The sequence below is a fragment of the Dendrobates tinctorius genome, unplaced genomic scaffold, assembly GCF_039654945.1.
Source record: "Dendrobates tinctorius isolate UK_male_01 unplaced genomic scaffold, ASM3965494v1 ptg000304l, whole genome shotgun sequence".
Taxonomy (NCBI): Eukaryota; Metazoa; Chordata; class Amphibia; order Anura; family Dendrobatidae; genus Dendrobates; species Dendrobates tinctorius.
The window spans coordinates 261927-334015 of NW_027361971.1; the positions used below are offsets into that span (position 1 = coordinate 261927).

The following is a 72089-nucleotide window of genomic DNA, read 5'->3' on the forward strand; positions in this document are numbered from 1 at the left end:
GTGGTCAGGTTTCAGCCTTCTTTTCCTTGGCCATGTCTCTGTACACCTAGTACTTCTGGCCATCTAGGTGGCAGCTCTGGAGTATGACAGCACTGGAGAATAATGGGATCCTGGTCGCTTCACATTTGAGTCTTCTAAAATCTTTGACAATTAATGTGCAACTTTTTTTCCCTCAACATGTTTTTTGCGGAACTGTTGATAGTACTGTGATCCTGCACCTATATCTTACCAGTTTCAGGAGTGCTGCATCCCTCTGAAAGGCTATGGTGACACCATCAGTATTTGTAAGTCAACACCAGGAGTGGGTGATAAATCTAGAAGTGGTGACTTGTTTCTATTATACTTTTCCTCTGTTCCTCTCCTGGTTTCAGCTTACAAAATGCTGATGGTGTGACCATAGCCCAAGACTTAATTTTTGATTTTTCAGAATCAGATATCCCTAGACCACACCTTACTCATTACACAAATACGTATCACCTGATCTGCTTCAACCAATAGCATTCAGGTTTATAAGTCTTGGAAAATATTCAGAAAGTGATGATCTGGTGAAAGTACACTCTTGCCTAATAATTCTGCACACAGTGTAGCTCAGTGAAATTTGCTTCACAATAAAAGCAATGTACATATTTGATAAGTTATGTGTAACCAGTGAATACACTAGAATATGGTACGAAGAACTGTTAGAATTCTTTATTAACATGATGCACTAGAAATTTCAATAAAATTAACCCAAAATATTTTAATTGTTATTTACTAATAAGGTTAGGACGTAATATATGGTTTCTTCTAGCAAAATGTTTAGACCCACATTGATGGTGCTACCCAACTTCTCAGATATTTAAAAAGTTCAAGGTCGTTAATAGCATTAATTGTTGGCTTTCTGGATATCTTCTGCAGCTTTCGCTTTAAGCTCTTGATTATATCTGTAATGAAAAGAAAAAAGGAAATTGAAAGATACTTAGATCTTATTTCACAAGCATTGTACACCTCAAAGCTGGTATATTAGCCACTTAAACAGCTAATATACTCCTGGGAACACCACCAAACAGTGGATTTTGCCGTGAGAAGCTTTGGCATTCCTCAAGCAGTGGTCACTGCAAGAGAAATGTATTATTACATGGTGGTCATCCTTGTAATAGAAAGATGGCCTAGTGCAGTCAGAATAGAAGCACCTTGTACAAAAAAGTTCTATTTTTTTTTTTTTTTTGTACTGGTTAATAGAGGATGACAAATAAGCCCCACATCTTCACAACATCCATATGATCTAATTCAGGAGATGGACAGGTGATGGCCACATGAATATCTCTTTAATGCCCTCATAGCTATATGAACCTTTTTATTCTTCTCTTTCAATTAATCAAAATGTGAGAGGGCTTTTTTGTGGTCGCGTTGATTTTTTTGGTACAATTTTTGAGTACATACAAAATTGACCATTTTTATTCCATTTTTGAAGAGGCCAGGTGACTGAAGTTTCTCGTTACTTTGTTTCTTCTTGTATGGTGCGGGATCACCTTACTTGGTGAGAAAAGTTTAAGCAACAGCAATAATTGAGCAAAAAGATACACAAGACCCTGATCTAGAAGCTACGGTAGTAATCTGTGGCAGCAGGACCAGAGCCCTGTACACGTCCTCCTATCTGCTCCGTCTTCTGATTAGTAGACGTGGTGTGATGTCATGTGCGAGTCACACCACCACAATGACGTTGAGCTGGCCTTATTAATCAGAAGAAAAATATTTAGAAATTGAGAGTCCTCAGTGGTTGATACCTTTTGGCTAACTGAAAAGATGGTAACACATTGCAAGCTTTCCAGACTACTCAGGTCTCTTCAGGCATTGACCAATCCAAAATCTGAAGAATCACATTTATTCACAACACAGCAGAGAAATAATACAATAGATAAGACAACTGACGACAAGCAGAACTACAGTTATGGGAGAGGGATAAACAGTTGTGGCCATAAATATTAAAACAGTTCATAGATAAGGAGTCTGGATGTTTTATTGTCCTCTGATTGGGGTCTGGTCCTGTGTTGTGATTCCTCCACAAGGTCCGAGGAGCAAATTCCTTAATTGATGTAAAAAGACATAAATCCATGAGACACATTCATTCCTGCACTGAGAGTGTCAAAGGCTGCCACAAGAGGTGGTGAGTTCTCCTTCAATAGAAGTCTTCAAACAGGGGCTGGACAGACATCTGTCTGGGATGATTTAGTGAATCCTGCTTTGAGCAGAGGGTTGGAGCAGATGGCCCAGGACCATTCTATGTATTAGTTTAGGCCTGATGAAGAGACCTGAGTAGTCTGGAAAGCTTGCAATGTGTTACTATCTTTTCAGTTAGCTATTAAAAGGTATCAACTACTGAGGACTCTCAATTCTAAATATTCTTCTATCTACTGGCTAACACGGTACAAATTATATATATATATCTCTCTCTCTATCTCTTTCCTGTCAGAAGAAGGGATTCCGAAAGGTAAGAGAAGACTTACAGGGCTCTGATCTGGCGGCCAATGAATACCGATGTGGTCTCTGGACCACGCTTCCGCCAATCTTTTTTCTCAACTCTAGCAGCAATTTATTTTGGAGATTCAAGGTACAGTGACTTTCTTTTCAATTTTCCATTGCAGCAGTAAAAAAAGCCATAAGTTTACTTGCTCTGTTCACACATTTGTAAGGCTGGTTTCACATTAGCGTACCGGGACTCTGCGGAGGGCTTCGTACTTCCTCCCAGAAGCTCCGCCCACTTCCGCTTAAATCAACCTACTTCTGCATGTGTCCTGCGTACCTTTCTTTAACATTTGGTATGCGGGACATGCGGATGTGTCGTTTTGATGCGCACGCTGTCTGCGCAAAACGCAACTTGTTGTGTTACCGTGCGGTCTGCGGGCGTGTCAAAACAACGCATCCGCATGTCCCGCATACCAAATGTTAAAGAAAGGTACGCAGGAAGCATGCAGAAGTAGGCGGACCTAAATAGAAAAAGTGCGGAAGTGGGCGGAGCTTCATGAAGGAAGTACGCAGCCGTCCGCAGAGCCCCGGTACCCTAATGTGAACCTAGCCTAAGAGCTTTTTTTTGTGAGGCTGTTTTTTTTTCCATTGGAACCATTTTGGGGTATAAATAATTTGCTAATCAACTTTTTTTTTTTTTTTTTTTTTAAGGATTTGTGGAAGTTGAAAAAAATAGCAATTCTGGGATAGTCTTTGGTAATATAGTATCCATTTGGAATGACTTGCCATTTTTATGGGGGCACAGCTGTTCATCACTGCATTGACGACATATTAGAATTATATATGCTGAAAGCGATTAGGAGCCATTAGGTGAGAATTCTGCCCTGAAAACCTCTTGCAATGGCTACCCCAATCTCAGAGGATAGGATACTGTGACTCAGATACACAACACTTGTATCTTTTACCAGTCCAACTGGCAAGTTTCTGTCTCTGAACACACACCTCCATATTCTGAACAGCTGGGAACCTCCTGCGCAGCCAACGAAGAAGTTTACAGCAAAGAGAGACCAGTTTTTAGGGATAATCACAAGCGAGTAACGCGACCATATAAGTCCTGGTGAAGAAAAGAGGGGTTACTGATTAGCAAATACATAATTAGTGCTCAATAAGATGTTAGTAGTATACCTGCTAAGCTAAAATGAAAGGGAATCTGTCAGTAGGATCATCCCTCCTATGCCGTCACTATGGGCATGTAGGTCATAGGAAGCTGAATAAAAGGAGCAGATAACAAGTTGGTACTTAAACTGAGAAAAGGAAGCTCTGCCCTTCACTGCTGCTCTCAGTCCAAATAATGTCACTGTACTCCCTGTGTTACCTCCAAAACACTAAATAAACCCCTTACACAGGCATGCAGGGACTTCGCCCCTAAATAAATCAGACCTGTAGCATCAATTTTAAGGAGTTGTTTTATGGCAAGGAATGTGTTTTCTGTGAAGATGTATGGGATGTGGTGTACACATGGCGTGCCCAAGGGCTCGGTATATCATTACACCGCTTCAATTTTCATACTGGGCATTTAGTGACATCTTGCTGGAGTGCTGTCAATCAGCGGCTCTGCACCCACGCAAGGACACTGCAGCCGCATGCACACAGTCATTAGCAGCTTTCATCCCTGGCTCCTGTCTGAGCAGCAGCTACAGACAGGAGAGAGAGGACAGCCAGCAATGACATCATGTGAGCATGGCCACTGATGACAGCACTCAAGCACGAGCTGCGCCATTGTCACATCCTCATCAGCGGCTCTGCACGCACACAGTCATTAGCAGCTTTCATCCCAGCCACAAACAGGAGAGAGGAAAGCCAGCAAGGACATCATGCAAATAAAGTCCGTGGAGCCTCATATAAGAGTCTCAAACACGGGACTAGCCAGATTTTCCTCCAGGGAAGGAGACAGCCAAGGAGTGGCTCCTTTCGGAAGCCACCATTACCACCAGATTAAGTGGCCCTTTAAGTCAATATCCAGCTCTTTACGAGTTTACAGATATGACAAGGGAAATACCAAGGCCAGGTATCCATCCACAGACAGCTGTTTCGGGGTGTTGCCCCTCATCAGTGTGGAGTAGGATTCTGGCTAGGTGGGAGCAATACCTAGTAGACCAATATCACGAAACAATCACTGACCTCAGGGAGACCAGTCAAAGAAAACACTGCGGCAGCCGGCAAAGGCGCTCAATCAGTGGAATCCTAGGTGCATTGCTCCCTGAGAAATACGATACCTGGATGGATACCTGACCTTGTCATATCTGTAAACTCGTAAAGAGCTGAATATTGACTTAAAGGGTCACTTAATATGGTGGTAATGGTGGTTTCCGAAAGGAGCCACTCCTTGGCTGGGTCCTTCCCTGGAGGAAGATCTGGCTAGTCCTGTGTTTGAGACTCTTAAATGAGGCTCCAAGGACTTTGTTTGCATATTTGTATTTCCCAGGGAGCAATGCACCTAGGATTTCACTGATTGAGCGCCTTTGCCGGATGCCGCAGTGTTTTCTTTGACTGGTCTCCCTGAGGTCAGTGATTGTTTAGCAATGACATCATGTGAGCATGGCCACTGATCGACAGCACTGAAGCACGAGCTGCGCCATGGTCACATCCTGATCAGTGGCTCTGCACGCACACAGTCATTAGCAGCTTTCATCCCAGCTACAGACAGGAGAGAGGACAGTCAGCAATGACATCATGTGAGCATAGCCACTGATTGACAGCACTCAAGCTGCGCCATTGTCACATCCTGATCAGCGGCTCTGCACTTCCACATTGCAGCCATGCTTACAGTCGAACTGCTCGGCCCTCATTGGCGTCTGCTCTTTTCAGGCACAACCCGATACCATACTGTAACCAGGAGAGTCAGCGGGGAGAGCTGGCAATGACAATGAGCGCTGTCAATTAAGATACGAAGGAGTGGTCAGTATGTAAATTTAGGGGGCATAACCACGCACTGAGCATTCTGGCAACAACAAGGCTGTACTGAAGCGCTCACCATTTGTTCATGGCAACTACACCAACAACTTATGTTCTATTTAACTCATAAACCCCCAAAATGTCTAACTTACCAGTAGCCGTGAGCACTCCTGACTGAGCCGTACTCAGCTTGTCTGCTGGTCTGGTCATATCCGCTAAGCCAGCGATCACCAAGCCCTACAATTTACAGCAAAGAGCGAAAAAAACATTTACTACATTGCAGGGCAAAAATACAACATAATTCACTTTTACAACCTCCCTTCTCGTGATGCGACAGGATCTAGGAATCCGCAGGAGTAGGAGGCATTGGCCAACTTCCATCAGACATGCGGCCGGGCTCCATGGGAATATTACTCAGATTACTGCCGTATGCAATTGTAGAAACGTGCAGCACATTATAACTTAGAGCCCAAATCTAAACCCGTGTGATTGTGAGAATGCTGGAGCATCAGACTGCACGTGCCGATAGGCCAATAGGAGCAGCGATCACTTGTGATGCCAGACCGTGGAGTAATCAGCAGGGGAGACGCCAAAATATAGAAGCCACAGAACGTTACATGTATAGTTATTATTGGGACAACCCTTAGTGGAAGAAAAAAGTCACAGTTCTCTATTCCCATCGGATTCAGAGGCAATTGGCTTCCTACATCATAACTGTTTATTATAGTCAAGCCAGCATAGAAAATGACAAAGGCATGAAAATCCAATGGAATGCCAAAAATTTACACATCTAAATCAGTTACTTGTGCTAAGCTGCATTCATAAACTGCCAAAATACTGAGCGCAGCATGATGCAGGACAGAGACCCTGATTCCAGTGATTTATCACTTATTAAGATGCCTTCTACAGATTTTTTTACTTTAAATATTTTTATTGAGTTTTAACAACATTCCTATGAAAACAGAACATTCTAGTTATGTTCAATAATATTAACAACGTCAACCTTTTTATTGTTCCGTTATTGATAAACATTAGAATATAAATACAGTATAAGCAGCTTGATGAGGTAGTAACATTCGCTTTTACATGAACCAATGATGTGTGTGCTAGAGGAAGGTAAAGAGGAAAGGAGGGCAGAAAAAGAATGGGAAGAAAAGGAGGTGGGGAAAAACAAAAAATGCAGAGGAGACCACATCTACCACGACATTCTAGTCTAAGGAGTTTTTTTTTCTGACAACCAGATTGCCAGGTCATTCCCCTCACTGAATAATACCCAACATACAGTCATATGTTAAAGTTTGGGCACCCCTATTAATGTTAACCTTTTTTCTTTATAACAATTTTGGTTTTTGCAACAGCTATTTCAGTTTCATATATCTAATAACTGATGACTCAGATATATTTCTGGATTCAAATGAGGTTTATTGTACTAACAGAAAATGTGCAATCTGCATTTAAACAAAATTTGACCGGTGCTCAGACAAATCTGAGCAAGGCTGGGTTCACATTGCGTTAATGGAGTACGTTTAACGCATCCGTTACACTGCGGCATTACCGCTATGTGGCGGATGCGTTAACACACCCATAGACTTCTATAGACAAGCGCATCGCTAACGCATATCATAATCAGCATGCGTTGGCGATGTGCCGTCATTCTGTGATGGACCCTCGGACGCGGTCTGCAGCGCTCGGGGGTCCGTCACTGCTAGTGCAGATAGGGAAGCTGCGCTACAGTGATTGCTAAACGCAATCACAATATGACAGCTGCGTTGAACGGACTGCATTAATGCAATGTGAACCTAGCCTTAGAAGAAAGAAATAAAACAGTACATCTAAAACATATTAGAAAGAAAATAATAAAAAATATTTTTATTAAATGAATTAAAATTGGGACTGAACCAGACTCTGATTGAAGGTATTTCAGTTTTGCCAATCAGTGGTGGGGGTAGGGTTATACAGAGTTCAGAAACATGGAGGACTACATGGCGGCAGGATAACTCGTCTTTATATGACAATCTGCTGCTGATAAATCACTGATTTTTATCAAAAGTACAGTAAAGCAGCCCAGCAAGTGACACATCACTGGAGTCAGGTTCTCAGTCTCTACATGATACTTCTCACAGATTAATATCCTGATAGCTCATCGTCTGCATGGCTCTAAGAGGCAACATATTAAGGCTGGAAATAGGACATGATCACAATGAAGATTAGTGAATCATCCTTGGAGGCCTTGTCCTGCTTACTGCATTGCTACATACACTTGGCGGTATAAATGAAGCCAAGCCACCAGTGACAGAATCCATGGCAGTGCAGTCACAGACAGCGCACAGAGGCTGCCTCTGTTCACAGATGCAGGAGAGTACAAGCCCACTGGTAGCCACTGTCGGCACGTCAGGCTACGTGCACATGCCCAGTACTCATCAGTGAGAACGGATCCAGCAGCAATCGGGTAACAAGCTGTGCAGACAAAAAAAAAAAGAAAAGATTTCAACAGGATCCTTTTGTTATTTTAACATTGAAGTCTATATATTTTTCTTTCATGTGAAAAGCATCCGTTTTGTGCTCACTGGATCAGTTTCCAATGCAATAAAACAGATGGCTATTTAACTGATCAGTTTTCCATAGACTTGAACGAAAAAAAACAAAAACAAAAAAAAAACGATCCAGTTGAAATCAGTTTTTTTTTTTTAAGCTGGACAAAAAAAGTTGTGTCTGTAGCCTCACTACCTTCCAGCAGAGGGCGCATTGCTGAAGCGAGGACATGAACCCTGCCACAAAGACAAGTACTGTACTATAAGAGGGAGACATGCAATACCGGTTATTAAAGGGGCTGTTTACTACCTGGACAATCCCCTTCTTATATAAACGAGTCTCCAGTGTAAAATAAAAATAACATTCGCCTCCCACACTGTTCGGCGCTGCCACGTGCTGCAGCCCATCAGCAGTCACGGATTCGCTTCAAAGCGACCTCAGATTTCCAACTGCAGCCCATCAGCGCCCACCGAATGCCATGTCGGTGATAGAGACGAGTTTCTGCTCCTTTTACACTGGGTAATAGAGAATATAAGAAGGGGTTGTCTTAATAGTGGCCAAACCCTTTAACGCCATGTACAGGAATCTGAATGCATTATACCTGTAAGGATCCAATGACAGACATACATTTACATATCAGAAGTCAGACATTGACACACGTTGAAAACTAATTACCCATTTCATTATTGGAGCCCAGAAAAACACAGTCTTGGGTCCTAGAACAAGAAAGAGACAAGTGATAGACGGCAGCAGCTTCTCACGGGAAGACGTAGTCAGCGGGTGCTGTGGGCATACATAGGCACTAATGCCGTGAGGCCACCACTTCTGCATGGCGTGCGACGTGTGGTTAGGCATCAGCATACAATAGTATTGTACTGTGGGGGCACACAGCCTATATGGAGCCACTGACCTGCGCAGAATCCCGACGACTGGCCTACAGAACATTTAGACCCCTTCATACTGGCTACCTTTTGGATCAAATGCTCCAGCAAACATTGAGGCTATACCAGGGTTGTCCAGGAGATTAAAGGGAATCTGTCACCTCAGTTTGGCGCTGCATGTAAATGCGTTGTGTCCGGTCCAATGGGTGGTGTTTTGGCTCCTTCCCTCCACCCCTCCTTGACCGCTGTATGCAATATTTCAGGTAATTTCCGTAGTTATCGTCCATATTACGCGCGTGAGCATTGCAATCTCCAATCGCGCGTTCGCTTTATGCTTTGCCCAACTGCGGACAAAGCCAAAAAGCATTAGTTCACCGGCGCATGCGCACTAATGCTTTTCGGCTTTGCCCACAGTTGGGCAAAGCATAAAGCGAACGCGCGATTGGAGATTGCAATGTGCACGTAATATGGACGACAACTACGGAAATTACTTGAAATATTGCATACAGCGGTCAAGGAGGGATGGAGGGAAGGAGCCAAAACACCACCTATTGGACCGGACACAACGCATTTATATACAGCACCAAACTGAGGTGACAGATTCCTTTTAAGGAATTAAAGGGATTGTCCAGTCAAAACAAGTTCTGGACAAGGTAACATTGATTAGATGGGTCCAAAATCGATCAGCAGAATGGGGAACTTATATCCCCAATCCAAAATTAAGCATAAGGTCAGATGCCCGACCGGCGCTCCATTCTCTCTCTATGGGACTGCCAGAAAAAGCCACAAGCAGTGCTTGGCAGCCCCATAAGGGATGACAGACGCGGTGGTCAAGCGTGCGTACTGCCACTCCATTCTAATGTGGAGAAAAGTTCCCTAATCCTCCGGTGTGTGCAGGGACCCGCTCGGACCCACACCAATCCTTTTAATGTTTTGTTTTAACTGGAAACACATTTAAGCTAAAGGCAAACAAGAAAACCAATTAAATGGAATTATTGCCATCTCATAAAGTGATGGAATTTCCCCAAGATGTCTCATGATATCGGAGGAGGGGATGAAGCCTTTAGTGAAGGAGACAGCACTGTAAAGGAACCACGCACTGCCCCGGAAGGGCTGGTGGCCAGGAGCACAGTCATACAGGGAGCACCCGAAGCTCTACTCAGACCCCAGAGGTCAGCCCCACACCAATTCTAAGGTCACTATATATTTTACCAACATGCCATCACTTTTATGAAAACAATCATCCTTTTAAAGTCTGGGTCTTTAATAAATAATAATAATAAATCCATGATCTGAGCGCTATGATCCACCCCTTCATAATAGACTACCTGTCATATCACAGTCCTGCCAGCCGACACGATCTTCCCATGCAGCAGTTCTCTATTCACCAGGTGTTATCAATGACAACTTTCAAGGGCAAAGACTAGAGAACAAGGAAACTCCTTTTGCGCCTCCAGTAGGCACATACGCTTGACAATGGTTTTAGAAAATTGCATCAAAACATGGCATTTACCAAAAACATCTCTAACTGTGCCCATGTGAACGCAGCCTTAACCCCTTAATGACCGCCAATACGTCTTAACTGATGTGAGATATAAGAGAATAGCCTCCCCATACAGGTGACAATCTAGCAGCTGTCGGCTGTCCACTATAGCTGACAACTTGGTGCATCAGCCACGATCAGTGTTTGCACTGTCCAAATCATTTTAACCCCTTAGATGCTGCTGTCAATAGTGACATCATCATATAAATGGTTAACAGAGTTTGGGGGCTTCCTCTTTAACCCCATCGGCACCCTGAGATCATGATTGTGTGGTCCTGATGTTTGCCATGGCAATTCACGACCAAATAGTGGCCTTAGAGCCTAACGGCTGTCGTAACCTGTTCAGAAGTTAGCGGCATTTAGGTGGTAAAAACACACTTTTGCATTTCTGACATGCCACTTTGCATTAATTCCTGAAAATGACTTGAAGGGTTAATAAACTACCTGCCAGCAGTTTGGGTGCTGTTTTTAAAATGGTATAACTTTTGGGGGTTTTCCAATATATAGGACCCCCAAAGTCACTTCAAACCTGGGTAGGTCCCAAAGAAAAAAAAAATAAAAAAATAAAAAAATAATTTTTTGTAAATTTCCTTGATAAAATTAAAAATTACTGCTACATTTTTAAACCTCCTAAAATGCTAACAAAATAAAAACATTTTACAAATGGTGCTGATGTAAAGCAGACATGTGGGAAATGTTATTTATGAATGTTTTTGTGTGGTGTGACAATCTGGATTAAAGGTTATTTTCACTAAAAGGTTGAAACAAAAGCGCAATAGGGTCTTATCCAGGTAAAATGTTCAAATACTGAAAGTATTAGACTCACCTTCTCAAAGATAAAATAAAGCCTGTATAGTAAGTCAGCCTGCTGCACGTCCAACGGTCCACAGCGGAACCGTACCACAATTCAATAAGGAATAAATTCTTGGACTTTGAGTGCGCTGCCAGACAGATTCAATAACCACCTGGTGGTTATTGAATCTGTCTGGCAGCGCACTCAAAGTCCAAGAATTTATTCCTTATTGAAATCTGGATTAAAGGGATAAAAAGGGATAATCATTCTAAGTTTGAAGATTGCTAATTTTTTAACATTTTTTTCAAATTTCTGATACTTTTTATAAAATAAAAACAAATTTACCATTATCATAAAGTACAATGTGTCACGAAAAACAAACTCAAAATCACTGGGATTTGTTGAAGTATTCCAGAGTTATCGCCATATAAAGTGACACTGGTCAGATTTCAAAAATTTGGCTCCGTCACTAAGGGGTTAAATAGCTTATTTTTCTACCTAGAAGTAATTGAACTTAACCAACAAGCTACAGAGCCCAGCGACTGGCTGCAGCACCGAGAATGCGACAGTGTAGCTGATCAGAGGAGGGAGCTGTGGTTGAGAGACTGCACTGCACCCAGTAAGGGCAAGGAACGCTCAGGTTGTCATATATCCAGAATACCACCACTTCAATTCAGTAATGTGTGGGGTAACTATAGGAGATATATTCGGACTAATACCACCACTTACATATCATGACAAAAGCAATATACAGTGAGGTAAAAAAGGATTTAGTCAGCCACCAATTGTGCAAGTTCTCCCACTTAGGATTCTTTTACACTTGCCGTGTTTTTGCGCCCCCAATAGATTTCTCTGGGGCCGCAAAAACACACTGGAGCGCCGTGTGCCATATGGCCGTGAAAAAATATCGAGCTTGCTCAATATTTTTCACAGCTTACGAATACGGCCACAATAGATTTCAATGTTTTTTGCAGAACGCCATATTTTTTCCCACCAATTTGTCAAAACAGGGAAAAACAGCATTCCGAGAAGGTTTTTTTGCGGCCTGATTTTCCGGGAGATCGTGAAAATCACAGCAATACGGCCTTGCAAAAAATGCCTGCAAAAAGCACGGGAAGTGTAAAAGAAGCCAGTTTTACACTTGCCGTGTTTTTGCTGGCCGTTTTTGTGGCCCCAATGCATTTCTTCAGGGGCCGCAAAAATTAGTAGGAGGGCCGTGCTAAGTATAGCAGTGAGGGCCGTGAAAAAATATAGAGCTTACTTGATATTTTTCACGGCTTACGGACACGGCCGCAATGCATTTCAATGGTAATGCAAAACAGTTAGCTTGTTTTTGCGGTACACCGTATTTGCGGATCATCGTTTTTTTTCCCGATGATATTTGTTATAACAAGGAAAAACGGCGATTCGAGGTTTTTTGCGGCCCGTTTTTGCGGAACGTGGAAATTACGGTCATACGGCCCGCAAATAGGACAGCAAAAAAACACAGCAAGTGTAAAACCAGCCTAAATAAGTTGAAAAAGGCCTGTAATTGACATCATAGGTAGACCACAACTATGAGAGTCAAAATGAGAAAACAAATCCAGAAAATCACCTTGTCCGATTTGGCAAAATTTATTTAGCAAATTATGGTGGAAAATAAGTATTTGGTCATTAACAAAAGTTCATCTCAATATTTTGTTATACATCTTGTGGCAATGACAGAGGTCAAACGTTTTCTGTAAGTCTTCACAAGGTTGGTGGTATGTTGGCCAATTCCTCCATGCAGATCTCGTCTAGGGCAGTGATGTTTTAGGCCTGTCACTGGGCAACATGAATTTTCAACTCCCTCCAAAGGTTTTCTATGGGGTTGACATTTGGAGACTGGCTAGGCCACTTCAGGACCTTCATATGCTTCTTACGAAGCCACTCCATCATTGACCTGGTGGTGTGCTTGAGATCATTATCATACTGAAAGACCCATCCATGTTTCATCTTCAAAGCCTTTGCTGATGGAAGGAGGTTTGCACTCAAAATCGCACGATACATAGCCCCACTCATTCTTTCATGTACACGGATCAGTCGTCCTGGTACCTTTGAAGAGAAACAGACCGAAAGCAGGATGTTGCCACCCCCACGCTTCACAGTAGGTATGGTGTTCTTTGGATGCAACTCAGCATTGTCTCCTCCAAACAAGACAAGTTTTGTTTCTACCAAACAGTTCTACTTTGGTTTCATCAGATCATAAGACATTCTCCCAATACTCTTCTGGATAATCCAAATGCTTTCAAGCAAACTTCAGACAGGCCTGGACATGTACTGGCTTAAGCAGGGGGACATGTCTGGCACTGCAAGATCCGAGTCCCTGGTGGCGTAGTGTCTTACTGATGGTAACCTTTGTTACGGAGGTCCCAGCTCTTTGCAGGTTATTCACTAGGTCCCTCCGTGTGGTTCTAGGATTTTTGCTCACTGTTCTTGTGATCATTTTGACCCGACGGGGTGAGATCTTGCGTTGAGCCCCAGATCAAGGAAGATTATCATTGGTCTTGTATGTCTTCTATTTTTTTTTTATATTGCTCCCACAGTTGATTTCATCACACCAAGCTGCAGGCCTATTGCAGATTCAGTCTTCCCAGCCTGGTGCAGGGCTACAATTTTGTTTCTGGTGTCCTTCGACAGCTCTTTGGTCTTCACCATAGTGGAGTTTGGAGTGTGACTGTTTGAGGTTGTGGCTAGGTGTCTTTTATTCTGATAACAAGTTCAAACAGGTGCCATTACTACAGGTAATGAGTGGAGGACAAAGAAGTCTCTTAAAGAAGTTACAGGTCTGTGAGAGCCAGAAATCTTGCATGTTTTTAGGTGACCAAAGTTGTAGTTACTCACCGGTTAACGGTATTTTTCGGAGTCCATGACAGCACCACCTGAGAGAGGGGATCCGCCCTCCAGAAACAGGAAATCCTACAGATACATAAGGGCGGCACCTCTCCCACGCATCACTTGGTTTACAGAGCACAAGAGGACCGCAATGCATATTTGGTCGATTGAGACCTCCGATCTCTCTGCCCACGAGGTTGCCATGGCCCTGGTGGAACGCGCCCTCAGCTTGCCAGGGGCCGGTTTGCCTTTTGAGGTGTATGCTAAAGAAATGGCCTCCCTAATCCATCTCGTTAGCAAACTTTTTGAAGCCCTAAGGCCCTTCTTAGTGCCCCGATAGGAAATAAATAAGGCATTATCTTTTTTCCAGGGGGTCGGTAACCGCCAGGTACTCTAGGAGACATCTAACGTCTAGAGTGTGTAATTTCCTTTGCTTATCGTTTGTGGGATTAGGGAGGAAGGATGGAAGAACCATCTCCTGAGTTCTATGGAAACTGGAGGCTACTTTAGGCAGGTATGCTGGATCGGGTGTAAGAATTACCCTGTCATCCCTGAATTGTATGTAAGGAGGTAGTCTAGATAGCGCCTGGATGTCACTCACTCTACGGGCTGATGTCAACGCCACCAGGAGAGCCACTTTAAGGCACAGGTTTTTTGTGGAAGCTGATGATATAGTTTCAAACAGGGCCTCTGTCATGGCCGTAAGAACTAGGTTTAGATCCCGTGGCATAAATTTATTTTTCACTAACGGTCTGGACCTGCCTGTTGCTTTAATGAACCTATTGATCCAATGGTTACTGGCGATGTTGCAGTTGAACAGTGCCCCTAGAGCCGACACCTGTACCTTAAGGGTGCTGGTGGAGAGTCCCATGTCCAGACCTTTTTGCAAGAACTCTAAGATCTGTGCTATGGGAGTGGACTGTCCAGCTACTACCCCTGAGCTCTGAAGGAATCTCTTCCAGATCCTCACGTAGATTTTGGTTGTAACCGGCTTTCTGCTTTTTTGGTTGTAACCGGCTTTCTGCTTTTAAGCAGGGTGTTAATTAGGGCCAGGGAAAAACCTCTCTTTTAGCAGTGCCCGCTCAAAATCCACGCCGTCAGATGTAGGCCAGCTACCTGAGGATGGTAAACTGGACCCTGGGACAGGAGGTCTGGGATGTTTGGCAGGACCCAAGGGTCAGATACCGACATGATCCTCAGGCATGAGAACCATGCCCTCCTGGGCCAAAACGGGGCGATCACTATAATCCTCGCTTTGTCCTTCTAGACTTTCCTCATCACCAGGGGTAGTAGAGCCAGGGGAGGGAAGGCGTATGCTAGCCTGAAGTCCCATTTGATTAGAAGAGCATCTACTGCCAGAGGGTTCTCCCTGGGATTCAGGGAGCAGAACCGAGGCACCTTCCTGTTCTTTCTGGTGGCGAAGAGGTCCACTTCTGGCAGCCCCCATTTTATACTATCCGGTTGAAGATGGACGCTTTTAAAGGTCCATTCCCCTTGCTTTAGAAGGTTGCGGCTTAGGAAGTCTGCCGTGGTGTTTTCCTTTCCTTTTATGTGCAGAGCTGTTAAAGACAGGAGATGTTGCTCTGCCCACTGGAACAGCCGTTCTGCTACCTCCATCAGAGGCCTGGAACGAGTGCCGCCTTGGTGGTTGATGTAAGCCACGGTGACCTGATTGTCGGAGAATATTCGAACATGGCGACCCTTCTAGATAACCGCCCAGGATCTTTTGATGGCGTAAAACCTCACCCTGTAGCACTCTTGTATGGAACTGGGCCCACCGGACCGCGGGGATGCAGGATGAGAGAGAACCCAGGAGGACATTGCTTTCCTGAGACACATGGAAGGGCTATTGGAGGCGTTCAAGACCTGCTGACGTAGGCGAACCAATTTTTTGGGTGGAAGACGACATTCCTTATTCTGCGAATCTAGGATCAAGCCCAAGAACTGCTGGACCTTCATGGGCTGTAGACAGGACTTAATGTTTAATAGCCACACTAACCGTTCCAAAGCCAATTTTGCTTTCTGCAATTGATCCAGACAATGGACCGCTGTTTTTCCTACAATAAGGAAGTCATCCAGGTAGGGGATTACTAGGATGTCTGCTTCCCGTAGATGGGCCATAACTTCCGCTATAACCTTAGTGAACACCCGGGGGGCGACTGCTATACCAAAGGGAAGGGCGACATATTGAAAATGCTGTAACGACCCCTCCAAATGAACTGCCACTCTAAGGAAACTCTGATGAGACGCATAGATGGGTATATATAGTAATAAGAGTCTTTTAAATCCACCACCACCATAAAACAATTTTCAAACAGCAATTTTATTGTGGAACTGATAGTTTCCATTTTGAAAGGTCGAATGACCAGATATCTGTTGAGTGCCTTCAGATTAATTATGGTCCTGTAGGAATTATCTGGTTTACGGACCAAAAATAGGGGGGAGTAGAGGCCTTCGCCCTTCTCCGCCTCTGGTACCTTTATCAGTACCCCCTTCTGACATAGGTCAACAATTTCGGTTTCTAGGGCAGTCTGTTCCGCCAAGGAAGACCTAAGCGGGGTGACCCTAAAGCAGTTCTGGGGGACACAGGCAAATTCGAGTTTTAGGCCTGAGGCTACCAACCCCAGGATCCAGTTACTGTTCGAGATCCGCGACCAGGCTTGGCAGAAGGCCGATAGTCTACCTCCCACTGGGGCCTCTAGTCATTGGGGATGTTTCTTGGTCTCACGGGATGCTTCTTGGCGTCCCCCTCCAAACATAAAAGCGGTACCTTTTCTTTTCTTATCTTCCCATCTGCCCCGGTCCCTGGATGACCTCCTCCGAAAAAACCTCTTCCTAGCAAAGGGATGTCTATAGGAAGGGGTTGGCAGGGAAGAGAATTTTTTTATATCGTCGCCAGCCTTCTCCAGGAGTTCATCTAGGACTGGTCTGAATAGATATTCCCCCTCACACGGGATGGAGCACAGCCAGGATCTGGCCTGGATATCCCCGGGCCAGCATTTCAGCCATATAGCCCGTCGGGCTGCATTCGATAGCCCAGCGGCCTTGGCCGCCATTCTCACGGAGTCTGCCGAAGCGTTGGCTAAAACGGCTGCCACATCCTGGATGGTAGGTAGGGTTTTTAAGATAGAAACACAGAGGACAGAGCCTCGAGGGAATCTAACTGGTCCAGCCAGACCATCATAGATCTGGCCGTGCAGGTAGCTGCGACCGCCGGTCTCACGGCGCCAGCCGACATTTCCCATGTGCCTTTCAAGTAGGCGTCCGCCTTTTTATCCAGCGGATCCTTTAAAGAGACCATGTCATCAAAGGGAATAGCGGATTTTTTGGACGCCTTAGCCACTGCTGCATCCAATTTCGGGGCTTTATCCCATTTATTCACCACAGGGTCCTCAAAAGGATATCGCCGTTTAAAGGCTGGTGGCCTTTTCTTTCTGGTTTCCTGCATTTTCTAATAATCAAATTTTGGACCTTGCCATTTAACGGGAACGACTTACGTTTCCTGGGGTCAAAACCCCCGAACATTAGATCCTGTGCTGACCGTTCAGGTTTGGGGTCTGTTACCCCCATGGTAGCTTTGACTGCCTTGACTAGTTTGTCCACTTGTTCCAGACCTAGGCAGAAACGGCTGGCGTCTTCCTCTGAAGAGGACGCAGACGCGGAGGGCTCTGAGGAGTCTTCATTCCCTCTAGGGTCTGCTGAAGAGCCTGACCCTGAGAAACTCGCCCTTTTTCTCTTCCTAGACGACTCCCCCTGGGGTACGGATTTTAGGGCTTTAACCTCAGTCCTGATTATTTCCCTTAGACTTGTAGCGAAGTCAGGGGTTTCTTCCGCCCCCTACAGGAGGGGGGACAGCGTAAGGATGTATGCCTGTAATTTTTTGGGACTACGCCCCCCCTTTTTTTTTTTACAGTCTGCCGTATGCATGACTGGCACAGCCTCTTAGGGTAGGCATTTGCAAAGGGCACACTCCCTGTTTTTTGCCTTGTCAGCGCATTTCTTCCCCTATAGGAGGAAAACATAAGGGGGACACTGCGTCAGGGCACATTCACGAGGATCTCTTACCCTGAGCAGAAGGCGTAGGTACCGGATCACAGGTGGGGGGGGGCGAGCTGGATCTTTCGGCCTGGAGGAACTTCTATGGCCGGATTGTCCAGTTCGTTTTTTCTTTTGCTGGGAGCTGGTTTGGGACCTCTCTGAGGTACGTTCCTGCTCTCTGTCCAGCTGGGGCACGGAAGCTTCCGGCTAATCCATCCTGCACCTGAGCAGAAGCCGCTCGGCAGTGCCTCTGTGCCCTTTTCTTCCCCCCCGGTAATCCGGGTTCGCAGGTGACGTGGCCAGGGCCTGATTCTCGCCCCCCATTTTCCCCGACGTCCATCCCTTTGCGTGCCACGCCCCCCCGCCCCGTCGGCGCCCGTGCCGCCGCTCCCGGCGAGAGAGAAAGCCGGCCGGCACCCGACTTCCGGTCCGGCGTCACCGGCCCCGCCGTGCCACTTCCGGTCCGGGTGCGCGCGAGGATGTGCAGGCCACCAGCCTGGCCCCCCGCCGCACCACTTCCGGAACGGGCGTGCGAGGACGCGCAGGCCACCGGCCACGCCGCGTCACTTACGGTCCGGGCGCGCGCGAGGACGTGCAAGCCACCAACGGTGTAGGGAATCCTGTTCTCCAGGAACAGGAAACCAACTGATGCGTGGGAGAGGTGCCGTCCTTATGTATCTGTAGGATTTCCTGTTCCTGGAGGGCGGATCCCCTCTCTCAGGTGGTGCTGTCATGGACGACCGAATAAATACTTATTTTCCACAAAAATAAATCTTGCCAAGTCAGACAAGGTGATTTTCTGGATTCGTTTTCTCACTTTGACTCTCATAGTTGTGGTCTACCTATGATGTCAATTACAAGCCTCTCTCATCTTTGTAAGTGGGCGAACTTGCACAATTGGTGGCTGACTAAATACTTTTTTCCCCACTCTAGAACAATAATGTCATGATTAGACAAAAATGTGTGTGATATAAATAAATAATAATCCTCTTGAAGGCGACCACGGAACTCATTGGACGACGGTTACTTGGTGCCACCTCCTCAACCCCTCCCCCCCGGCGTCCTATCAGACCCTGCAGTGCATACTACATGGACCTAATGGCACCGGCCAGGAGGTCTGGATGGGCAAATGGCGGCTCTCTGATTAATTACAGGTGATTTAACAAGGAATAAGCCTTCATATACCCACAGGAACACTGCCTCAGCTTCACCTGACGAAGCTACATGCGCATTGGGGTGCTGGGCAGTGTGGTTCTACCTACTATAATGGCACATGGTCTGTATTTTCTGAGCTATCTTTAATCTGGCATTTTCCTGCTGCTTTATAGTGTTCGGGCACTGTCCTATTGCAAGCAGTTGATACCTAGCAGCAGCATATCCTTAAGGCTCTATATACTAATTCCATTGCCTTGTAATATTTCCAATAAGGTTATGTGTTAGATTGTGATATACAATGATGTAACCAGGGCTGTGGAGTCGGAGTCGTGGAGTTGGTGCTCATTTTGGTGGAGTCGGAGTCGGTATAAAATGGTCCGACTCCTAAAATATATAATAAATTGGGTAAAGTAGTTCAATGCAGGATGTGCTGAATATTTTTTCATAGGAATTTGGGAAAGTTATGAAGTGTCCTATAAATGGCTGTTCTATTCCTGATCTAAGGCTACATTCACACACAGAGTTTTTGCTGCATTTTTTGAGGATACGTTTTTCAGCTGCAAAAGCCGATCAGCTTTTTAAAAAACCGCTTCACCTGAAAGGTTTTTGAGCTCATTGATAATGTTTTCAATAGCAAAAGCAGATTAGAAATCTGCTCTATCCATATCTGTACCAAAAAGAATGAAAGCCGGGTAGCACCAGTCAGGTACACCTCATAACTGCTCAACAGGACGCCCAGGACAGGCATTGCTCGTCTTCAGTAACATCAACATCAACTGATAGTTGGAATAAATAGACTGCATTCACCACATCTTCTTAAGGTGCAGGCTTTATTTTCAAGTGTATGGGTGTGCAATATGAGGTTCTGCAGCAGCTGAGGTGTGCGGTATGAGATTCTGCGGAACAGTATGAGGTTCTGCCCCCCCCTAGTTTTGATCCTGGCTAAAACCGTTTCTTATAGATATGGCGAACCCTCAGGTGACCCTAAATGAAGGTCAATGGACACAGGTGGTTAAATTGAAGGAATTGCTTAATCACCTAGTTACTGTGACTAAAAAATTACATGCTGAGGATTTAACTCCTGGCATTTTCATAAGGGAGTGGAAGAACTTGCTATTTTGCCTGTCCCAAAGAGATTTAATTGCAGATGGCATTTCTGCTTCAATGAAACGGAGAGAGACACAGCTATTGGAAAATAAAATTTTTCTGGCAGCTGTTTATGTGGACCCAAGTCATCGTATATTGTTTGATGATCAACAGCTTACTAAAGGAAAAGAAGCTCTGACTGAGGTAGCAGTTAGGATGAGTGGCCTACTGGAGGACTGTCAGGTGCAAGAGGACTTGGGTCCTGACAGTGCTACTGCTGCCATATCTTCATCCTCATCAGATGAGGAGTTTGACTTTGACAAGTATTTGGATGATATGGAGCAGGCAAAGCGTTGCTGCAAGGAAAAAGATTTCACTCCGTCTCCTACAGCAAGCAGATTGACCATATTTCAGCAAAATGTTTCACTTGCTCTCAAAGAAAAATTCAACCGTTCATCAAAACTGACTGTGCATGAGGCAATTCCTTTATACTTGGAAATTGTTAGAGATGTTGCCCATGTGGTTACGGCTTTGCCTCCAACCCAAGTTTGTGTAGAGAGGTTGTTCTCTGGCCTTAAAATTATTAGGTCATCTATGAAGGAGGATCTGATGGAGGCAATTCTATTTCATAGACTGCACAAATGTTATTTAGTATGTTTTTGTTGAAAACTGTTTTTTGCCACTTATAGTTTATTACATAGTGATATATATATATAAAATCGATATTACATAGTGTATTACATATTTACAATCTATTACAGTTTTTTGTGTTCTAAAGTTGTATTCCAATAAATATTATGTTCTATCTAAATGTCTTGATTATTGCATCATAAAAATGATTAAATGTTTGATGTTCACATTGTACTAGAATACATTTTTCACTTAAATATAAGCAATATATATTGGAGCCGGAGTCGGTGGAAGAGAAATTGAGGAGTCGGAGTCGCAGGTTTGGCTTACCGACTCCACAGCCCTGGATGTAACACTATCATAATCATATCTAATCATGACATTACTCATATATTGCTTTTTTCATTATATTTAAGTGGTGTATTAGTCCAAATGTATCTCCTATAGTAGTTACCCACACATTATTACTGGTCCACTTCCCAGTGATGTTTCAGTCTAGCGGGGGGCACATAGGCTCCCATTTATTTTTACTCTGGTGGGTTTTTTTGGCTTTTCAATGCTGGCGTGGTATCCCTAGTGTAACCTTCTACTTACCAGCCGCCATCATCATCTGTTACTGGCGCCGCACCAGTCGTCCTCGGCAGGCTGTGACCTGCGGGATCACTCCAGAGTTTGCGGAGCAGCCGGGAAGTCACTAAGTCTATGAGAGCCGGAATGCGGCTCCAGGTAAAGAAGCCGCAGCGTTTATGAGTTTCATCCAGAAGTAATTAGCATGCAAACCAGCATGGGGCGCAGCTGTTTGGGCACAGCCTCAGGCCTTATTCAGACGGCCACTACTTGTGTGTGAAGGCTAGCCATGCTGTTCACTGATTTTCTCGTACCTGTGATCGTCTATGGGGCCATTCACATATCAGTTGTGACTCCACAATATTCCTGACTCTGATCAAGGGTCGGATCAAAATCGCCAATGCAAATCTATGGGACCATGAATATTAAAGAAAAAAAAGAAAAGGATTGAACTGCACTCAGGAGTCATCTGAATGTGATTTGCACAGTCTGTCACATAGGCTTAGATGGAGAAAACTAACGCTTTATTGGGCTGCGTGCTGAAGTTTTGATAAAATCACTGTTTATCACCAGAAGATATATTAATAGAGGACCAGCAAGTTTACTGATCCTCTATTGATATATAGTCTTCCATACTCTTGAGCTCTGTATATGCCCACCCCCACCACAGATTGGAGGCTGTCTGGCCATGCACAGCCTATTAGTGGCGTGTGAGGTTATCCTGAGCTCAGCATTCAGAGACAAACAGTGATTTTGTTACTGGGCTCCATGCTGTCATCGTAAGTGACACATCACTGGAAGCGGGGTCTGTGCCCCTACATCCTGCTGCTCTCAGATCAAGTAGTAAAAACCTGGTGACAGATTCCCTTTAAGTGGAGTGGCAAAGTACATTATTGAATGCTGCTTCCATCTTAACACAATCACCATTCTAGTGGTCACTAGGTGTCTCAGTGGTAGGCCCTACGAGCACGGAGACGTTACAGGCATCCCCCCCCCACCCCCAGCACAGAGACGTTACGGGCATCCCCCCCCACCCCGGAGACGTTACGGGCATCCTCCCCCCCAGCCCGGAGACGTTACGGGCATCCTCCCCCCCAGCCCGGAGACGTTACGGGCATCCTCCCCCCCAGCCCGGAGACGTTACGGGCATCCTCCCCCCCAGCCCGGAGACGTTACGGGCATCCTCCCCCCCAGCCCGGAGACGTTACGGGCATCCTCCCCCCCAGCCCGGAGACGTTACGGGCATCCTCCCCCCCAGCCCGGAGACGTTACGGGCATCCTCCCCCCCAGCCCGGAGACGTTACGGGCATCCTCCCCCCCAGCCCGGAGACGTTACGGGCATCCTCCCCCCCAGCCCGGAGACGTTACGGGCATCCTCCCCCCCAGCCCGGAGACGTTACGGGCATCCTCCCCCCCAGCCCGGAGACGTTACGGGCATCCTCCCCCCCAGCCCGGAGACGTTACGGGCATCCTCCCCCCCAGCCCGGAGACGTTACGGGCATCCTCCCCCCCAGCCCGGAGACGTTACGGGCATCCTCCCCCCCAGCCCGGAGACGTTACGGGCATCCTCCCCCCCAGCCCGGAGACGTTACGGGCATCCTCCCCCCCAGCCCGGAGACGTTACGGGCATCCTCCCCCCCAGCACGGAGACGTTACGGGCATCCTCCCCCCCAGCCCGGAGACGTTACGGGCATCCTCCCCCCCAGCACGGAGACGTTACGGGCATCCTCCCCCCCAGCACGGAGACGTTACGGGCATCCTCCCCCCCAGCACGGAGACGTTACGGGCATCCTCCCCCCCAGCACGGAGACGTTACAGGCATCCTCCCCCCCAGCACGGAGACGTTACAGGCATCCTCCCCCCCAGCACGGAGACGTTACAGGCATCCTCCCCCCCAGCACGGAGACGTTACAGGCATCCTCCCCCCCAGCACGGAGACGTTACAGGCATCCTCCCCCCCAGCACGGAGACGTTACAGGCATCCTCCCCCCCAGCACGGAGACGTTACAGGCATCCTCCCCCCCAGCACGGAGACGTTACAGGCATCCTCCCCCCCAGCACGGAGACGTTACAGGCATCCTCCCCCCCAGCACGGAGACGTTACAGGCATCCTCCCCCCCAGCACGGAGACGTTACAGGCATCCTCCCCCCCAGCACGGAGACGTTACAGGCATCCTCCCCCCCAGCACGGAGACGTTACAGGCATCCTCCCCCCCAGCACGGAGACGTTACAGGCATCCTCCCCCCCAGCACGGAGACGTTACAGGCATCCTCCCCCCCAGCACGGAGACGTTACAGGCATCCTCCCCCCCAGCACGGAGACGTTACAGGCATCCTCCCCCCCAGCACGGAGACGTTACAGGCATCCTCCCCCCCAGCACGGAGACGTTACAGGCATCCTCCCCCCCAGCACGGAGACGTTACAGGCATCCTCCCCCCCAGCACGGAGACGTTACAGGCATCCTCCCCCCCAGCACGGAGACGTTACAGGCATCCTCCCCCCCAGCACGGAGACGTTACAGGCATCCTCCCCCCCAGCACGGAGACGTTACAGGCATCCTCCCCCCCAGCACGGAGACGTTACAGGCATCCTCCCCCCCAGCACGGAGACGTTACAGGCATCCTCCCCCCCAGCACGGAGACGTTACAGGCATCCTCCCCCCCAGCACGGAGACGTTACAGGCATCCTCCCCCCCAGCACGGAGACGTTACAGGCATCCTCCCCCCCAGCACGGAGACGTTACAGGCATCCTCCCCCCCAGCACGGAGACGTTACAGGCATCCTCCCCCCCAGCACGGAGACGTTACAGGCATCCTCCCCCCCAGCACGGAGACGTTACAGGCATCCTCCCCCCCAGCACGGAGACGTTACAGGCATCCTCCCCCCCAGCACGGAGACGTTACAGGCATCCTCCCCCCCAGCACGGAGACGTTACAGGCATCCTCCCCCCCAGCACGGAGACGTTACAGGCATCCTCCCCCCCAGCACGGAGACGTTACAGGCATCCTCCCCCCCAGCACGGAGACGTTACAGGCATCCTCCCCCCCAGCACGGAGACGTTACAGGCATCCTCCCCCCCAGCACGGAGACGTTACAGGCATCCTCCCCCCCAGCACGGAGACGTTACAGGCATCCTCCCCCCCAGCACGGAGACGTTACAGGCATCCTCCCCCCCAGCACGGAGACGTTACAGGCATCCTCCCCCCCAGCACGGAGACGTTACAGGCATCCTCCCCCCCAGCACGGAGACGTTACAGGCATCCTCCCCCCCAGCACGGAGACGTTACAGGCATCCTCCCCCCCAGCACGGAGACGTTACAGGCATCCTCCCCCCCAGCACGGAGACGTTACAGGCATCCTCCCCCCCAGCACGGAGACGTTACAGGCATCCTCCCCCCCAGCACGGAGACGTTACAGGCATCCTCCCCCCCAGCACGGAGACGTTACAGGCATCCTCCCCCCCAGCACGGAGACGTTACAGGCATCCTCCCCCCCAGCACGGAGACGTTACAGGCATCCTCCCCCCCAGCACGGAGACGTTACAGGCATCCTCCCCCCCAGCACGGAGACGTTACAGGCATCCTCCCCCCCAGCACGGAGACGTTACAGGCATCCTCCCCCCCAGCACGGAGACGTTACAGGCATCCTCCCCCCCAGCACGGAGACGTTACAGGCATCCTCCCCCCCAGCACGGAGACGTTACAGGCATCCTCCCCCCCAGCACGGAGACGTTACAGGCATCCTCCCCCCCAGCACGGAGACGTTACAGGCATCCTCCCCCCCAGCACGGAGACGTTACAGGCATCCTCCCCCCCAGCACGGAGACGTTACAGGCATCCTCCCCCCCAGCACGGAGACGTTACAGGCATCCTCCCCCCCAGCACGGAGACGTTACAGGCATCCTCCCCCCCAGCACGGAGACGTTATATCCCCCAGTACAGAGATGTTAGTTTTTGCAGCCATCTCCTTATTCTGAAGAGTGCTGCCCACACAAGTGCACCTAGTTCTTCTCACAGAGATGATGAGCATCATACAGTAAACCCTTTCTAACAATATCTAGACACCCTGAGCCCAGCGCCTACCTCTGGCCTCTGAGGAGCAGCGAGCACAGGCCTTCGCGAGCTGTGGGCCCCCCCCCCGGGCATGGCGACCTGTGGCCCCCCCCCCGGGCATGGCGAGCTGTGGGCCCCCCCGGGCTTCGCGAGCTGTGGGCCCCCCGGGCATGGCGACCTGTAGCCCCCCCCCCGGGCATGGCGACCTGTGGCCCCCCCCCCCCCGGGCTTCGCGAGCTGTGGGCCCCCCCCCCCCGGGCTTCGCGAGCTGTGGGCCCCCCCCCCCCGGGCTTCGCGAGCTGTGGGCCCCCCCCGGGCATGGCGAGCTGTGCCCCCCCCGGGCTTCACGAGCTGTGCCCCCCCCCGGGCATGGCGGCCTGTGGCCCCCCCGGGCATGGCGAGCTGTGGGGCCCCCCCCCCGGGCATGGCGGCCTGTGGCCCCCCCGGGCATGCCGAGCTGTGGGCCCCCCCGGGCTTCGCGAGCTGTGGGCCCCCCCCCCCGGGCATGGCGACCTGTGGCTCCCCCCCCCCGGGCATGGCGACCTGTGGCTCCCCCCCCCCGGGCATGGCGACCTGTGGGCCCCCCCCCCCCCGGGCATGGTGAGCTGTGGGGCCCCCCGGGCTTCGCGAGCTCTGCCGGGTGAGTCTCTGGGAGCACACAGGGCGGGCAGAGTATCCAGCCTGCCATCTAGAAGGGAATCCTCTACCACAACATAAACACAGGTGACCTCTGCCAGGTCAGCTGACGGACGGCACTGTCCTACCTGCCGGGTGATTATAGAAGGGCCTCAGCTTTGCCGGGAGCATCAGCTCGATCTTATCCAGCGCTCGATGGTAGGACGCCCTCAGCCCGACCGCTGCCATCGTGTCCTGCAGGGAGATGCACTGGTTACCAGCCCGCAGATGCAGCAGTCACCTAGCGGAAGCGCTCAGAGTCCCCACAAGGTCTTCCAGAGAGAGAGGCGTAGCACGATCGCCAAATTCCTATTGGTGCAGAGCTGTGACAGCAGGCCCCGCCTCTTCCGGTGTCTGCACCAATCATTGCTCAGGACTGGGAGCAGCGCTTCCTGTGTTCAGTAGCAGTGTGTGGGGCAGCGCTGGCGGGCCTTACCTGTTGCACGGGGCTTATTGCGCATGCGCCCTGCATCCGCCCAACTGCCGGGGATTCGGAGAACGTAACCTAGCGCTCAGGTGCATGCCGTGTGCAGCAGAACAGCGACGGGAGCGCAGCGTCTTCTCGGCTTCACAGTGTGCTTTTAGTCGGGTGTTTTTTGCAGCGTTTGCCCCCATGACCTTGTAGTGTTGGCAGGGAAGGCCCTGTTACACACGCTTTTCATGCAGTTGTAGTTCTATGTGGTCAGTTGCAGAGCTAATGAAAATGCAGCAAAAGCGGTGAAGACTTGCCATCCGCCACAGGCTTACTGTAGGGTCGCTGCTTTCTTTCCGCATGGAAGCAACACGCTACATGTGAACACGGCCTTACAATGGATAACCATACATGATGGACCCCGCACTCTAAAACCGCCTGTGCTGTTTATGTGGTTTTGCCTGTAAAAGAAAATGCTCATTAATGGAAATGTAGAGCTGTTGCCATAGCAACTAGTAAGGTTACTATTTCATTGACGTGGGCCTTGGGTGTCGCTCTCCCCTCTTGTTTTTAATGATATCTATTTGTGTGATTTTACCTTTGAGTAATCCTAATACAATTATTATATGGGTAAGCTAGCTCTGGCCTTCATTTTGGTTTTTCTATGGTAATTTTTGGATGCGCTTTCTTCCATTTATGCCCTTTTTCTTAGGTCTATTTCATTTTCTAATCAGAGTCTTGAATAGCAAGAAACCTGCTGCTCTGGAACGTGCTCCAAAATCACAGCACATCACAAAAAGACCCCCACAAACACCACAGGACAGACCACCCTAACGCAGGGGGAAACCTGACTGTTAAGGGCTCGTTTGGGAGAAAAACAGACGAGAAAATCAATCTGATAAAAAATTGGATTGCACTTGGACCAGTGTTATTCAGTGGGTTCCATCTGCTATGGAGCCCTGTATGGAAAGGTTTAGGGGAAACTCAAAAGATTTCACACTTCTACCAGTTTTGGTCAAATCAGGGAGTCGATCGATCGGAGACAAGAGCACACAAGCAAGGGCTGTCGGATCTCAGAAGCCCAGTCACAAGTCTTTATTACAACCACAGAGAGAAGAGAAATAGGAATGGCTTTACATTACCTAAGACAGAAGCTATATTAATTGGAAATAACAAGAGTCATAAATTAGTACAGAAGATTACTATGAATTCCGCAGAAGTCCTTGACTAGCTCTGTTCAGTTAACTAGACCTTCAAAAACAAAAAGCTAATATCAGGTACAACACGCTGTGTTACTGCTTTTAAGGGTATGTTTCCACGTAACGTATGTTTTCAGGATTTGCTGCGGATTGAATTCTGCGTACAGCCGCAGCGTCCAGATGTTACAGCATAGTGGAGGGGATTTTATGAAATCCCATATCCACTATGCGCGCAGGGACGCAGGTGACACACCCGAAATTATGGACATGCGGCGAGTCTTTCCAGACCACAGCATGTCTATTTATCTTGCGGAGATGCTCCGTCTACGCAGATAACCCAGTCTATGGATAGGATGCAGTGATTCCGCATGTGTTCAATGAGCACATGCGGAATCACCACGTGTACAACAGGGGGCGGCGCTTTGGGCGGAGCAGGGTACAGGGCTGTGGAGTCGGTAAGTCACAGTTGCGACTCCGACTCCTGGATTTTATCAGGCTCCGACTCCGACTCCGACTCCTTCATAAATGGCCAATTCATAACAACAAATTTACTGTTGTAAAATATTAAATATCGTGCTTATTCAGTTTCTCACCATCATAAAAGTAATCAGACCAATTAGAGCAAAAACTACATTTATTAGAATATAGCAAATAACTTTTATAAACTTTTCTAAACTGTAAGTAAATATGCAATAAACACTTATGCAGTTAATAAGAAGAAATCTATAAATTTGTCCTCAGAAAAAGTATTGCCTCTGTCAGATCCTCCTTCATGGATGCCCTCAAATCTGATCTAATTATTTTGAGAGCAGAGAACAACCTCTCTACACTAACTTGTGTTGGTGGCAAAGCAGTAACCACTCGGGCAACATCTCTGACAATGTCAGGATACAGAGGAATCGCTTGTTGCACTGTTATTTTTGATGAACAGTCAAATTTCTCAATTTCTTTTAGTGCACATGAAAAATTCTGCTGAAATGTACTGGCTGTGTTCCTTGATGGGGATGACTCTTCTTCTATGCGGGAACGCTTTGCACGGTCCTTGTGATCCAAATATTTTTCGAAATTAAATTCTTCATCAGTTGATGATGAGGGTGAAGATGTGGCAGGACGACCAAATTCTTCTTGTTCCTCCTGACTGTTCTGCAACCCTTTCATCCTTACTGCTATTTCAAACAGAGCTTCTTTTCCTTTACTTAGCTGTTGATCATCTAGAAGAATCCGATGCATTGGGTCTACATAAACAGCTGCCAAAAGAATGTTATTTTGTAATAGTAGCTCCTCTCTCCGTTTCATTGATGTAGCAATGCCACTTGCAATTAACCCTCCTCTTTGGGACAGGCGAAACATAAGATTCTTCCACTCCTTTAAGAAAATACCTGGAGTTAAGTCCTCTGCTTGTAATTTTTTAGTCACTGTAAATGGGTGCTCTAGCAATTTTTCCAGCTCAGTCACCTGATTCCACTGACTTTCATTTAGCGTCAGTTGAGGGTTAGCCATGTCTACAAGACAGGTTTTCAGTTCAACCAAGCGCTGAATCATTAAGTAAGTACTGCCCCATCGTGTGGCTTGATCAATAATTGCCCCTTTTCCAGCACGTCTCTTCAAAATTGAGTCAACTTTAGGGGTTCTGGCAAAAGTAGCCAATTTTCTCACCTTGCCATTCAGTGCAGCAGCATGTCCTTCTTGCAGACTGTCTCTTATAGCCAGCTGTAGCGTATGCACAACACAGCGCATGTGATGAATGAAAGAACATATTGACACAGTTTCAACAAGATCATCTAAACTATCATGTTGCTGTTCATCTGAAGCAACTTCAGTTTACTCCTCAGTTACAATACTGTGTTCCTCTATTTCAAACATTTCTGTGTCTGTGGACCCAGAATGTTCTTCTAGCTGCTGGTCACCATCATTACTCTCATTCATTAGCTTAATAGTACTTATCATATTTGAAGCATTGTCAGTTACGACAGAAAGAACTTGCTCTTTTTTAAGTTCATAGTCTTGCAGAACCTTTTCCACCAAGACCTGGAGAAACTCACTGGTGTGATGAGCTTTGGTGTCTTTTACTGCCAATGTCTTGGTAACTATTTCATTTTTGTCACAAACAAATCGGACATTGATGGCAAAATAGTTCACTCTGTGACGTGTGCAGGCATCCATTTTAAGAAACAGAAAGCGTCCCTTGAGAGTTTTTTAAGTTCTTCCTTTTGTTTAAAAGCTTCTTCGATTACTAATTTTCTAATACTCTCTCTCTCCAGAGAAACACCAAGCTTGCGGGCCATTTCCCCATTCAGACACATAAAAGCTGGTCGTGAAAATAATGAAATAGGCACACTATCCTTTACAACAAGCTCTATGATCTGTTTTTTAAATGTATCTACTGTCATTGTCACAGTAACTTTGTCACTGACAAAATATCTTGCAACTGATGGCTGCAAAGTTCTCTGCTCCTTTGTTTGGCTGGAAGAGCTGGGCACTGGTTCATTGGTTTGGATGCAGTCTTTCTCATCCACTGCTTTCAGTACTTCTGGATGAAAGCGCTGTAAATGTCTCTTTAGATTAGAAGCTCTGGTAGGAGCATTTTTATCTTTGCCTGAATATGCACTCATCTTGGCTTCACAGCATTTGTTTTCGTCTGGATCATTTGTCATACACTGACAGACATAATGTTTTCTATCTTGAGTGATGGTGAAATGTTCAAATACAGCTGATTTAATGTGATGCTTCTTTGACATTCTCAGGTTTTTAATTCTGCATTCACAATCCAAATGACAATTGTTTTTCCTAAAAACAATTGTACAAAATTATTGCCAGGTCGTACAACTGATATAGTGGTCAGTAATACTGTTATTATTCCTCATGTACTCACAGTTAACTGATGCAAAGTTTGTTGAAAGGATAATACTTCTTACAGTCTTCCTCTTCTGAGTAGCAGGCAGCTGTGAGATGCTTGGAAGACGCACACCTAGTATGATCTAGTCTAGAGGAGGAGCTTTACTACTAAGAATTTGCAACACATTTTCACTTTCAGTTTCATACATTGTAAGTAGGGGGGTTGGGGCAGCATGAGGTTAACCAAGTATAAGATTAGATAAGGGCAGTGGAGAACAGTGACACACAAGAAGTAAGAAATGTCTCTATCTCCAGCAGAACTGCTTATCACTGTTGTTCATAGTTTGATAGAACATATATATTTGAGTAACATTTATAAAATTCATATGAAAGTTCAATTATGAAATATTATTACATTTTTTTTAAAGCTGGAGTCGGTACATTTCTACCGACTCCAACTCCGACTCCAACCAAAACTAACTCCGACTCCACAGCCCTGGCAGGGTATCCGCTGCATCAAAAGCGCTGCAAGTATACAGTATGGAAACATACCCTAAAGATATTAACCCCTTTACCCCCAAGGGTGGTTTGCACGTTAATGACCCGGCCAATTTTTACAATTCTGACCACTGTCCCTTTATGAGGTAATAACTCTGGAACACTTCCATGGATCCCAGGGACTGAGACTGTTTTTTCGTGACATATTGTACTTCATGTTAGTGGTAAAATTTCTTTGATATAACTTGCGTTTATTTGTAAAAAAATGGAAATTTTTGCAAAAATTTAGAAAATTTTGCAATTTTCCAAATTTGAATTTTCATGTCCTTAAATCACAGAGATATGTCACATAAAATACTTAATAAGTAACATTTCCCACATGTTTTCTTTACATCAGCACAATTTTGGAACCAACTTTTTTTTGTTAGGAAGTTATAAGGGTTAAAATTTGACCATCGATTTCTCAGTTTTATATCATAATTTTAGGGACCATGTCACATTTGAAGTCACTTTGAGGAGTCTATATGATAGAAAATACCCAAAAGTGACACCATCCTAAAAACTGCACCCGTCAAGGTCCTCAAAACCACATTCAAAAAATTTATTAACCCTTCAGGTGCTTCACAGTAATTTTAGAATGTGGAAAAAAATGGAACGTTTAACTTTTTTTCACAAAAAAATTAATTCAAATCCATATGCATGTGCATCACAGAGTTTTATATCATTAAGCAGTGAAGAAAGAATAAATTACATTTTTACTGCTAAAATGTTGTTTTAGCCCCAAGTTTTTAATTTTTTGCAGGGGTAATAGGAAATTTTTTCAAAACAAACTGAGGCTAGTTTCATACTAGCGTTTGTGGGGGCAGCACAGGGCCGCTGCTAAGCCCCACCCCTGGCCGCGCCCCCTCCGGTCAGTTCCTCCTATGATCGCATGAGGCTGCATGGGATCAGTGTATCCTATACTTAGCGTTGGATACGCTGACCATGCGCTGGTCTGATTTTGCTGGCGCTGCGCCCTTTTGGCGCCACGCCCAGAGCACAAAAAGGCAACAGCACGTTTTTGTGCGCTGTGCGCAGCGCCAGCAAAATCAGACCAGCGCATGGTCAGCGCACGCTCAGCGTATCCAACGCTAAATATAGGATACGCTGATCGCATGCAGCCTCATGCGATCATAGGAGGAACTGATCGAAGGGGGCGGGGTTTACCGGGGCCCTGTGCTGCGCCCACGAACACTAGTGTGAAACTCGCTTGAGATCCAGTTTTTTCTGAGTGCCAATACCGTACATGTAATTGGGAAATATTTTTCAGGCACAGTGCAAAGCTCAGAAGGCAAGGCGCACCAGATTTTACTGTTATGGTTTGCAGGTGCAATGACCCACTGGGAGATCCCATGAAGTGCCAGAACAGCAGACCCCCCCCATAAGTGACCTCATTTTACAAACTGCACCTCTCAATGAATTCATCTATGGGTGCAGTGATCATAATGACACCATGGGTGTGTCACAGAATTTTGTACCATTGGGCAGTGAAGACAAAATAACTACATTTTTACCACCCAAATTTTGTTTTAGCCAATGATTTTACATTTTCACACTATATGTGGGTAAAATGGCACCAAAATTTGTCCCACAATTTCTACTGAACGTGGCAATACCCCATATGTGGCAGTACGGTACTGCTTAGCCATACAGAGAGACCCGGGAGGGATGGAGCGCTATTTGCCTCCTGGAGTGCAGATCTTCCTAGAAAAGTTTGCAGACTCCATATACAGAGCCCCTAATTGCTAGAAGAGCAGATTCCCCCCACAATTGACCCCATTTGAGAAACTATACGGCTTGTGGAATTTATCTACAGGTGTAGTGATGATTTTGTCTCAATGGGAATGTTCCAGAAACAAGCAGCAATGAATGTTGCCGAGTGAAAATTGCAAACTGCCGTTGTAGTGACCAGTACGCTTTAGTAATCGGTACGTTATGCCCAGCCCGTGCTTCTGGAGGCATGCACTGTAAGTTAGGCAGGCTCTCATCACTTCAGAAGTGCCAAACATGGCCGATATATGTGGTTTAGGTACACTGTGGGACTCAGAAGGGAGAGGGCATGTGGATTTGGGAGCAGAGCATTTGCTGAATTTCTTTTGGCGGGTGAGGAGCCATTTCCTGCCTGCATCCTGATGACCTCCAGTACTCTGATGTCCTGCCTGTGTCCTGATGTCCCGCCTATGTGTGCCTCGGTGATCCGTTGGGGTCTACTGGGTGGTACCCTTCTGGGAGGTGTGGAATCGGGAGCCTGGCATAGTCATGTTTGGTTTATGTACTGTGTGACTTTACTTTAGTAAACTTTATGTTCTCTATACCTGAAGTTGTGTGGTGTAATCATGGGGGCGTTTTTGAGCTGAGCTGCGTCTGCGGCTGCAGTTTCCTTGACATCCTGCTGGGGAATGAAATTTCCATCTCTAAAAAGCTTGTCGGCAGAGGGAAGCATGAAGAGCTCTAAAATTTCCTGGTAGACGGCTGTGCTGACTATAGTCTTGATAAAACACAGTGGACCTGCACCAGCAGATGACATGGCTCCCCAAACCATCACTGATTGTGGAAACTTCACACTAGACCTCAAGTAGCTTGGATTGTGTGCCTCTCCACTCTTCCTCCAGACTCTGGGACCTTGACTTCCAAATGAAATGCAAAATTTACTTTCATCTGAAAACAACACCTTAGACGACTGAGCAACAGTCCAGTTCTTTTTCTCCCTGGTCCAGGTAAGACGCTTCTGCTGTTGTCTATTGGTCATGAGTGGCTTGACACAAGGAATGCGACACTTGTAGACCATGACATGGATACATCTATGTGTGGTGGCTCTTGAAGCAATGACTCCAGCAGCTGTCTGCTCCTTATGAATCTCCCCCAAATGTTTGAATGGCCTTTTCTTTACAATCCTTTCAAGGCTGTGGTTATCCCGGTTGCTTGTGCACCTTTTTCTACCACACTTTATCCTTCCACTCAACTTTCCACTAATATGCTTGGATACAGCACTCTGTGAACAGCCAGCTTATGTAGCAATGACCTTTTGTGGCTTACCCTCCTTGTGGAGTTTATCAATCACTGTCTTCTGGACATCTGTCAAGTCAGTAACCTCAGGCGCTGCTCGTCTGCCATTGTTAGCCAGTTATTGTGTTATCTAATGAGAGACACACTGTGTCTTATCTATTGAGTTATTTATGTGCTGTCTTGTGTATAAATATGTTATTCTTCAGATTTTGTATTAGTCTAGCCTGATGAAGAGACCTGCGTAGTCTCGAAAGTTTGCAATTTGTTACCATCTTTTCAGTTAGCCATTAAAAGGTATCAACCACTGAGGACTCTCAATTCTAAATATTCTTCTATCTACTGGCTAACACGGTAGAAAGATACATATATATCTTTCCCGTATCAGCTTGTTCAAGAAATTTTTCCTCTGAGGAGCAAATTTGTCTTATACGGAGAAATTGCCCAACTGGGATGGCCCTATTTGTTGCACATTGATGGCAGGAATCAGGATTTTCACACGGGGGGACGCAGTCTGAGGCGCAGTGCGCAGGCACTACCATGTCTTTTGATAATTAGGCTACCTGCGTCATGTGACCGGAGGACTAGGATATTTAAGAGGCAATTTTGACTTCATTAGCCACACCCCCTGAGGAAGCAAATACCACATATGTGAAATGTACGTCGGGGTTGACTGGTACACCTGAGTGGCTACAATAATGGGTAACCTTTATTCTATTGGACCTGCTTTCTGACCAAATACCTCCCTATTCATGGTGCTGCGCAGATACCTCCCTTTATATAGCTACTTTAGCGAAGATACGGTAAACTTTTCTTGTGGAGGTCTCTCTGCAGCGTGGTATACTATGTACTGTGTGAGTCTAATGCCATTAGTTTCGCATTACAAGTGCTGTTCTGGTCAGTTTTCTTATGGTTGTTTGCATAGTAAGGATTAATTGAATGCACTTCTCCATACATACAAATTCCCACAGTGGACTTATATAGCCAACAACCTAAACCTGACCTGATCTTACACTTTTTTACCCTGTCCATATCTTATATCAGGGAAGCACTGGCCTTTTTCATCTCTGGGCAATGGTCATTTTTCTTCTCCATCGATTCAAACTATTATGTGACTACCTTTTATATTTTTGGTAGTTTTTGGACTTTTGTTCCTCCTTTTTTTCTTTATAATATTGTCAAGTCGGCACTACGCTTATTTCCATGGGTAGATGCGTGACACTATAATATGTATTATTGGAGAATATTTTTATTAATTAACCCCTTAAGCCCCAAGGGTGGTTTGCACGTTCATGACCGGGCCAATTTTTACAATTCTGACCACTGTCCATTTATGAGGTTATAACTCTGAAACGCTTCCATGGATCCCGGTGATTCTGACATTGTTTTCTCGTGACATATTGTACTTCATGTTAGTGGTAAAATTTCATTCATATAACTTGCGTTTATTTGTGAAAAAATGGAAATTTGGCAAAAATTTTGAAAATTTTGCAATTTTCCAAATTTGAATTTTTATGCCCTTAAATCACAGAGATACGGCACACAAAAAACTTAATAAACAACATTTCCCACATGTTTACTTTACATCAGCACAATTTTGGAACCAAAATTTTTTTTGTTAGGAAGTTATAAGGGTTAAAAATTGACCAGCGATTTCTCATTATTGCAACGCCATTTTATTTTTATGGACCACATCACATTTGAAGCCACTTTGAGGGGTCTATATGATAGAAAATACCCAAAAGTGACACCATTCTAAAAACTGCACCCCTTAAGGTGCTCAAAACCACATTCAAGAAGTTTATTAACCCTTTAGGTGCGTCACAGGAATTTTTAGAATATTTAAAAAAAAATGAACATTTAACTTTTTTTCACAAAAAAAATACTTCAGGTTCAATTTTTTCTATTTTACCAAGGGTAACAGGATAAATTGGACTGCAAAAGTTATTGTGCAATTTGTCCTGAGTATGCTGATACCTGATATGTGGGGGGGAACCACTGTTTCGGCGCATGGCAGACCTCAGAAGGGAAGGAGCGCCGTTTGACTTTTTCATTGCAAAATTGGCTGGAATTCAGATCAGACGCTATGTCGCTTTTGGAGAGCCCCTGATGTACCTAAACAGTGGAAACCCCCCCACAAGTGACCCCATTTTGGAAACTAGACCCCCCAAGGAACTTATCTAGATATATGGTGAGAACTTTGAACCCACAAGGGCTTCACAGAAGTTTATAACGTACAGCGGTACAATTAAAAAATCACATTTTTTCCACGAAAATGATCTTTTCACCCCCAATTTTTATTTTTCCAAGGGTAACAGGACCCTAAAAGTTATTGTGCAATTTGTCCTGAGTACGCTGATTCCCCATATGTGGGTGTAAATGACTATTTGGGTGCATGGCAGAGCTCGGAAGGGAAGCAGCGCCATTTGACGTTTTTGGCTGGAATTGAGATCGGACACCATGTCGCGATTGGAAAACCCCTGATGTACCAAAACAGTTGAAACCACCCACAAATGACACCATTTTGGAAACTAGACCCCCCAATGAACTTATCTAGATGTGTGGTGAGAACTTTGAACCCCCAAGGGCTTCACAGAAGTTTATAACATACAGCCGTACAATTAAAAAATCATATTTTTTCCACAAAAATGATCTTTTTACCCTCAATTCTTATTTTTCCAAGGGTAACAGGACCCTAAAAGATATTGTGCAATTTGTCCTGAGTGCGCTGATACCCAACATGTGTGGGCAAACCACTATTTGGGCGCATGGCAGAGCTCGGAAGGGAAGCAGTGCTATTTGACGTTTTTGGCTGGAATTGAGATCGGACACCATGTCGCGTTTGGAAAGCCCCTGATGTACCAAAACAGTAGAAACCCCCCACAAATGACACCATTTTGGAAACTAGACCCCCCAAGGAACTTATCTAGATGTGTCGTGAGCACTTTGAACCCCCCAGTGCTTCACAGAAGTTTATAACGACCGGGCGTGAAAATAAAAATATCGTATTTTTTCAACAAACATCTTTTAGTCCCCATTTTTTTATTTTCCCAAGGGTAACAGGAGAAATTGGACCCCAAAAGTTGTTGTACAATTTGTCCTGAGTACGCTGATACCCCATATGTTGGAGAAAACTACTGTATGGGCACACGTTGGGGCTCGGAAGGGAAGTAGTGACGTTTTGGAATGCAGACTTTGATGGAATGGTCTGCAGGTGTCATGTTGCTTTTGGAGAGCCCCTAATGTACCTAAACAGTGGAAACCCCCCACAAATGACCCTATTTTGGAAACTAGACCCCCCCAAGGAACTTATCTAGATGTGTGGTGAGCACTTTGAACCCCCAAGGGCTTCACAGAAATTTATAATGCCCAGGCATGAAAATAAAAAAATTGTATTTTTTCCACAAACATGATCAATTAGTCTCCAATTTTTTTATTTTCCCTAGGGTAAAAGGAGAAATTGGACCCCAAAAGTTGTTGTCCAATTTGTCCTGAGTACGCTGATACCTCATATGTGGGAGAAAACTACTGTATGGGCACATGTCGGGGCTCGGAAGGGAAGTAGTGACGTTTTGCAATGCAGACTTTGATGGATTGGTCTGCGGGTGTCATGTGCGTTTGGAGAGCCCCTGATGTACCTAAACTATTGAAACTCCCCACAAGTGACCCCATTTTGGAAACTAGACCCCCCACGGAACTTATCTAGATGTGTGGTGAGCACTATGAACCCCCAAGTGCTTCGCAGAAGTTTATAACGCCTGGGCGTGAAAATAAAAAAATCATTTTTTTCCACAAAAATGATATTTTTGCCCCCAATTTTTTATTTTCCTAAGGGCAGAGCTTGGAAGGGGTAAGGAGCACCATTTGACTTTTTCAGCGCAGAATTGACTGGAATTGAGATCAGACGCCATGTTGCATTTGGAGAGCACCTGATGTGCCCAAACAGTGGAAACCCCCCAATTATAGCTACAACCCTAACCCCAACACATCCCTGACCCTAATCTCAGCCCTAACCCTAACCCTAGCCCTAACTCTAACCCTAATGGGAAAATGGAAATAAATAAATTTTTTTTATTTTATTATTTTTCCCTAACTAAGGGGGTGATAAAGGCGGGTTTGATTTACTATTTATGGCGGTTTTTATGTTTGGCAGCTGTCACACGCTAAAAGACGCTTTTTATTGTAAAAATAGTTTTTGCTTCACCACATACTGAGAGCTATAATTTTTCCGTATTTTGACCCACCGAGTCATGTGAGGTCTTATTTTTTGCGGGACGAGTTGATGTTTTTATTGGTACCATTTTCGGGCACGTGACATTTTTTGATCGCTTTTTATTTCAATTTTTTTGTCGGTTTTATGCAATGAAAACTTTTATATAAAAAATAATTATTTTTGCATCGCTTTATTCTGCGAGCTGTAACTTTTTAATTTTTTTGCGGATGATGCTGTATAGTGGCTCGTTTTTTGCGGGACAAGCTGACGTTTTCAGCGGTACCATGTATATGTATATGCATCTTTTTGATCGTGCGTTATTGCACTTTTTGTTTGGTGGTATGATAATAAATCATTTTTTGCTTCGTTTTTTATTTTTATTTTTTAAGGAGTTCGTTAAAGGGGTTAACTAATGGGGCAGTTTTATAGGGCGGGTCGTTACGGAAGCGGCGATACCAAATATGTGTACTTTTATTTTTTTATTTTTATTTTCAAAAAATGAATTTATTGGGGAATATTTTTTTTTTTACTAATTTATTTAGCGATTTTTTTAAAATTATTTTTACACTTTTTTTTTAACTTTATTACATAGTCCCAGGTGGGACCTCACTGTCCTTTGACAGATCGCTGATCTGTCACATCACAGATCACTGTGACAGATCAGCGATCTGTCACAGGCACTGCTGCAGACTTCCTCATGCCTGCGCTTTGCAGGCACTGAGGAAGCCAGCTCCCTACAGGCCCCCGAAGGTCGCCGTCGCCATCTTGGAACCGAGGGCCTGTAGGGAAAGAGCCCCCCGCAGCAGCACTGCACATTGCACTGCCGTGGGGGGCACAGGGAAGCATGGAGGGAGCCCCCTTCCCTGCCGATGCTTCCCTTTAACCCCCGGTACACCGTGATCGTGTTTGATCGCGGTGTACGAGGGGTTAACGTGTCGGGGGCGGTCCGTGACCGTCCCTGACACATTGTGCCAGGTGTCAGCTGTGATAATCAGCTGACACCCGGCCGCGATCAGCGGCGCTCACCACGTGGGCGCCGCTGATCTCTATGACGTACTATCCCGTCCCTGGGAATTACGTCCCAGGGCACATGGACGGGATAGTACGTCTGATGGCAGAAAGGGGTTAAGATTCATCATGGAAACTAAAACCTGGGTCACACATTGAATCAAGCAAATTCAGTCGAAGGGGGCTGAGTCACTTGTAATTTAGTAAGTCGTCCCTCTACCCCATCTCTGCTGCATGGTGGCCAAATTAACTTTTTCTTGGAGATGATTTCTACTTCTGCACCCTGGGCTATTTCCTTCAGATAAACCCATTGCATTTTACGCCACTCAGGGCAACTATTACTGTACATACTACAATCTGGAATAAAGGTCCCGTCACACAGCGAGATCGCTAGCGAGATCGCTGATTTTGTGACGCCACAGCGATCTTGCTAGCTGTCTCGCTGTGTGTGGCATGCATCAGCGACCGGCCCCCCCGCCGGGTAACGCTGATCGTGTAGGATTGTCCTGGGCCATTTTTTGATCATTGGTCTCCCGCTGGCCAGCACGCATCGCTGCGTGTGGCAGCGGTAGAGCAACGATCAGCGACACTGGGAGCTGGTATCCAACGTAAACAGCGGATAACTAAGAGCCACACGGCTCTTAGATACCCACTGTTTACCCTGGAAACCAGCGTGCACGCTGGTACCAAGGTAAATAGCGGGTATCTAAGAGCCGCGCGGCTGTTAGATACCCACTGTTTACCTTGGATACCAGCGTGCACGCTGGTTTCCAGGGTAAACAGCAGGTATCTAAGAGCCACGCGGCTCTTAGTTACCTGCTGTTTATATTGGATACCAGCTTACTCGCTGGTCTTGATGGCTGGTGAGTCTGTCTATGTGACAGCTCACCAGCGATCAACTGTGTCCCAGCGATCCCATCCATGTCAGATCGTTTGTGGGATCGCTGGGACATTGAAGCGTGTAATGGGGCCCTAAGGCTGGTTTCACATTAGCGTTTTTGTGCGCAGCGCGTTTCGTGTGAATCCATGCGTTATGCATACCTATATTTAACATGGTGTGCGCATGGTCTTGCATTTGCATGCGTTCGTCTGCGCTTTCGTGCGCATGCGTTTTTTCCAGGTGTGCAACTAGACGCACCGGACGCAACATGTTGCATTTTTGAGTCCGCCTAAAGGCATAAAAAAAGAGTGCGCACGCTTGCGCACAGAATGCGACAAAATAATGCATTACAGTCTATGGGAACGCAGGCATGCGCATTTACATGCGTTTGTCTGCGTTTTCATGCGCATGCGTTTTTTTGAGTAAGCATGTCTTGACACTGGTTTAAACCACCCCCTACACAAATAAACATTGTTTGGAGGGTAGTGTATATAAAAAGGAGGGGAAGGTGTTATGAACAGGTCACCGAGGAGGATGGCAGGAATAGGCTAGGCCACAAGAAAACCAGAAAGGTTGGTCACTTAGCGAATTGCAGACCCCTAATCCTAACAACACAACTAACAGTAGCCGTGGAGCGTACCTACGATGCCCTAGATGCCTCGACACAGCCGGAGAACTAATTAGGCCTAAAGCAAGAAAGGTGAAATCTAAACTGCCCCTGAGTAGAACCCTAAAGGAATAGATAGCCCAGAAACATATATTGTCGGTGAGACCAGATGAGGGACAAACACAGGCAGAAAATAGACTGAGCAATTGATGGGGCCCAAACAGTCTAAATAGGATAGGAAAGGAAAGACACTGTCTGCAATTACGCAAAAACCCTAAAAAAATCCAACACGTCTGATGTACAAAAAAACACTGAGGTCTCACGACCTCTCCCCCACTATATCAGCATTCTGGTGTAAACTGGCAGCAAAGCAAAAGAGACTAATATAACAGGGGACTGAACAAACTGACACAAGCTGTAACATATGGAGCAAAGCAGAAAGAGGCAAAACCAGATCAGATGCAAAGGATTAGCAAATAGACAATTTAACTGAAAAATGCATGATCAGGTAGGAGACAGCAGACCACAAGTTGCACAGGAAGAACTAATCACCAGCAACAATTGAGGGAAGCCTGCTCACTTAAATACTGCCAATCAGTAACCCCAGATTTCCAATCATCATCGTCAGGTGGCAGACCTCTGTCAATCCGGCCAGCTCCACTACTGTTTTGAGCTCATTTTCCGGTTTGCCTCTGGCTTCTGGTGAGGGTTATGGAGCTGGCTGTGCTGACTGAGGAGTAGTGAGTTCTCTATCTGGACTCCCTCTATTGGTGAAGGGAGGTAATGATGCTGATCTAAATGGCAGAGACTGGCCACCTGAGGAGGAGGATTGCGATTGGACATCAGGAGTTTCTGATTGGATTTAAGGCAGTTTCTTGCTGGTGATTTTTCCTGATTCTGGCTCCTGGTTTCCAGTTTTGTTCCTGCCTTCCTAAAGCTAAGTTTTCTCTGCTATTGTTCATATGAGTTTTTGTCTGGTTTACTTAGTTTTTGCGTTCAGCCAGCCCTGGCTGGGACTGGGCTGAATCCCCTTTTTGTTTTTGATCAGTTGATCTCTTTTGCTCTGTCTTCAGAATATACCTGAGTGCTGATATAGTGATCAGGGCCTTTTTCTATCAGACGTGTTGGACATTCTTTTTGGCAGGGTTTTTTGCGTGATTGCAGACAGCAGCTTTTCTTTCCTGTCCTTTCTAGTTAGCGAGGGCCCCATCGTTTGCTCAGCCTATCTTTCTACCTGTTTCTGTGCTTTCATCTTGTTTCACTGAAAATACATGTTGGGGGCTGTCTATTGCTTTTGGGTCTGCTCTGGGGCAGTTTAGATTTTCCCTTTCTTTCTTTAGGCTTATTTAGTTCTCCGGCCGTGACAAGATGTCTAGGATCATCGTAGGCACGCTCCACGGCTACTGCTAGTTGTTGTGGATAGGATCAGGGGTCTGCAATCCACTAGTTACAAACCTCTCCGGTTTTCTGGGCTTAGCTTGCTTTTTGTTTTTTCCTCCTCGGTGACTCATTCATAACAGAATCACCAGCCATACCGCAGATTCTAGGGTCAGAATTTTTTTTTTATATGTATATTTTCTCCTCTTTTTCTCTGGGGCCGTAGGAGGATTCTTTTTTTTTTTTTTCTCCTCAATGGAGATTAAGCAATTGTCTGATCGTGTGGAGCAGCTCGCTGCTGAAGTGCGGGGAATTTCTGCCTATCTCACTCATTCACATGCTGTTGAACCAAGGATCCCTGCTCCTGATGTGTTTTCTGGGGATCGGTCTAAATTTTTGAATTTTAAGAATAATTGTAAGTTATTTCTTGCCTTGAAGCCTAACTCATCGGGGAGCTCTGTGCAGTAGGTTAAAATTGTCATCTCCTTGCTGCGCGGCGATCGCCAGGATTGGGCGTTTTCTTTGACACCTGAAGATCCTGTTTTGACTAATGTGGATACATTTTTTCAAGCCTTGGGGTTGTTATACGATGAACCTAATGCTATTGATCAAGCTGAGAGAGCCCTATTGGCATTGAACCAGGGTCAGGATCCTGCAGAGTTATACTGTCAGAAATTCCGAAAGTGGGCGGTCCTTACTACATGGAATGATAGTGCATTGGCAGCTCTCTTTCGGAAGGGTTTGTCTGAGACTTTAAAAGATACTATGGTGGGATTTCCTGTTCCCTCTGGTCTTGACGATTTTATGTCATTAGCCATTCAGGTTGATTGGCGTTTACGTGAACGCAAGACTACACGGGAGGCGCTGCCACATTTTGAACAAATGTCTGAACCTATGCAATGTGATGGAGTTTTGTCTAGGGCGCAACGTCAGGAATTTAGAAAGCGTAATAAGCTGTGTTTTTTCTGTGGAGATGCCTCCCATGTTATTTCTGTCTGCCCTAAATGAGAGAAACGTTTTGCACACACATTTGCTGTGGGTGGTGTTTCTTTTGGCAAATACTCTGATCTGCTCCTTACCCACATTTTCCGCGAAGGCTTTTGTGGATTCAGGAGCGGCCTTGAATCTAATGGACTTGTATTTTGCTAAACGTTGTGGTTTTCCTATGACACCACTGCGGATGCCTATTCCTTTGAGGGGTATTGATGCTACTCCTTTGACGAAGAATAAACCTCAGTTTTGGACCCAGGTGATAATGCGGGTTGCCCCAGACCACCAAGAAAATTGCAGATTTTTGGTGTTGCATAATTTACATGATACCATTGTTCTGGGTTTTCCCTGGTTGCAAATCCATAATCTGGTTTTGGATTGGAAATCTGTGTCTGTGGTGAGTTGGGGTTGTCGGTGTGCTCTTGGTGACACTCCTGTTTTCTCCACCTCTCCCCAGTCGCATGATGTTCCTGACTATTTGGCTGATTTTTATGATGTATTTAGTGAGAGCAAGTCTGCGCCTTTGCCTCCTCATAGGAGTTATGACTGTGCAATTGAGTTGAGACCTGGGTGTAAATTTCCCAAGGGTCGACTTTTCAATTTATCTGTACCCAAACACGAGGCTATGCGATCTTATATTACGGAGTCGTTGGAGAAGGGTCATATTAGACCATCCTCTTCGCCCTTAGGTGCTGGTTTTTTTTCGTGGCCAAGAAGGATGGTTCATTAAGGCCTTGTATTGACTATCGTTCCCTCAACAAAATTACGGTTAAATTTCAGTATCCGTTACCCCTGATTTCTGATTTATTCTCCAGAGTTAAAGGTGCTTGCTGGTTTACTAAGCCTGACCTCAGGGGGGCGTATAATCTTATTCGTATCAAGCATGGGGATGAATGGAAGACAGCGTTTAATACTCTGGAGGGACATTTTGAGTACCTGGTGATGCCTTTTGGGCTCACTAATGCCCCTTCTGGCTTCCAATCCTTCATGAATGATATTTTCCGGGACTTTGTGGATAAGTTTTTGATCATCTATCTGGATGATATTTTGATCTTTTCCAGGGATTGGGATTCTCATGTGGAACATGTTCGGACTGTGTTCCGGATTTTGAGGGAGAATTCCTTGTATGTTAAGGGATCGAAGTGCCTTTTTGGTGTACAGAGGATTTCATTTTTGGGATTTATTTTGTCTCCGTCAACTATTGAAATGGACCCGGCCAAGGTACAGGCCATTTATGATTGGGTTCAGCCCACTTCTTTGAAGGCCCTCCAGAAGTTTTTGGGTTTTGCCAATTTTTATCGGAAATGTATAGCAAAATTTTCTAGTATTGCCAAGCCATTGACTGATCTGACTAAGAAGGGTGCTGATGTGTTGAATTGGTCTCCGGAGGCTGTTTCGGCCTTTCAGGAGCTGAAGCGGAGGTTCACTTCTGCTCCGATTTTGCGGCAACCTGATGTCTCACTTCCTTTTCAGGTGGAAGTAGATGCTTCAGAGATTGGTGCAGGAGCTGTTTTGTCCCCAAAAGATCCGGTGACGTCTAAAATGAATCCCTGTGCCTTCTTTTCCCGAAAGTTCTCCCCATCTTAACGCAACTATCATGTGGGGAATCGGGAATTGTTAGCCATGAAATGGGCATTTGAGGAGTGGAGACATTGGTTGGAGGGAGCTAGACATCAAGTTGTGGTCCTCACTGACCACTAGAATTTGATTTACCTTGAGTCGGCCAAACGCTTGAATCCTAGACAGGCTAGGTGGGTCTTGTTTTTTTACGCGTTTTGATTTTGTGGTCTCTTTTCTTCCAGGCACTAAGAATGTTAAGGCAGACGCCCTTTCTAGGAGTTTCTTTGCTGATTCTCCTATTGTGACCAAGCCTACTACCATCCTAGGTGAGGGGGTAGTTCTTTCTGCCATCTCGCCCGATTTGAGACATGCTCTGGAAGAATTCCATGAGGACAAACCTGAGCGTTGTCCTCTGGGAAAATTGTATGTTCCTGACCAGTGGAGGAAAAGAGTGATGTCTGAAGTTCATTGCTCTGCATTGGCTGGTCATCCAGGTATTTTTGGTACCAGAGATTTGGTGAGTCGATCTTTTTGGTGGCCCGCCTTATCTCGTGATGTCAGGAATTTTGTGCAGTCCTGTGGGACTTGTTCCCAATCTAAACCCTGTTCTCGCTCTAGTGGGTTGTTGATGCCCTTGCCGGTGCCTAAGAGGCCATGGACCCATATTTCAATGGATTTTATTTCTGATCTTCCTGTCTCTCAGAGAATGACTGTTATCTGGGTGATTTGTGATAGATTCTCTTAGATGGTCCATCTTGTACCACTCCCAAAGTTGCCATCTTCCTCAGAGTTGGTACCCATGTTTTTACAACAGGTGGTTCGGTGGCATGGGATTCCTGAGAACATTGTATCAGACAGAGGAGTTCAGTTTGTTTCCAGATTCTGGAAAGCCTTTTGTTCCAAGCTGGGAATTCAGTTGTCCTTCTCCTCTGCGTTTCACCCTGAGACCAATGGGCATACGGAGAGAACAAACCAGACTTTGGAGTCCTATTTGAGATGTTTTATATCTGCTGATCAGGATGATTGGGTTTCATTTTTGCCCTTGGCCGAATTCGCTTTAAATAATAGAGCTAGTTTTGCCACCTTGATGTCGCCCTTTTTCTGTAACTTTGGGTTTCATCCTCGATTTTCTTCAGGGCAAGTGGAATCTTCAGCCTGCCCAGGTGTTGACACTGTGGTAGAGAGAATGCAGCAGATTTGGGACCAAGTAGTGGATGAGTTGTCTCTCTCCCAGGAAAACGCCCAGCGGTTTTCTAACCGGCATAGGACCATTGGTCCCCGGTTTAAAGTGGGTGATATGGTTTGGTTGTCATCAAAGAATATCTCTATGAAGGTGGCTTCTCCAAAGTTCAAGCCAAGATTTATTGGACCTTACAAGATTTTGGAGATTCTTAATCCGGTTTCTTTTCGATTGGCTCTTCCTGTTACATTTAAGATCCATAACGTGTTTCATAAGTCGCTGTTGAAGAGATATGTTGAGCCAGCTTTCCTATGGCTGCACCTCCTGACCCTGTATTGGTTGAAGGTAATGTGGAATATGAGGTAGAGAAAATACTGGATTCTCGTCTGGCTAGACGGAGACTCCAGTATTTGGTCAGGAGGACAATTCTTGGGTCTCTGCCTCTGATATTCATGCCGATAGATTGGTTCGTGCTTTTCATCGGGCCCATCCTGATCGGCCCGGTGGCGTGGATGAGGGTTCGGTGACCCCTCCTCAAGGGGGGGTACTGTTGTGAGCTCATTTTCGGGTTTGCCTCTGGCTTCTGGTGAGGGTTATGGAGCTGGCTGTGCTGACAGAGGAGTAGTGAGTTCTCTATCTGGACTCCCTGTGTTGGTGAAGGGAGGTAATGAAGCTGATCTAAATGGCAGAGACTGGCCACCTGAGGAGGAGGACTGCGATTGGACATCAGGAGTTTCTGATTGGATTTAATGCAGCCGACTCCCTAGTTTCTTGCTGGTGATTTTTCCTGACTCTGGCTCCTGGTTTCCAGTTTTGTTCCTGCCTTCCTAAAGCTAAGTTTTCTCTGCTATTGTTCATATGAGTATTTGTCTTGTTTACTTAGTTTTTGTGTTCAGCCAGCCCTGGCTGAGACTGGGCTGAATCCCCATTTTGTCTCTGATCAGTTGATCTCTTTTGTAAAGGCATGATCCTAATGTTTTTCTTTTCTTTTCACAGCACCTGACGCAGCACCCTGCAACCTGGTCCTGGAGCGGTCCTTCATCGAGCTGACTCAGACCCGTCCCAGCCATCCAAAAGCCAAGAAGCATCTTGCGGGTCGTCACCACAGACAGCTGGAGACCAGGAAGCTGGTATGTCAGGTGTTCCCCTGTCCCAGGTCTCTGCCACAGCGGCAGAAGGTCTCGGACAGGACCATCATGCCCGAGTTCCTTCACTTGAGCTCGGTCTTTCAGAATGGCCTCAAGGCGCTGAGCAACAGACTGGAAAGCGGTTTGAAACTAATGGAAACACGCTTCCAGGCTGTCGACAGTCAACTTGACCATCTGGAAGCCAACCTGTTAAGAATGGGTTACCGAGGAGTTGAGCGCAATAGGCTATGCCACCAGAACACCAGAGAGGTTGGTCGCTCAGTGGATTGCAGGACCCTGATCTTAACAACACAACTAGCAGTAGCCGTGGAGCATTCCTACGTTGCCCTAGACGCTTTTTCACAGCCAGAGGACTAACTAAGCCTAAAGACAAAAAGGTGAAATCTAAACTGCCCCGGAGCAGATCCCCAAAGGAATAGACAGCCCCCAAACATATATTGTCAGTGAGACAAGATGAAGCACAAACACAGACAGAAAATAGACTGAGCAAATGATGGGGCCCACACTGACTAGATAAGACAGGACAGAAAAGGCACAGTCTGCAATCACGCAAAAGCCCTAACAATTCTAACACGACTGATGTACAAAAATACTGAGGTTTGCACAAACTTCACCCCCACTATATCAGCATTCAGGTGTGTACTGCTGGCTAGCAACAGGCTAATACAGCAGGGGACTGAGCAAAAAACACAAGATACAAAAATACAGGGCAGGAGCCAGCAGCCCCAGGGGGAGCAAGCTGACCCCTGACAGCAAGGCAAAATCAGATGCAAAGGGTTTAGCAAATGACACTTAGCTGAAAAATGCAGGATCAGGCAGGAGACAGAAATCCTCAATAAGCAAAGAAAGGAATATCACCGGCAGCCACTGAGAGAGGTCTGCTCGCTTATGTAGTCCCAGTCACTACCCCCACTCCTCCAATTATCTTCTGCAGCTGTTGGGTTAACATCATGTTGACCAGCTCCACTACCAGCAGTATCCACCAGAGGGAGCCTTGCCTCAAAAGTCGGATTAAGAAAGTTCACAACACCAAGCTCAACAGACCAGCGCACCATTTCTTTAACCAAATCGAACGGGGCATGGCTGAACACCTTAGTCCTGAGCTCCAGCTGAATGTGATGCAGGCCTGCAACACTGCTTACATGCAGGCTATGCAGCAGAGTCAGTATGTGCAGCAGCCAGTGGTGGCATTTCCAACTGTGCCACCACTGACTCGCTTCACCTCACTACCGACTTCTGCTGCATATCACTGCATGGCCACCTGCATTCCAAGCCATGCCGGACACCGCTACACCACCCTAAGGCCGAGCGTAGCTGTACACTGCCCCGCCACCACCATACTAAGTGCTGCTCCTGCTTGGACCTCCACCACCACTGCCAGCACCACCCCTGCATGGACTGCCACCACCACCGCCACCACAGAGCAGCAGCTGGGGGACCCACATTCCTTATTTGCCACCACGGACCCCGGCAGGACCTCCACCACAACCAGCATGCCGCAGCAGCTACAAGGTCCTGCCAGGAGGTCCCCCAGCCCCAGGAGGTCCCCCAGCTCCAGGGGGTCCACCAGCAGAAGACGCTCCAGGCAGGACACCATGCCGATGGGCCACAGAAAAAGCCATAAAAAAAGTAAGTGGCCACAAAGAAAGACTATAACACTCCCTCCCCCCTCACCTCCCACTGTGTCTGACCGGCCCCATACCTCAAATCCCATCCCTGAGCTCCCTTCCCCCACTACTTTCGTTGCCCCTTCCCCTAGAACCCCTTCATGTTCTTTAAGCCATTCCTCATCCCTCCACACCCCCAAGTTGCCACCATCTTCCCCTAAACGTCGTTCCCAATAATTTTTTTTTTGGTTTTAAATAAATGTCCTTTTGTTTTCCCCTAATACTGTTTGGTTTATTGTGTCTTTCGCCGCCTACACACACTGCACCATACACTTTGTTTTTGGCCACCACATAGTTCCAGTACTGACACGTTTCTTGTGTCATTCCTGGAGCAATGTGTTGTCAAAAACCCAAATATATGACTTGTATTTTCACCGCCAGTCTCTTCAGTCTGCTAATATTGGTCAGACTGAATAGAGGATGGTGGTGAGTGCAAGGCATATCTATTCTCACCTTTCCAGGTATCATAAAGAGTGAATTGTGGACAATGTGTTTTGGTCATCATCATTTGACTCTTTGTGACACAAGGCCAGGGGATTCTAGATATACCTTTTAATTACCTTGTAATTAACCACATCATCTATTCAGTCTGTGGGGGATAGACTGAAGAGATGATGGAGAAAATACACATCATATCTACAATACACTGGCCTGGTATCATAACTATTTAGCACACCTGGCCTGGTGAGTATACCTATGAGTTGTCGTCTGCAGCATCGTTTCAGTCTGCATTATTTATTGCACGCAGACTGGAGAGATGCTGTAGGTTAACTCATGTGTATTCACCTGCCCAAGTGTCATAAAATTCTGAAGTCATGATGCATTTTTTTGGGGCATCCTCAGTTCAGCATGACACCAGGCCAGGGGATTGTAGAAGTTGTTTATACCTTTATCATCTCTCCAGTCTGCGTGCATACAGAAGCAACAGTGGAGATACTACAACTAATATTTATACTCACATGGTCAGGTGTCATAAAGAGTGAAGGATGCTAGTGCATCCCAAAATCACTATTGGTAACATCAGGCATGGTGATACAAATATTTTAGTTGTATTATCTCCACCGTCGCTGCAATCTGCCTTATTGAACACAGACTGGAGAGATGATGAAGGTCATACAACTTTTATATCTAGACTCACCTGGTCAGGAGTCCTAGTAAAGTCAGGATGCACAAAACACAGCATCCTGAATTCACTGGACACCTGGGCAGGTGATTATTGTATTTGAGTGTATAAAGACAGAGTGCACTCGGTCGGTACAGGTATCAAAACAGGTTTTTTATTTACATACAAACAAAGAAACAATTTTACACCATTTGATCTTGCCATGCCACACGTCCTACATCAGAGATAAAGTAGGCGGCAAATTGGTCCCTCATTTTGCCAACTTCAACTGATGACCTGAGAGGGTGCTGAGTGAAATCAGGCAATGGGTTGGCAGCTGGTTTATCTTGTTCAAAGCTAGGGTGCTCTTTAGCCATAACAAAATTGTGAAGAACCACACACGCTTTCACCACCTCATCCACTGTTTCCTGTTTAAGATTAATGGCAGTGCCGAGAATGCGCCACCTGGACACAAGAATCCCAAAGGCACACTCTACAGTTCTTCGTGCCCTTGTGAGTCAGTAATTAAATATTTTTCTAGTGTGGTCCGAGTCCCGACTGGAGTAGGTTTTCAGCAGGTTTTGGCACATTTGAAATGCCTCATCCCCAACCATAACAAATGGCAGTGGTGGACCTTCGGTGTGGGGAAGAGGCCGTGGCAGGGGGAAATTAAAATGGTTGCCATACAACCTATGGCCCATATCTGAGTTCTTAAAAGTCTGGGAGTCATTGCTCTGGCCAAATACTCCAATGTCCACCGCAATAAACTAACAGTCTGCAATCGGCATGAGTACTGTAGAAAAGTACTCCGATCCACTTCTTGCGGGTTTGGTTACCCTGATGTGTTTCCCATCCACCGCTCCCAAACAGTTGGGGAAATTGCAGACTGTCAAGAATTGGTCAGATATTTCAATCAACTTTTCCACGGTGGGCAGGGGAATAAATTCTGGACCAAACCCGGCAGGTGTCCGCAACTATTCTCGACAAGGTGGAGATTCCATGCCGGTACTGGAAGTGGAGTGATGACAGAGTCTCTCCAGTAGCCAGGAATCTGCCAAACAGAGAAAGAAATAAATTAATAGTTATGTCTAGGGTTTTGCAAAACACTGAAATGAAAAAAATATTAGTACATGGCATAACAATAATTCTGCAGGCTTTTGTTTTCTACATGGCAGAACAATAATTATGCAGGCTTTGGATTAGTACATGGCCGAACAAAAACAATTATGCAGGCATTGGTTTTTAAATATTATTGTATGTACCATAATGTGACCAGGAGTCATTCCTCAGGAGGAATCGCACGACGGAGTTGTGTGTCCTGTCTCCGGATGGCTCCTTTAACATGACCAAGCAAATCCATGAAGCTTTCTTGGGACATCTGGGTATAGTCAATAAATTTCACAGGGTTTGTCTGGAGCTGGCTGTAGAGGGTGTGGTACGCTCCACAGCTCTCCCGGACTTCAATAATCGGATGTATCCAAAAACTCCACCGCTGCCATCTTCGCTGTCTCTCTCTCTGCCTTCCTTGCTGGGAAGCAAGTGCAAAAGCCTGAGACAGCGCGATGTCCATATCCAAGTTGAAGCGAAAACTCTCCCAACGCCGATCCATGGTGACACAGGAAACAGCAGCAAAATCTGAAGAATTCAGCTGTAACAGGGTCTATATAAAGAAGTCCCATGACACATGCCCACTGGTGTCCCATTGGTGGAGTCTGTTTCAAGGATTTTCCTCCTGTGAAATGTGACACCTAGAGAATGCATGTGCCTAAAAAACGCAAACGCATGCAAAAACGCAAATGCTGCGTTTTTGTAGTCATGTGCACGCTGATGCGTATAAAAAACACTGCATTTGCATGCGTTTGCATGTGTTTTTGCATGCGTATGTGCTTGCGCACGATGCGCTGCGCACAAAGAAGCAAATGTGAAACTAGCCTAAGGCCGTTTATAAAACACTGCAGCAACAGTAAAATGACTGCGACTAGATCATCCCATGTGATGCCTATGCCTTCTCCACACCCTGGAGACGCATTTTAAATGTTAGGGGTCTGGGCCTGGGTAACAAGAGTGATGAGCTCATTGGGGGGGGCAGGATCAATGTTATGCTTTTGGCTATACCCCTGGCGGATAATGTACCAGCAGGTTATTTGATATTCCAGGAGATAGAAAGTGTACATGACTCGTGGTCCTCACGAGGAGGATTGGCACCTTAAGCATCCTTGGGGGTGGAGACCCACAGGACACAGTAATTAACCCCACAGAGATTCTGTTGGCCACAATACCTGCAGTCTCATCCTATCATTCCTGAATGAGGCAGGGATGTCAAAAAGGATGCATGGATTACATCAAGTACAGAGACTACAGGGCTTTCAGCCTTTTCATACTATCATAGATTACATACTCAGTTCTATATCTATTTTCTCCAATTTATCTTCACTCATTGAGAGACACTTTCACTACTTCTAACCACATCCTAGCCAGCTCATGTCTGTTCTTATCTATCTTCCAGTAATCCTTCCCAGTTACCGATGCACTTCTCCCATCCCTTCTTAGTTGTTTCACTATATCACCTGCACGGACAAGGGTGGTACCTCTGAGGTTACTTATTTACTTGCAATTGCCAGTCCTCATGACTGCAACTTCAGTGCCCGCAGTTATGCGAAGAACTGAATGGGCTCATAGAGTCTTAACTGCAGAAGACTCTACCTTTCTCCCAGCACCAATTTGCTTGCAAGAGAAATATTTCAACTCCTACAACCTTTGTTCTCACCAGAGAAGAATTCCTGGGAAATATCAACATCAGGTAACCAGCCCTTTGTACCCGTGCAACTTTGATACACAACCAGCAAAATATCAATCCAAAACACTATACTAATAATGATAGAGTTGTATTTGCACTCTGAATCCCTATCCAAGAGGGAGATAAAGCAAAAGATAGATATGAAACAATGGGAAGACACACAGGGGAGTATGTATTGTGTCACTAATATTTGTAAAAATAGCTAGATAATTAAGGCTCTAATGGAATCTGGACACAAGGTTAGTGAATAACGAGGATGTCCAGTGGTATAAGGTGGTAAGCACTCATGTAGGGTGGCGATGGACCCTGTAAGTCAATTAGTACCACACTTTGGCAATTTAACAATGCAACGTCTGTAGGTTGCAGAAAGTCTTGCATCAATAACACAAACAAATTGGATCCTATCCGTAATCAAATAAAATGATAGTGACGGTGATTCACAGTGCAAATACAGCTCTATATTTACTTGTGGACTATTTTTGAAAGTCTGGTGGATACACTCCTATTTGCAGCTGAATCCTCCCCAGTGTGTACCAGCGCCACTTACCATCTATTCTATTGATCAAAAAACTATACTAGCAGTAGTTATTATTAAAGAAATCCCCGAAAAAGGAGTTAAAACTAGATGATAAAAATAATAAAAGGTATACTCCAATAAAACTTGTAAACAAAAAAGAAAGAATAAGGAGCATCTAATACCATATGCAAATAGTATTTTATTGAATCTATTCATAAGTTATAAAAAAAGATTTTTATTCATTATTATTTATATAAAAAAATTGTTTTTTTTAATTAAAAAAGTGAAGGACACAAGACATAAGGTCCGACACAGTTACTATAATTACAGATCAGGGAGACAACCTTATAATATCTTCACATATACCAATGGTACCAAACATATAGAGTCATTTATGCCACTTTAGATATACATATATATACATATAGCATATGCCAAACTAGTATCCACACACAATCTATTTAAACAATCTGAATAGTATAAAAGGTCTCACCCGAAAATATCTGTGTAACCGGTCACACCCAGACCTTTTATAATATTCAGATTGTTCAAATAGATTGTGTGTGGATACTAGTTTGGCAAATGCTATATGTATATATATGTATGTCTAAAGTGGCATAAATGACTCTATATGTCTGGTACCATTGGTATATGTGAAGATATTATAAGGTTGTCTCCCTGATCTGTAATTATAGTAACTGTGTCGGACCTTATGTCTTGTGTCCTTCACATTTTTTTATAAAATTTTTTTTTTTTTAATATAAATAATAATGAATAAAAATCTTTTTTTATAACTTATGAATATATTCAATAAAATACTATTTGCATATAGTAGTAGTTATTGCAGTTAAATCCATTAGTCAGAATAACATGTCATGGGAGAATAAATTCTTTTTCCTACAAAACCTTTATCCGCCTCCTCTGATTCAAAAAGATTACATCTAGCACAAAAGAGGATGGTTTACCTAGATCAGAGCATAATGGCAGGTCTCAACTACTTAACCAAGAAGGAAATCCAAAAAGAGAAAAATGCACAGCTCATAAATAGTGAAATACAAAATTTTATTGGATAATAACAATCATTTTAAAATTAAAAGTACAGGAACGGCAGTGGTAACCGACAGGCAGGTAAAAAGATTAACCACTAGGCAAAAAACCATCACATGAATTGAATAGACAAAAGCTTGGAGAGAGTGCAAAGTGCAAGAATGTAAGTAACCAAGGTTTCCCGGAAGAAGGCACTGCACCGAAACGCGCGTTGGGGTGGGCAGGATCACGGGTCCACTAGTTAACACTTCATGCTTCTTTACTCCTTTTCTTGAGCTGCTTGGTTGTTATTGAAAATGGGAATTTCTGTGTAACACTGGTTTTTACTTCTATGCATATGGACACTGTGTCATTTATCTGACATATTTAAAACCTTGGTTACTTACGTTCTTGAACTTTGCACTTTCTCCAAGTTTTTGTCTATTCAATTCATGTGATGATTTTTTGCCTAGTGGTGAACCATTTTACCTGCCTGTCAGTTACCACTGCCGTTCCTGTACTTTTAATTTTAAAATTATTGTTCTTATCCAATAAAAATTTGTATTTTACTATTTATGAGTTGTGCATTTTTCTCTTTTTGGATTTCCTATTACCCTGCACAGTATACTCTTTCCTACATCTGTTGGTCTGGTATATAGTTTTTGTACTTAACCAAGAAGTTCCTTTGAACATCCTGCAGGGGGCACAGATTAACCATCAAATCTTTGTTATATCTCCCCTCTCTGGCTATTGTTTCTCAGTCTGGATATATTGGCTGGATGGACTACTACTCCTATCATGACATTTTGTCTCTGCAGTTCATATAGAACAGAGCACAGGCATGTAACACAGGTATTAGGATGCAGTGACACAGAGGCACAGTACAAGGGTTAGCAAGGGGAACACAATTACTTGTTTAATAGGTACAAGAATAACCTCCTTGCAGGCAGCAACAGGATTAAACAAGGTGAAGACTGTGGGGTACAAAGGGAAGAAATAACTCAAAATGGCAGTTTATAAATGTCAATTTCACTTAGTGTAACTCGGATGTCTTTATTCCTGGATTGGATGGCTGGTTGCCGGGTGAGGCCGGTGCTGGGTTCTTCCAGCTTCCCTGCCTAAGGCCTCTTTCACACATCAGGTTTTCGCCGTCAGGCGCGATCCGGCGCTTTTGACAGAAACCGGATCCGGCGAAATGCAATGCCGGATCCGGTTTCCCCCCATTGACTTGCATTTGCGCCGGATGGCCATGCGTTTCATCCGGTTTTCGCCGGATCCGGCAATGTGTCGCAATGTGTCGCGATCCGGCGTCTGGAAAAAACGTCTACTGTAACGTTTTTTGTCTCCGGCGAAAAAGCCGTACCCGCCGGATCCGGCGCGTCCGGCTTTTTCACACAATGAAAGCCTATGAGCGCCGCAATGCGCCGGATCCGGTTTTTTTGGTCTGAGCATGCTCAGTAGCTCTGCCCACAGGAGATATATAAAAGCAAGACAATGGGACCCTCAGCCACACCCAACATGCCACCCAAGCCAAGAACCAGGAGCAGGAGAAGGCAGCAGACATCTGCAGCAGCAGCACCATCAGCACCACCCCAAATGGAGCAGCATGCTGAACGGGAGGGGAGTCTAGAAGCAGATGAGAGACGGTAATTATCAAATCCCCCATTCCTCCAAACTAGGGCCATGGAATATCAAGATATTCATTGGCCCTTTGTTTCTCTTTATTCAACAGCTGCCAAAGAGATGCAGCAGCAGCAGCAGAAATGGCATCACTGGCAGCAGCAATACCCACAGCCATGGAGTCTGGCCATCAACAGGACAGCACATCTTCTTCTGGGAGCCCTCCCTCGCATCGTCAGCGTTTGACGGTAAGTTTTTATTTCCAAAATCCATCATCTCTGTAATATATGTCTATTCATTGCCTTTTATTTCAAAACAGGAATCACAAGATGAAGAGGAGCTCCCAGAAGAAGAAGGAAGGGGTGGACAGACACCAGGAGTGGGCTCACAATTGGTAAGTTTTTTGCATCAAACGCAGAAACACAACATCACACTACACACAACACATAGAAAACAATGTTCTGCAGACCACACACAGCAAACAAATGCCTACATCCAAAGACATAACATTTTTTGTTTTCTTCTCTAGTCTTCCCAATCTGGTGCTCGGCCAAGAGGTCCTCGCAGTGCCTCCCAGGGTCGTCGGCGACAGCAACGCGGCGGTCACCAGCGTGTAAGTATAAATATTTTTGCTTTGTTTTTTTGCACTTTTTATTTCATTTCTTTTGTGGAGGCTAATTATGTTATTTTTGTCTTTTTCTTTAACAGCCTTCACAGCGTGCTCCCGACTCTGACGGTGAGGATGGAGGGATTGATGTGGACCGCCTCATCGATCTCGTCAGAGAAAGGGAGCCGCTCTGGAATATGGCTGACCGCCGCCACGCTGACCTGATCATTACCCGACGACTCTGGGAGGAAATCTGTTCTCTCCTTGTGGGCCGCTGGGAGGACCTCGAAGCTCGGGCCCAGATTAAAGAGCGTAAGTATATACAGTAACGGTTGCTTGATGTAAACCAGTGTTTCCCGAACTCCAGTCCTCGTGGTCCCCACGGATCATGTGTTCAGGATTTCTATTTACTATGGAAATCCTGAAAACATAACCCCTGGGGACCATGAGGACTGGAGTTTGTGAAACACTGATGTTGTATACTAACCACTCCTTTCTCGTTTCAGGGAACAGAATTGTGAATCGGTGGCGGTCTGTGAGGGATCGTTTCAAGAAGGAGTTCAATAAAGAGATGCGGGCCCCGAGTGGATCTGGAGGACGCAGGAGCAAGTACAAGTACGCACAAGCCCTGTCGTTCCTCCGGGAAACAATGCTCACCAGAAGGTAAATATTACACACCACATGTGAAAAAAATGTTAGATGTAACTTTTTTTTTTCAGCCAGGGCCATACCATGTCAGTATTTTAATTGTTTTTTTTTCTCTTTATTACACAGCACGGTGAGCAGCACTCGGGAGCCTGCACGATTGGACCCTTCTGAGGCGATCCCTGAGGAGACCGGCACCGAGGGACACTTCGACCGCCCCGGTACATCTGCACCTTCCCAGCCTTCCCACACATTCGACCCATCTGTCCCATCCACCAGCACAGGAGCATCGTGGCCGCCTACATTACATGAAGCTGCTGGTGAGGAGATCGCTTTCCCTTTACCCCACCCTTCTGCCCCTGCCGCCTCTAGTACACCTGCGGGTACTGGGCGGCAGCGGCAGAGGGGTCAGGAAAAGAGTTATGCGCAAGAGTTATTGCATCTGAATGCATCTTTCCAGAACTGTCTCAAAGTCTTGTCAGAGCAAATCTCCGCAGGCTTTCAGCAGATCAACTCCAGCATTCTGGAGGTGAAGACACTTCTGCAAACCATGCATTCAGAAGCAAGATCTTCGCCAAACCACACCTTTTTCAGGTCTGTTGTGGAGCGCATGGCAACACTATCTCCTACCCAGCAGATGCATGTAATGCATTCGTGCCACGGTGCTCTACAGCAGGTTACCTCCCAACCTCCACCTCCCACCACTGTAGTTCCTCCACCTGCACCCCCTCCAGCCACTTTCCATCCTCCCCCTCCTATTACATCTGCACCCCCTCCAGCCACTTTCCATCCTCCCCCTCCTATTACATACCAGCAACCTCACCAGTACCAGACATCTCCCCACTTCCAGCAACCTGCCCCGTCCCAAACTCCTTCCCCGTACCAAACTCCTTCCCCGTACCAAACTCCTTCCCCATACAACTTTCCATCAACATCATCTGCTCCTACAGTCCCTGCCCAACCCTCCACTCCACCGCCCACCACCTCTTCTGCCTCCCACATGTCCACCCATTCTGTAGCTTTTTCCACACCTTCACCTCTAACTGTTCCTTCCCCACCACGATCCCAGTCCTCTCTCCACACACCCAGTGTCGAAGTTTCCCTCAGCCCCTCCAGCAGTATTTCCACCCCACAGTACACAGATTTGTAATGTTTTTTTGTTGTAATAAAAATGCCCATTGGGTTTAAAACCTTTATTAAAAAAGTTTTTTGCACTTTAAAAACATAAAAAAAAAAAAAATTTAAATAAAAGTTAAATTATCGTTTCACAATGGTTGTCTGTCATTTCTTTCTGCGGCGAACTATGTTTTAAAAAAAGGTTAAATACATGGTATTTCAAAGGTAAAAAGGTATTCAAAACCAGGTATATAACTGTGGGTAAATTTTAGCTTTTTGCCACAGTTGTGTTCCTGGTTGTGTTTGAAGCAAAGTATTTCACCTAAAAAGTTGTGTTTATTGTTGGTGATTTCCTACCAATGTACACAACTTTTGTTAAAAGGTGAAATACTTTGCATAAAACACAACCAGGTACACACCTGTGGCCTAAAGCTAAAAATAGTAAGACCATGACAAGATAGCCAACTTTGGTTGGCAAAGGTATATACTGTTGGTCCAGAAGGTACACAAGTTTAGGGCACAAATCTTTCACACTCTGTCATCCCAGTGTACTCTGCCTTGAGGTGACATAAAGTATAGTGGAAAATTGTCCCTGAAACCGTCACAGAACTTCTAGTGGTAATATTTCCAATGACAACATCCATCTTCGCCAGTAACTTGCTCTTCTCTCCAACCTGCACTTTCTTCTCTACAACCTGTCAAAGAAGGGCTGTAAGAACATGCTATATCTAGTTTTCCAGTAGCCAATCCCGTTCGGAAGGCCACAAGGGTCAATTTTAAAAACCGGATCCGGCGTAATCCGTCGAAAAACGGATAGAAAAATGGATAGAAAAACGGATGAACCGGATGAGACGGATCCGGTTTTGTCTGTCAAGAACAAGACGGATCCGGCAGAAAACCGGATCTGGCACTTCAGGTTTTACAAAACATTTGCCGGATCCGGCATTCCGGCACGACGCCGGATCGCGCCTGACGCCGAAAACCTGATGTGTGAAAGTAGCCTAACAAGTCGGTCTCACTTCTGGTGGCAGTGAATCAAGAAAGGCACATCCAGCCCATAAACAGCAGCGCTTCCCAGGACTCACATCCAAAGATGATATTCCATATTTTTTTATTTCATAGGTTAGAAAAGAGATACAACGCGTTTCGGATACAGTGTATATCCTTCATCAGGTATCATAAAAGCACAGTACAAATCCTAATAGTATAAAATTCAGTTACACTTATATATAGTAGCAACCTTTTATCCCAGTCTCAGAAACTTGATTTGGGGTGTGGACCAAGTTCAGTAACACAATTCAGGAACACACCCGCTGATTGATCCAACCTTGACAACATAGATGCAAGACGGAAAAAAAAAAAAAAAAAGGCAACGTTCAAACTCTCTCTATGATATCATTCAATCCATTTGGATATAATGTTCCCAGACGATATATCCAAAACGTTTCTTTCCGGTTTAAAAGAGTTTAAAAGAGCATTCCTATTTGCAACACCAGAGGGTATCTGCTCCACCGGAGTTGCTTTTATGTTAAAAATTTTGTTATGTTTAATTAGTAGATGCCTTGAGAGACTATGTTTTAAAAAGCCGTTTTTTGCTCTATTTCTGTGACCATTAATGCGTGACCGCAGTGTCTGCACAGTGCGTCCCACATATTGCAAACCGCAACTGCATGTGATTACATATACAACAAAACCACTGTTACAGCTGAGTCTTTGTGAAATCTCAAAGACCTCACCAGTAGAGTTGAGCGACTTTGGTCGGATCGGGTTTCGTGAAACCCGAATGAAACAAAATAAGTTTCAGATGAAACTCGTCCGACTAGAGCAAAACAAAGTCGGAGTTTCGTCCGAAACCCGACCCCAATGCAAGTCAATGGGAAATAAAAGTCGGACGAAACTCCGACTTTTTTTGCTCTAGTCGGACGAGTTTCATCTGAAACTTATTCTGTTTCATTCGGGTTTCACGAAACCCGATCCGACCAAAGTCGCTCAACTCTACTCACCAGTATTATTACATTTGATAGTTTTAGCCCCGTGATCTAGGATCCCACAGGTACAACATTTTTTAGAGGTGCATTTAAAAACTCCGGTTCCTTGAGAAACACCACATAAAATTCGATCCATAATTTTTTTTATAGTTTTTTCCTTTTTAATCCAACTGTTTTTTTAATTTACTGGGGGCCACCAAATTTTTCAAAGTTTTCCCCCGTCTATATGTAATCCCTGGTTTATCAGGGAGATGTTTTCCCAAAACAGGGTCACGCTTCAAGATATACCAATATTTTGAAAGCACAGTTCTTATTACTTTATTTCCCCTATTGAATGTGGTCACAAAATTCAGTTTCCAGCGATCATCACTTTTTTCTTTACCAATGGTCAAATTATCCCCCTTCCTATTTTTTCCTTTTAAACATTGCTCCTGTGTTTTTACTTTGTTATCCCTATATGCACTAATTATCAAGTTTTTTGGGTATCTTTTTTCCTTAAATTTTCTTTTTAGAATTTTAGACTGAGCTACATTATCAGATTCCCTCGTACAATTCTTTCTTATATGAAAAAATTGGCTGTGAGGTATATTAACCTTCCACTTCTTGTAATGTGCACTGTTAAAATCTAAAAAGCCGTTTGAATTGACATGTCAATTCTTTCTGCGGAATCCGCAGCGGGTTCCTATCTCCACCATTGTGGAGATGGTGAATCCGCAGGACCAAACCGCAGGCAAAACCGCAGATAATCCGCCGGTCTTTTGACCTGCGGTTTATCTGCGGTTTTTGCAAAATCTGTGCGGATTAATCCGCAGCGGATTCCGCAGCATCTGCACACACCCTTAAAAGGCATTTCTTGTTAACTGAAAAAAATGGGGACATTGGGGATCTCAAAAAAATACTGATCCCAACAGAGACAAACAAAGAAATATATCCACAAGGAGGTACACCCAAAATCTCTATTTAATCCTCATCAACACAGAGGACCAAATATAGACACTTTTTTTTCATTAGTATCTGAAGAATTTAGGAAGTGGGAAAATAATAAAAAAATTGAAAAGCATGGAACTGGGAAAAAAAACAAGGTAAAAAAGGAGAACAATATCTCTAAGGCCTCTTTCACACCTCAGTTTTTTTTACAATCAGTCACAAAACGCCAGGTTTTGAAAAAAACGGATCCGCAATTTTCTTTTGAGGATCCGTTTTTTTCCCCATTGACTTCCATTATAGGCGGATTCTGACGGATTGCCGTCCGTTGCATCCGTTTTTTTTGAGGATCCGCCAAAAGTTGCTGTCCGTCACCATCCTCAAAGATTTCAAAACAGAGCTTGCAAGGTTTTTTTCTCCGGCGGATCCTCCAGACACTGATTTAACCCGAAATTCTTTCTGGGTGCCGGACGAAAAAAAATCAATCAATCTCTCTCTCTCTCCCCTTTTCCAGGCTGCGATTCCTTTAAAATTCTTCATTTGTCGGATCCGTCAAAAAAACGGATGGGTGGCATCTGTTGTCATCAGTACTACAACGGATCCGCCATCCGTCCTTTTGGCGAATTTTGACTGATGCAAAAAACTGAAGTGTGAAAGAGGCCTTAGGCTGGAGTCACACACAACGAATAAAAAATCGGTCCCATTTTAACGGTCCGAAATCGCACAAAGGTATCTTAACCAGTGATGCGTTTTTGATGCGATTTTTCTTCATTGATGCGATTTTAATCGCATGTAAGCATCCTTTTGACATCCGTCTGGCGAGATTTTCTCGCAGGATAGCAAAATGGACAAATAATGGAGCGCAATGACAGGTTTCCCCATACAAACGAATTAATAGATCTAGACACACATATATATATATATTTTATACATGTCATAGAGACACATTTATACATATATTTCTAATTCATACAGTTCATCAAAGCAGAATAGCCGCAGAGACATTTGCCGGCTTTTGGATATTTATTCTCCTGCCCGACATGAAAAGACACATGGTTTACATATAGTTAACCATTTCATTTCATGTTTTTTTTGGTATGTCTATCACTATTAATTTGATGAGTGTTTGTGGGTTAAATTTTGGAGTTGTAGGGGTTAATTTAAGGAGTTAATTCGTTGTATTAAATTGCAGGGACTCCTGCTGACGTCACTGAGGCTGCAGGGAGTCCCCGTAATTTCATACAACGAATTAACCCCTTAAATTAACCCCTACAACTCCAAAATTTAACCCACAAACACTCATCAAATTAATAGTGATAGACATACCAAACAAAACATGAAATGAAATGGTTAACTATATGTAAACCATGTGTCATTTCATGTCGGGCAGGAGAATAAATATCCAAAAGCCGGCAAATGTCTCTGCGGCTATTCTGCTATGATGAACTGTATGAATTAGAAATATATGTATAAATGTGTCTCTATGTCATGTATAAAATATATATATATTGTGTCTAGATATAATCATTCTTTCTTTATTTAACCGGTCTCTGTGATTTTACTATATTGGAATAAAGAATTGCCGGCTTTTGCTAAAGGACACCGGGTGCGATTTAATCGCAACTCACACATTGGGTCCGTTTTTAGTCCCATTTTTTCTCGCCCCCATAGACTTGTATTGTCGAATCCGATCCGAAAATCGGTGACAATCGCAGCATGCTGTGATTGTCTCGGTCAGAGGATCGGATGCGATCAAAAATCGCATGATGGGAGCTGCCCCATAGAATAACATGGGTTCGAATGCAATGCGATTTTTTATTGCATTCGTCCGTTTTATTCGCCAGTGTGACCCCAGCCTGAAAGAGAAAAAGTGGCATTGCAGGATTTGAGAAAAAACACAGATATAGTAATAAGACAAGCTGATAAAGGGGGGGGAGTAGTTGTGCTAAACAGATCTGACTATATTGAGGAAGCTTTGAACATATTGTCTGATATGCGATATTACAACATTTTAAAAGAAGATCCCATACAATGCTTTGTCCGGGACTATCACCATATGATCAAGGAAGCCTATGAGAAGAATATTCTTAATAAAACAAAAAAAAAAGTTTTTAACAAATTCTGCGCCAACCATGGCGTTATTTTATCATTTACCAAAACTGCATAAGAACCCTGAAAAACCACCTGGCAGACCGATTATATCAGGAATTGGGTCTTTGACTTGTCACCTTTCTCATTATATTGACTTGTTTTTACAAGATCTGGTAAAGTCTCTTCCTTCATATTTGAGAGATTCCACACAATTAATCGAGGAACTGAGGGATATTGAATGGGAAGATAACTATTCCTTTATCTCGTTGGATGTAAATTCATTATATTCCAACATAGATCACAAAATGGGGGTAAATGCGGTGGGTTTTTATTTAGCAAAGACAGATGCTCCCTGAACAAAGAGATTTTCTGTTAAAGGGTCTCAAATTCATTCTTGAACACAATGTGTTCATTTTTGAAGGCATACTGTATTTACAGTTGCTCGGCACCGCGATGGGGACTCGGGTCGCGCCAAGTTTCGCAAACTTATTCATGGGGCGATTCGAGTCCTCATCGTCACTCTCTAAGCCTGTTTTCAATGACAAAATAAGGCTTTATAAGCGCTTCATTGATGATCTGATTATTATATGGAAGGGGACAGAGGAGGAAGCGGCACAGTTAATAAAGGAGCTCAATAACAACACCTGGGGGATTACCTTTACATCACAAATTAATAAAGAAAAAATGGTGTTTCTTGATCTAGAGATCAGCCATAGTGGGAAAAAAATTATTACAAAAACCCACTTCAAAAAGGTGGATTCAAACGGCTTTTTAGATTTTAACAGTGCACATTACAAGAAGTGGAAGGTTAATATACCCCACAGCCAATTTTTTCGTATAAGAAAGAATTGTACGAGAGAATCTGATTATGTAGCTCAGTCTAAAATTCTAAAAAGAAAATTTAAGGAAAAAAGATACCCCAAAAATTTGATAATTAGTGCATATAGGGATAACAAAGTAAAAACACAGGAGGAATGTTTAAAAGGAAAAAATAGGAAGGGGGATAATTTGACCATTGGTAAAGAAAAAAGTGATGATCGCTGGAAACTGAATTTTGTGACCACATTCAATAGGGGAAATAAAGTAATAAGAACTGTGCTTTCAAAATATTGGTATATCTTGAAGCGTGACCCTGTTTTGGGAAAACATCTCCCTGATAAACCAGGGATTACATATAGACGGGGGAAAACTTTGAAAAATTTGGTGGTCCCCAGTAAATTAAAAAAACAGTTGGATTCAAAAGGAAAAAACTATAAAAAAAAGTATGGATCGAATTTTATGTGGTGTTTCTCAAGGAACCGGAGTTTTTAAATGCACCTCTAAAAAATGTTGTACCTGTGGAATCCTAGATCATGGGGCTAAAACCATCAAATGTAATAGTACTGGTGAGGTCTTTGAGATTTCACAAAGACTCAGCTGTAACAGTGATTTTGTTGTATGTGTAATCACAAGCAGTTGCGGTTTGCAATATGTGGGACACACTGTGCAGACACTGCGGTCCCGCATTAATGGTCACAGAAATAGAGCAAAAAACGGCTTTTTAAAACATAGTCTCTCAAGGCATCTACTAATTAAACATAACAAAATTTTTAACATAAAAGTAACTCCGGTGGAGCAGATACCCTCTGGTGTTGCAAATAGGAATGCTCTTTTAAACCGGAAAGAAACGTTTTGGATATATCGTCTGGGAACATTATATCCAAATGGATTGAATGATATCATAGAGAGGGTTTGAACGTTGCCTTTTTTTTTTTTCTTTCTCCCTGGGTGTTTTTTTTCCTTTTGGGTTTTTTTTTCCTTTTTTTTTTTTTTTTCCGTCTTGCATCTATGTTGTCAAGGTTGGATTAATCAGTGGGTGTGTTCCTGAATTGTGTTCCTGAACTTGGTCCACACCCCGAATCAAGTTTCTGAGACTGGGATTAAAGGTTGCTACTATATATAAGTGTAACTGAATTTTATACTATTAGGATTTGTACTGTGTTTTTATGATACCTGAAGAAGGATATACACTGTATCCAAAACGCGTTGTATCTCTTTTTTAACCTATGAAATAAAAAAATATGGAATATCATCTTTGGATGTGAGTCCTGGGAAGCGCTGCCGTTTATGGGCTGGATGTGATTTTCTTGATTTACTCATCCTGTGTGAGCCTGAACCTGGCTCTTTCACTTGGATCCACCCGAGGCAAGCTGCAAGCCCTGTCTTCTGGGAAGTATCCCAAAAGGAAGGATTTTTGAGGATACATAATCTAAAGCTATATTAGTCTTCTATCAGGTGAGTGCATAAAATTGTGCACCCTTTAAAGACTACAATATTGTGTTTACGCACTTAGGGCGCCACGAATTGTCTGTTCTTCTCTCCCAAACAGGGTTTTTGTTTTGCACGTTCTGGTGGCAGTGGGCAGTCACCGATCTGACCTGCTGAGCCCCTAGTCCATTATGCTGCAGCGCAGCAAAGAGTAATCCACTGCGATCCTCCACTCGGTGTACATTCCTCCGCGCCCGATGATGTCTGAGAGCCCTTGCTGCACTCGACTGTAATTGCTGCCGTGCGGCCTATCTTTACCTTTGGCTCAGCGCCGGTCCACTGACGCCTCTCTCTAGCGGGAAGCCCCTCTTTTCCCGCGCAAAATCTCTTATATCCCCTGGCTCATCACGCCCCCTCTACACAGGTCAAGGGTCTGCTCCGTCCTCAATCTCCTTCCCCCCTGCAACAGTAGGCCCGGCCCCAGCAGTACCGGACCTGATGCCTGGTCAGCACCCACAGCCGGGTCTTCTCCTCTACACCCACTAAGGATAAGAATTCTGATTCATCAACACAATTTTACAATATGTCACTCACTCAATCCACAGTCCACAATCGCTGGTATAAAATCCTCCTGCAGTATTCAGACAAAGGCTGCATCTAGCTTCTCTTTCAAGAGAGTGCCCAATTTACAGGGGACAATTTATACCCTCAGAGTACTACCTTACCGTGAAAGATTCCTCTGTTATGAACAATCACACTTCCCTGATTCTGTTAAGGACCAATTTTTCTCACCATATGTGAAGGAACGCACATAACGGGATCCCTTATTAATCACAGACCATAGTCTCTTATTGGTCACTCAAAAATCATTCAGTCACACATTCAAGGATCCTCATAGTTTACAACAATATCACTCCAGACTTTACAATCACATAGACATCGAGGACAACATATAACAATCCTCCGATTCCTGAAATATACAGGTAGAACTGCGGATGTGCCTGACCAAAATCATTGGGCATGGATGGCTACTTGTTTTGAACAGCTGACTTGTGCCCGCAATAGCCGCAGGTGGAATTGCAATTCATCCGCGGCTACTAACCATTAAAATGCCACTGTCAAACTCTGACAGCCGCATTTAACAAGCGTTCCGGCAATCGCGCTGGAAATACACACACCGATGACCCGCGTCGTGATTGCGGATCACCGCTGTGTCGGCATGACAACCGGATGTCTTCTAGAGACCTCTATGGTTGTCAGTGCTGGATTGCTGTGAACGCCACACAGTGGTCGGCGCTCATAGCAAGTCAGCAATTGTACTACATAGAGGAGATCTGATCATCGCCTCTGTAGCAGAGCCGATCGGTATTGGAAAGTGGCGCATTTATTTTTTTTAGCAAAGTTTGGAATTTTTTCACCATTTAGATAAAAAAAGAACCTAGAAATGTTTGGTGTCTATGAACTCGTAATGACCTGGAGAATCATAATGGTAGGTCAGTTTTAGCATTTAATGAACCTAGCAAAAAAGCCAATAAAAAACAAGTGTGGGATTGCACTTTTTTGGCAATTTCGCCGCACTTGGAATTTTTTCCCCATTTTCTAGAACATGACATGGTAAAACCAATGTTGTCATTCAAAAGTACAACTCGTCATGCAAAAAATAAGCCCTCACATGGCCATATTGATGGAAAAATAAAAAAGTTATGGCTCTGGGAAGAAGGGGAGTGAAAGATGAAAAAACAAAACCGAAAAAAGCTCCTGGGGTTAAGAGGTTAAAATGGGAGACCCCCCAAAAAATGATGTAGGGTCCCCCTATAATTAATAACCAGCAAAGGCTAGGCAGACAGCTGTGGGCTGATTTATAGCCTAGGAAAGGGCCATAGGTATTGCCCTCCCAGGCTAAAAACATCAGCTCTCAGACACCCCAGAAAAGGCACAATCTATAATAATAATATATACTTAGCCTTGCTCTTCCCACTTGCGCTGATGCAGTGGCGAGTAGGGTAATAGTTGGGTCGGTTGATGTTACCTTGTTTTGTCAGGTGACATCAAGCCCAGAGGTTGGTAATGGAGAGGTGTGTGTATCTAACCTCATAGTCATATTGTATAAAAACACCCCCCCAGAATAAAGTCCTTTAATTGAAAGAATGACTCGGACTCATTTAGTAAATCTTAAGTAAACTATACTTACTGCATCACCCATTCTAGTGACGCCATTTTCCCCTGCAAGAGAATTAAAATGATAAACAACAATATTCCTCACGTGTCTGCTGAGAAGATGATAACCTATCTGTCCCACGATGGGTCTATCTCTTCTACATCTAGATGGCAGACTGCATGGTTGTATGATGCGTCACAAATGAGAATCAACTGTCATTGTTGGTTCCCATGTGACATGAATTAGCCAATGAATGATGACTTCAGGGTTTTAAAAATCCACATGATAAGCCATGCTTTGTCACAATGGTGAAGATAAAGGAGCTGTCTGAGGACATCAGAACTGTTACTAGCAAAATCAAGACTTCCAAAGGGTATAAAGCCATCTCCAAAGACCTTGGTATCAAAGTTTCAACAGTGTGCAAAGTTATTAAGGAGTTTGCCAAGCATGTAACTGGCAAGAACCTCCCTGGACATGGGGGAAAAAGGAAAATTGACAAGAGATGTCTTAGAAGGTTGATGTGAATGGTAGAAAAAACACCACGTGTAACAATCCTGCTGGCATCACTGCATGGCCTCCCATCCCCCACCTGCCTTACTCACTACTCCGGGTCATGCTGTGAATTCCGTCTGCTGCCGGCTTCATGCTGTATAACTCTTGCCTCCTGCTTGCTCTCTGCATACTTCCTGGCTGTGTGCATAGGGGGCGGCACCAACTCTCTCTGGTTCTTATAGAATCAGGGTGCACCTGCCTATGGTGTCCCCAGCGAATTACCAAGAGGCCTCTGGTATTTAGGGCAGCTCCACCCAGTGGAAGCTGCCTGAGCAACTATTTCCCTCAGACATTGTCTTGCTGCTGAGGTGTCAAGTCCTATCCTTTTGCAGCCTTTTCTGGGGGCTGCATACCCAGATCTGTTTCTGTATGCTTAGTGTTTTTGTTTCCACCTTCCTGAGGGCTGCATACTCAGACCTGTGTCCTAGTTCTGTATTTGTCTCTGTGTCCATCCCTGTGTATATTGTGTTCTATTCCTGCATCTTATCCTGTTCCTATACCTGACCTTGTCTGTACTCAGCCCTTAACTCCGTCTGTTGGTCTCTTAGTTTGTGGCTTGCTTTCCTTGCTGTGTTATGAATGGGTCACCGAGGAGAAAAAAAGCAACACACACTAAGTCTCAGAAAACAGAGAGGTTGGTAACTATGCAGATTGCAGATCCCTGATCTTAACACATAACTAGCAGCAGTCGTGGAGCGTGCCTACGATGGTCCTGGATGCCTCGTCATAACCGGAGAGCTAAATAAGCCTAAAGTAAGAAAAGAGGAAAACTAACTCCCCCAGAGCAGACCCCAAAGGAAAGACAGCCCCCCACATGTATTGATGGTGAAGCAAGATGAAAACACAAACAAAGGCAGAAAAATAGGCTGAGCAAACGATGGGGCCAAACTAACTTGAAAGGACAGGAAAGGAAAGATACTGTCTGCAATCTGCCAAAAAACCCTACCCAAAATAATGTCCAACACTTCTGATAACAAAATTAACCCTGAAGTCACTAGACTTCTCCCACTATATCAGCACTCTGAAATATTCTGAGACAGAGCAAAAAAGAGGTCAATCTAATAGAGGACAAAAAGGCAAATTGGCAAATACAGATAAATAAGAGTGGAAGTTCAGCACAGCCCAGCCGGGCTGGCTGACCACAAAAAAACTGAGTTGACCAACAAGAGCAAGTGTGAACATTAGCTAAAACAAACTTAAATTGAGAAGACTGGAGCAGAGCTGAAGTCCAAGACCTGAGAAGCAGACTGAATCACCAGCAACTGGATAGGGCGTCGGCTGTCTTATATCCAGTCTGATACTCCAGAGATTCAATCATTATCCTCCTCGTCAGGTGGCAGACCATTACCAACTAAACCAACCTCATTACCACCTGTCACCACCAGAGGGAGAACGGAAGGAGAACTCCCAGCTGGTGGAGCAGAAAATGAGCTCATAACATTGCTGTGTCTATCCTTGCGCCCTCTTCATCTGCACTTGCTCCGCACGCATAACTGTGGTTCCATCCTGCTTCGCATACCTGCGGTTCCATTCTGCTCCGCATACCTGTGGTTCCGCTTTTCTCTGCTCCTGCTGCTGCAGAACCTCTTGCTGCAGCTCCTCTCCGCATACCTTGCGGTTCCGCTTTGCTCCGCTCCTGCGGCTGCAGAACCTCTTGCAGCTTCTCTCAGCACACCTTACAGTTCCGCTTTGCTTCGCTCCTGCTGCCGCAGAACCTCTTGCTGCAGCTCCTCTCTGCGTACCATGCGGTTCCGCTCTACTCCCCTTCTGTGGCTCCTGCTGCTGCAGAACCTCTTGCAGCTTCTCTCAGCACACCTTACAGTTCCGCTTTGCTTCGCTCCTGCTGCCGCAGAACCTCTTGCTGCAGCTCCTCTCTGCGTACCATGCGGTTCCGCTCTACTCCCCTTCTGTGGCTCCTGCTGCTGCAGAACCTCTTGCTGCAAACTGCAGCGCCTCTCCGCAGCCTTGCGTTTCTACCCTGCTTCGCTCCTTGCGGCTCTTCTCTGCTCCGCAACCCTGCAGTTCTGCTTTGCTTCCATTCCGGATCTTGCGGATCCTTGTCCTACCTGTCTGTATTGGTTCCCAATCAGTACCGGCTTCTCCAGTGTGAACAGGTCCCAACCTGTTCGCTCATATCATTCTTGCCTGTCCGTGAGTCTGTTCTTCCCGAGTCCGTCCCTGCGTCTCCAGTCTGAACAGGTTCCTACCTGTTCCCTTAAAACCACTCATTCCAGTCCATGTCTCTGTCCTTCCCTATTCAGTTCCACCTCCTCCCCTTCCTATATCCTACTCATACCTGCCTATGTTCCTGTCCTACCTGTACCGATTCCAGTCCCACTAGCCATGCCCACCTGTCCTGCCACAGTGTCAGTCGTACCCACCTGTCCTGCCAGAGTGTCAGCCGTGTCCGCCTGCCTGCCAGTATCTCAGCCATGCCCGCTTGTCTGCCCAGAGTGCCAGCTGTGCCCGCCTGCCTGTCAGTGTCTCAGCCATGCCTGCCTGTCTGCCAAGAGTACCAGCCGTGTCCGCCATTGTATCTGTTGTGCCTGTCTGTACTTGCCCGCACTACATATAGTGTTTTGTTCCCCAGTGGGATCAGCAGTCAAAGCCAGACACCACCCTGGGGTGGTACCTGGCAGCTGCCTGCCGCACAAGCCTGAGCTCACCATCAGAGGCTCCAGTGAACACCAAGGTAGCTGCTTAGTCATGACCCTTCCAGGGTAGTCTGGTTTGTGGCACAGTGGGGCCACACCCCCACGCTTGCGCCAAACAGTCAGGATGCGAGCGTTACACCCTTCAAACATCCTAAGACCTGAAGGCCAACCTGAAACAGTCTGGGATCATGGTTTCAACAAGTACCATAAGGCGCACACTAAACCATGCAGAGCTTTATGGACGAAGGTCAAGGAAGAAACCATTGCTGAATTAAAAGACATAAAAAGGAAGCACAATCCTCCTAGGAAAATGTTCTGTGGACAGGTGAAGCAAAAATAGACCTTTTTGGAAATGCAAAGCAACAGTTTGTTTACAGACTATGCAATGAAGTTTATAAGGAAAAGAGCACCCTGTTACACCCGGTTCTGGCTCTGCACCCGGTTCTGGAACTGGTTCTGGTCCCTCTCCGGCTCCTGCTCCCGAGGCTGCCCCTGTACCTCTGCGAGGTTCCCGTCAGGATCCTCGCTCTGTCTGTCCCTCGGCGTTCTGCTGTTCTGCTGCTGCCTCTCTCTCCCCTGCTTCCTGGCGTGCTGCCAGCAGGCCTCCTGGGAGAGTGCTTAGAACGCGTGCGCGCTTACCTCCGGTCTCTTAAAGAGACAGCGCACATTTTTTGAAAATATCAATTAACCAATGGCAGTGCACTGATTACTATTTCTGGCCCCTCTGCCATACGAAGGGTGCCAGAGCAATGAGTATCTACTCTTGCTAATTCTGGTTCTGTCACTGTTCTGCCTGCGCTGTTATAGCATTCCGTTTAGCACTCTGCTTACACTCTTTGTCTCCGCAGAATATGACCTGTACCATTACTCTCAAGTTCCATCCCATTCCGCCACTCACCATCCGAACCTTTGGACAATGCTAAAGCTGCTGGAGCCAGCTTCCTCCCATCTACCAAGAACCTGACTACCCTCGCCAGAGCCAGCTTCACCTCATATACCCGGTGTTCGCTGGTCAGCCCCACCATATCTGTAATATCTGTTTACCCGTTTGTCCCACTGGGACAGCTGCCACGTGTCCGGGGTATAACTGGAGGTAGCACCTATGTCCCCCAGGGTATTCCACTCTGGTCCTGTTTGAGGGATCTTAGTACGGGTACCTGGAGCTCACTAGTCACTCCCCCTTCGGAGCCCCCCGGTCCGTGGTCCCGAGGTTCCACTCAAAA

At 45.4% G+C, this 72089-nt stretch overlaps 1 protein-coding gene across 1 annotated transcript; it reads right to left on the bottom strand.

Annotated features, from left to right (window-relative positions):
* Nucleotides 1-675: 675 nt before the first annotated feature.
* On the bottom strand, nt 676-26538 carry MPC2 (mitochondrial pyruvate carrier 2). Its single transcript, XM_073560741.1, has 5 exons — nt 26296-26538; nt 8608-8648; nt 5553-5637; nt 3448-3559; nt 676-923 (listed from the first exon to the last, which is right to left on the bottom strand). Exons 1-5 carry the CDS (start codon nt 26393-26395, stop codon nt 866-868), a joined length of 396 nt encoding a protein of 131 aa, XP_073416842.1. The 5' UTR covers nt 26396-26538; the 3' UTR covers nt 676-865.
* Nucleotides 26539-72089: the final 45551 nt, after the last annotated feature.

Excerpts from the sequence above, each read along its gene's own strand:
- MPC2 (XM_073560741.1), bottom strand. The coding sequence starts at position 26,395 with ATGGCAGCGGTCGGGCTGAGGGCGTCCTACCATCGAGCGCTGGATAAG. Across the intron at positions 8,649-26,295 it reads CTTCTATAATCACCCGGCAG|GACCCAAGACTGTGTTTTTC; the intron begins GTAGGACAGTGC and ends TTCTTGTTCTAG. Across the intron at positions 5,638-8,607 it reads GGGCTCCAATAATGAAATGG|GGCTTGGTGATCGCTGGCTT; the intron begins GTAATTAGTTTT and ends TGTAAATTGTAG.